The following is a 60948-nucleotide window of genomic DNA, read 5'->3' as shown; positions in this document are numbered from 1 at the left end:
GTCCTATCAGGCTACCATGCGCTCTGAAATTTGTCAGGCTTCGCCGATTCAGCGGATATAACTTCTGTGCCTGGTCCTTTCCCATGGCTGCACCCTGGATCTTGCAGCGAATTTCCAACTTCACCTGCAGGTGCAGCAGCAACTGATGAAGTAAAACGCGGGTAGGATTAATTCGTACTCTGTCAGTGCGTGTTACTGCAGCTAACAGTAAGAGAGATGCAAAGAAGTCGTGGCTCCAACGATAGAAACTAGAATTGGAGCCACGGAAGGACCAGATCTCTGCTGGTGATGGTAGGGGTTGGGGGGGGGGGATCAATCAATGGAAAAGACAGATCTAGAGTCGTTCAGGGCGAGGAGGCAGGGCGTCCGGTCGACGACGCAGCGCAGCACGGCCCCAGCTCACACGACACGCATGGAGCAGGCTCGTCCCTAAAAGATATTAATCAGGGTGTGCGGGCTGAGCAGTGAGCACCCGCACAGGGCGCTCAGGGCCCAAAAAATATATTATATTATTAGTCTCATTAATATATTTGATGGTCACATTTTAGTCCAATTTCACCCCCTTATTATCCTGAAAAGATTTTTTCATCTTGGAGAAAGAGTGATGAAGCTACTAAGTAGATATTAATCAAAGATAATGGCTATGCTATATACAATATTTTAAGATTAATAGTTATAGGCTTGTTGCAATGTAGGATTTTTGTAGTGTTGTCAGGCATCTATACCGATTCTTAAAAACTCTTACGAAATTAAAAATTCTCTTGTTCCAGAGGAGGCCTCAACTTTTTTTTATAACCTTTTTTACTTTAGCCAAACACGAGAATTTCACATGATTCCGAGACTCAAAACAATCTGTGATTGCAAAATCCTTGTTAAATTCTTACGTTCGAAATAGGTTATCACGTCAGAAAATTATATGAAATATAGATATCTATGTTTTGATGAGTAAGCATTAAGGTTGTCAAAATGAAACGGGCCCCAAAATGTCCCGGACGGTCCTGAAGCTAAGAATCGATCGAAAAGACAAGAAGGTCGTCGATTTTCTTCTCCGGGCCGTACTGACGAGACAAGGTGTGCGCTGGGCGATCTGCTCCTTCGTTTGGACTGTGGGTTCTGCGTTGCGGATTCGCGGGTTTCTGCCAGGGACAGCAGAGCGGATTATTCTTTGGCGGGAAGGGTGGAAATGGGCAGGCAGGCAACCACAAGCCATGTGGGTGGGAAGAAAGTTACACGAGATTTTTATCGAAAGACTCCTATAAAATTCTAATATATATATTATTTTTTTATGATCTAAGAATTACGTATAACTGAAGTAAGAAGAAGAATGAATTTCTATTATTGTAGATGAGAGATGCTAATATAGATTAGAACACGCATGTTTTGTCTTGTAATTTCTAAGTTTTGTATTTTTTTTCTCTTCCTTTGTTTTATTTTTATTTTTGCGACTCAAGTTCTGTACCACCGACTCATCGTGTAAATGCAAGATTTTAACATGTCGCGTCCGCACTATGGTCTAACCGATCGGCAACTAGTACTAATGTATTATCAATCATGTGACCATGACAACAGAATTTACTGCCCAGAACTCGCAAGCATTGGCGTCCAGTTTATCTTGATCATAGTACGGTTCAGCTCAGCTACCTCGGCTTCATGGTCGACTTGGAATTTGGAAAGCCTCCCTTGTTTCGTTTTCTTTTGTTTTCAAAATTAAAAATTGTAGGCGCCCGTTTTAAAAAAGTAGCAATTTTAGTCGTTTGAGTACTTATGAATTTCAGTATCTCTAAAAACTATTTTTTTTGTTTTTTATTGTATAAATAATTTTTTAAGTTGAAATTTCTGTGAGAGCTAGATGATAATATCTTTTACATCATAATTTTTTAAAGAAATTTTCATGACCATTTACATAGTATTTTTAATTTTGAGAATAATAAAATATTTTATTTTTATTTTTAAGCTATCATTCTTGCAACGGAGGACAATTAGCTATTCATGCTTTTTTAAAATAGATATTTAAAATTGCTAAATTTGAAAATTAAAATATAAAAACTGAAGCTTTTTCCTTGAAACGACTCGGCCTAGCATTATTTTTCTTCGAAAGCAAATTCTATAAAACTTATCTAAAAAATTCTTGTACGACTTTATTCACATCATATACAATACAATAGCTGAATTAAATAAAAAAATAAATAAATACATATTATTACAATATAAAACATCTTTTATAAATAATATTTTATAAAATTTGCTTCCATCCCTTCCGTGCCCACAAAAGCACAGCCCATCCCGTCATCCCTTATCACTTTCCCCAAATTAGAATCAAATCCTAGCTTGTTCCCTGATCCCCACCCGGCGACTCACGGAACCCTAACCCTAGGTCTGCCGCTCCGCGCCACATGCGCGCGGCCGCCGCCCATGGCGACCCTCAAGGAGCTCCTCCCAGTGCCCAAGACGTCGGCGTCCATGTTCTACGACCACAGCAGCGACCCCTGGTTCAAGGAGCGGTACGGCGGCGAGTCCGCGCAGTCGTCCACCGAGAGGCCTGCGGCTGCGACGAAGCCCGTCCCTCCGTACGGGAAGCGGGCGGGATTTGTGCCGCGCCGGCCTGAGGATTTCGGAGATGGCGGCGCCTTCCCGGAGATCCACGTCGCGCAGTACCCGCTCGGCATGGGCCGCCGCGACGAGAAGGGCGGGTCCAAGATCCTCGCGCTCACCGTCGACGCGCACGGCAGCGTCGCCTTCGACGCCGTCGTGAAGCAGGGCGAGAACGCCTCCAAGATTGTCTACTCCAAGCACAGCGACCTCGTGCCCAAGATCGCCACGATCGATTCTCAGGCGGTCGGCGACGACGAGGAGCAGAAGCAGATCGAGGAAACCACCGAGCGGACGAAAGCCGCCTTGGAGAAGGTTGTGAACATCCGCCTCTCCGCTGCTCAGCCCAAGAATGTGCCGACGCACGATTCAGAGTCGAAGTTTATCAAGTATAAGCCGTCCCAGCAATCAGCAGCTTTCAATTCAGGCGCCAAGGAGAGGATCGTTAGGATGTCGGAGGTGGCGGTTGATCCTCTTGAGCCACCAAAGTTCAAGCACAAGCGTGTGCCCCGAGCGTCTGGGTCTCCACCTGTGCCAGTGATGCACTCGCCACCACGGCCAGTTACGGTGAAGGATCAGCAGGATTGGAAGATTCCGCCCTGCATTTCAAATTGGAAAAATCCAAAGGGTTACACAATTCCACTTGATAAGAGGTTGGCTGCTGATGGGAGGGGTCTGCAGGAGGTGCAAATTAATGATAACTTTGCAAAGCTTTCTGAAGCATTGTATGTGGCAGAGCAGAAGGCGAGGGAGGCAGTACAGATGCGCTCCAAGGTGCAGAGGGAACTGATGCTGAAGGAGAAGGAGAGGAAGGAGCAAGAGCTTAGGGCTCTTGCACAGAAGGCACGCATGGAGAGGACCGGTGGCCCACCTGCGCCAGCAGCTGTGCTTGCTGGTGATGGTAGGGGCGCAGTTGATGCTATCCTTGAAGATACGGATATGGAGCAGCCACGTGAGCCACGTGAGCAGCGCAGGGAGACCAGGGAAGAGAGGGAGGCTAGGATTGAGCGTGATAGAATCCGTGAGGAGCGTAGGCGGGAGAGAGAGAGGGAGAGGAGGCTGGAGGCCAGAGATGCTGCAATGGGCAAGAAGAGCAAGATCACAAGAGACAGGGACCGTGACGTCAGTGAGAAGATTGCTCTGGGCATGGCAAGTACCGGTGGTGCGAAAGGCGGGGAGGTCATGTATGATCAGCGTCTGTTCAACCAGGACAAGGGAATGGACTCTGGGTTTGCTACAGATGATCAGTACAACATCTACAGTAAGGGGCTCTTCACAGCGCAGTCCTCGATGTCCACGCTTTACAGGCCTAAGAAGGATGGTGATTCTGATGTGTATGGTGATGCGAGCGAACAGTTGGAGAAGGTTATGAAGACTGACAGGTTCAAGCCTGACAAGGGATTTACTGGTGCTTCAGAGAGGACTGGCAAGCGAGATAGACCTGTGGAGTTCGATAAGCAGGAGGAGAACGATCCCTTTGGTCTGGATCAGTTCTTGACTGAGGTGAAGAAGGGAAAGAAAGCTGTGGAGAAGATTGGAGGCGGAGGAACCATGAAGGCGAGTGCTGGATCCTCGATGAGGAATGATTACGAGGGTGGGGGATCTGGGAGGTCCCGCATTAATTTTGAAAGGGGGCGTTGAGGTATTTGCACTGCATCAATCTTCTGCAGGTTCTCAATGCATTCTCAAATATATAATCTAGCAGGATGTCATATAAGAAGGTGAACTCTCTTCTGATAATGGCTTGATCTCTAACCTGGTGCAATCCGTGCTCCTGCTCTACTTTCAACGGTTGTGTTAAAGAGCGTACTCTTTAGATCCTATGATGTTTATGTATTTGTGCAACTGTTCATGGTGGGATCTATAAACTTTGTTCGTACATATTCCATTAACTTTCCTATCATCTTTTACTTTCCAGTTTCAAGCTGTAAGAATTTTGAATACATCAATTACACTGTGGGTGTGTACGCGACGTGGCTATCTGTTGCCTTGGTATGGAATTGCTTCACAGGTGCTATTCCATTCCTCTGAATGAATTTCGTGCTGGTGCAGTTAAGATTCCGTCTATCTGCTGTTTTGAGAGAGTTGGATTCATTGTTCATTGATGTATCGAATGGGAGTTTGCCTTGTGGTCTCGTGGTTATCTGAAGTCACTCCATTTGATGCTTGATTGTACTGGTTTTATGAATGTGGAGTCTCGTGCTCCATCTTTTGCCGATGGGTTGCAGTATTCCAGCTGTGTCCTGATTGCTATTTTTTTTTCTATTGACCTCATTCATAGTTCAGTCTTGCTTCGTTTCTGCACAAGTAGAACTGTCCTATCGTTGATTTGCCTTAACATTTTGCCTTTCTTCGATTTCGTCTTTCACAGGAATCTAGTTTCCTTCCTCTCAAGAAAAATGGATCAAGCAGCGGAAAAGACGAAGGAATTGTTTCACTGTTGTATTACGATCTGACGAGCAAGTTGGGGTCGCGCGTAATCGGACGGGATCGTGTATGGAAGCAGGGCGACAGCAGAAGCATCTCGTCCCCTGCCACCCCCTCAGTTCCATTGGCTCTTGGTTCGTCTCGTGCACCGTCCATCTCACAGCGATTCTGATGCTACTCATCTTCCTAGAAGTGACCACGAGAACCCTTGTCATGGATTTGTCAAGAGGCGCATATCGCGAGATTATTTGAAAGCTACGCTCGTATCTGTTGGAAAATAAGTCACTTTTAAATTTAATTTAATTTATAAATAATTTATGAATGTAAACTAAAAAATTAATAGGTTCATATCATCAGAGTATAATTTAAACATGTATATGATAATATTATATATGGCTAGATCGTCTATACTTGAAATTAGAGATCACAGTAAATAAAATATGTATTGATCTTGCGATGTGAAGATTGTCGAGGATATAGGTTGCATCCTATTAACAACATGATCGATCATGTTGACGATACATGAAATTTATTGACGATGATAGCGGACGGTGCATAAACGTTTAGGAAGACGTGTGATAATGAAGAATATGAGCAGTCGCGCAGAACGCTTCTTGAAAACCTTATTCTTTCTCTCTCGGTGTAAGATTATCAGCACTGAATTTGTTAACGATGACAGCGGATGGCGTCCAAGCAATTAGAAAGATGAGTCGTGGTGAAGAATTTGAGTAGTCATATGGAGCGTTTTTCAAAAATCTTATTCGCTCTCTCCAGGTGTAAGATCTCAAGAGCGAGGGTTTCAGAAATCTGCTCTCCCGGTTGTCGGTGCACGCCGATACTAGGATGGAGTAGACTACAGTGGCAACACAATAACGAGGGAAAGATGTAAAAACCCTAATTCTTATATACACTCACATAATAAGAGTGTTCCCAAATGATGGCTACTTTCATTATTAGTCTATCTTGTCTCTTCAATGAGGTAGGGATCCTTAGAAATATACAAGGAGAAAACTCTCTACCTCCACCTCTATCAGCAATATGACACTAATAGAAGGTAGACCTCATCATAGGTCGCTTCTCCGTAATATGAGCATTTGAGATTTATTGAGAATTATTAAAATTATATGGGCCCCTATAATTCTAACAATCCTCTACCAGATCTCAAAGTTGTATAGAGATTTGCCTGTTTTTCACTGTTATTTGATATATCAGTATTTTAGTAGAGACTATTAAGCTGAACATCCACATAGAACATCATGCTACACTAATTCACAACTTGAACAATAGACTACGCTTTTAATTGCAAGTTTTATACAAACAAGTTTTCTCAGAGGTCATAATTGATACTTGACTGCATATAGGCTACCCTACGGGTGGAGCATATAAGTCATACTACTTAGTCTCTTTATGAGCTTAATAGAGGTTATCCAAGCCTCACAGACTGCGATCAATAGTCAGACTCAAATTGGTGTGTTCTTTCAAGAATGCTCTGCACGACAACATCTTTGCTTATTAAAGCAACATAACACATTAAGGCAGTAGCCAACATGCTTTACAGATCTTTGAGAGTATTGCATCTTTACTGGAGTAGGTTGTAAAGTACTCTCATTCAGTTAGATCAATAACTTGTTTTTTCCAAGTCCTAATTCACGGAATCTGCAATCACATAGGCTAGGTTACCACTATAGTATAACTCACATAGGTCTCATACCCATCTCTCTTGATGCTTTCTCTATCACATTTCGTGATAGTCCCTTTGTGAAGGAATCTGTCAGGTTCTTAGGTGTTTGGATATAATCCAAGGTTATCATTTCGGAGTTTCTCAATTTCCTGGCATACTTTAATCGTCTTTTTACGTGCCTTATGGACTTCTCATTATCCTTATAACTTTTTTACTTTGATAATAAATGTTTGATTATCATAGTTCATAAGGATAGCCAGTACCGATTTCTCAACGACAGGCAAGTCCATCAATAACTCACATAGTTATTTTGTCTGAACAGTGATTGTGTCTAACATAGTGTGTTATGCTTCCATAGTTAACCTCGTCAAAATAGTCTGTTTGAAAGACCTCTATGAGACAACACCACCACCTAGAGTGAACACTTGTGACGTAAATCTCATCAGCATCAGATATCTAGTTTGAATCACTATAACTCTCTAGTATCGATGGGTACTCAGAATATTGAAGACTGTAACTCATAGTACCAAGCAAATAACGTATGACTCGCTCAAGTCCGTGCTAATGTTTATCACCCAGGTTATAAGTAAACCAGTTCAATTTGCTTACATCAAATGAGATGTTAGGCCTTGTAACACTAACTAAGTACATGAGTGATCCAATAATCTGAGAGTATTTCAGTTGGTCCATGCCACTTTTCTTATTCTTTGGAAGTATCACATTGGGGTCATAAGTTGTTAGAGAAGGCTTGATGTCTTGGTAGCTAAAGCGGCTCAAGACCTTCTCAATGTAAGGAAATTATGTAAGAGTAATCTCATTCTGCCTTTGATTAACTTGATGTTTAAGGTTACATTAGCCTCACTCAGATCTTTCATATCAAAGCTTTGAGACAAAAAATACTTGACCTCATTAACCACGTCAAGATTTGTCTCAAATATCAATATGTCATCAACACACAAACATAATATAACTCCCTCACCCCCACCATGGCGATAGTACACACATTTATCCACCTCATTGACCAAAAAGCCTACAAATATTAATGTTTTGTCGAGCTCCTCATGTCATTGCTTAGGATCTTGTTTAAGATCATACAAGGCTTTCAACAACTTACACACCATCTTGACCTTTTACTACAAACCCATTAGGTTGTTTGTAAGATCTAGGATATCGTCTAGAGGAGAGGTGAATATGCGGTTTTAAAACTAATTGCTTAGCGATCAAGCAAACTTGCGGAAACAAACTAAAGAACATTAGAGCAATATGAAACAACTAAGAGCTATATCAAGATTTGCAATCCTAGGGTGACATGCAATAATTTATATTTTAGAAAGATAAATTACATAAGGTAAATTGTATGAAAGTAAATAGCTCAACAAAAAAGTAAATATCTCAAGAGATGACACTTTAAGTTTATCTCGTGGTATCAATGTTTTGCCAATCACCTCTGTCGGTGTATTCAGAACCAGGGGTCCCTAAGTCCCGAGGCCAGGCCGGCCATCCACCACATGTCACCACCCTGCAAGGTAAGAAGAAGCTAAGTCCCGGGAGAAGGTGCTCGGGGCCGCCGCCTCTGGTTCCCGAGCACCCTAGTTCCCCGATGATCCGCAGAGCCCAAATACCAAGAAGGAAGTGCTCGGGAGAGAGTGCTCGGGGCTGCACGTGGCAGCCCCCGAGGACTCGGTGCCCCGAAGGTCCCACCAAAGTGCTCGGGAGAGAGTGCTCGGGGCTGCACGTGGCAGCCCCCGAGGACTCGGTGCCCCGAAGGTCCCACCGAAGTGCTCGGGAGAGAGTGCTCGGGGCTGCACGTGGCAGCCCCCGAGAACTCGGTGCCCCGAAGGTCCCACCGAAGTGCTCGGGAGAGAGTGCTCGGGGCTGCACATGGCAGCCCCCGAGGACTCGGTGCCCCGAAGGTCCCACCGAAGTGCTCGGGAGAGAGTGCTCGGGGCTGCACGTGGCAGCCCCCGAGGACTCGGTTCCCCGAAGGTCTCACTCAAGTACTCGGGGGAGAGTGCTCGGGGCTGCACGTAGCAGCCCCCGAGGACTCGGTTCCCCGAAGGTTCGCGCAAGATCATTCGACGACCCGAAGGGTCCCGTCGTCAGGGTGTCATCCAGTCAAAGGCCCAATGCCGCATTTAATAGGCACGCGCGGTCTGACATCCTGATATCCTGACATTCTCAGCTGCCCACGCCCCAGTGTCAGACCCTGCCATGCACTGGCAGGGGGGCATGGGTCCATTAAATGCACGGGTCCCGTCCCGTTTCATCCAGGTGCCTCGGGATAACGTTGCCAGAATCGAAGCGCTCCGCCTGCCACCCTGCCCTGGCAGAAGAACAAGACAGGGTGGGCGCACCGGGCACCTCTGAGGCTGCCCGGTGGGCCCCCTTTATGGCGCCCGAGGGCTTCCACAGTGGCGGGTGGTCGGATGCGCGCCGCATTTCTCCACCGCCCCTGTCACTTCGCCAAGACGAAATGATTGCGCCTTTCTCCGTGGCACCTTGGCATTCGCGTCCCCTCTTTCCCATTCAGGATATGTTGAGGTCGGCGCGCCTATAAAAGGAAAGGATGGAGAACACGTAAGAGAGGACCCCCCCGACGAACAAGACCGAAGGAACCGAAAGTGTGTGAAGAAGAGGACGCAGACGCTCGAACCAGCTCAAGCCAAGCTAGAACACGAGAGCCTCAAGCTCTTTGTAAACGGCTCTCCCCTTAGAACCAGATACATCCTTGAAGAATTCCCTTCAAGGATAAATATAGCGCTCACACAGGAGTAGGGTGTTACGCCTCCGTGCGGCCCGAACCTGTCTAAACCCCGGTGCACCCATCTTTTCCTCGCATTAGGGCAATCATCTCTCGCCAGCCATCGCATTTGTTTCCGTTCCCGCTTATTTCCCAAACAAGCTTTTCCAGGATCATCCCCCCGGCCGAATCTCTAAAAAGGGGTCTCTCGGGATCCCTGCGACAGGAGTTCACCCTCCGACAACCTCCAATCCACGTTGAGGCGAGTTTAGGTTTCGAACCGCTTCTCTATCAAGTATTCAATTCTCACACGAGAAAGGACTCACATCGAGCAACTTGATCTTAAGCAGGAATAGAGTAATGAACTACTCAATACCTCGATTCCACTAAAGTAACACTTTGACGCTCTAGCAAGGTGTGCTCAAAACCTCTCACAAACACCACCATAGCTCCTTCACAATTTTCTTCGAAGGGCTCAATGGCGCAATCACCTCCAAACTGTTTAGGAGGCAGTAACCTCTAAAAGTAACAAGTCGATGACGCTTGCTTGAAGAATCACTAGTGCTTCAATGCTTAAACTCTTTAAAGTTATACACTAGATGCTCTCATTTTCTCAAATATGCAACCACTAAGCTAAAAGAGGGAGAGAAGGAGGCCAAGTGCTTAAATGTATTGTAGTGAAGTGCTAGAGTTTTGCTTGAACCAGCCAAGCTTCTATTTATAGCCTACCATTGGAAATATGGTTGTTGCTATTGATTTGATAGCTTTGCGACTTTGGCGGTCAGACCACAGGTCATCTGACAGTCAGACCGCCAGTCATACAATGGCTACGAAAGCATGATGATTACTCTTACACATGTCTGGCGGTTAGACCGCCTAGTGCCTTGGTCAGACCGCGAGCCGAGAACAGAGTATCAAACCTCTATGTTCCCAGGCGTTCAGTCCAACTAGCCATGGCGGTCAGAGTATCTGGCCTTGGCGGTCATATCGGCTGACCTCACGGTCAAACTGCCACCCGAGCAGAGGGTCCAAATCCCTCTGTTCCTTGGTGGTTAGATCGGGCCATACACACGGTCAGACCAGGACTAGAAAACTTCTAAACATCAGCCAGGTTTATACAACGATCAGACCGGTCATGCCCGACAGTCTGACCGCTACAATTCAGAACTTCGAAAGACATTTCTTTGGCCCTTTTCAAACTAAACGTTCTCATCCTATATGAAATGCAAGTATGAGCAATTTAGGCACTTTCGATATCTCAAGTAGACACATATTAACCCCTATATATAGTATGACACTTATCCTATTAATCCAAGCAAAAATACGAATTTGAACAATATACATGAGCGTATTTAATGAAATGGACAATTTTTTTATGTATTTACAATTTTAGCATCTGTATTCGGCGCACGGTGTGTCGAAAATAATTTTTCGGGACATGGTGTACCGAAAAAGGTATTTTCGACACACCGTGCATCGAATATACTGTATTCGACACACGGTGTGCCAAAAATCACCTGTATTCGGCACACCGTGTGCTGAATACAGGGAAAAGCGTATTTCGGCACACCGTGTGCCGAAAATCACATGTATTCGGCACACGATGTGCCGAAATACATGTTTTTTTTGTGCGGTCGGTTCGATTTCATGTTATCGGTATTTTGTTATTTCATGTAATTGGCAACTTTCAACTACATTTGAAACGAGTTGTTAATTTAACAGTCATTTTATCTCAGTGATTTGGCTCTTCATTTATGTAACGATGTGTTGTTATTTCATGTAATTAGTAACTCTGAATAAAATTAGAAATTAGTTGCTAATTTAACTGTACATTTCAAAATGCATGAGTAAGAAAACATATAGTCTTTAAGGTGGCGGGCAGTCTTAACACTTAGGTATGTTTGAACATGCGCAACATTAACCCTTGTATCATTGATCATCTCAAGATGGCGACGGAAAGTGACGACGTAGATTAGCGAAATCGTCGAGGCATTGGTGGCATGAAATCGTCGTCGTCGTCGTCGTCTTGAGGTATCACGGTACGAGCACTGAAATGTTGCCTAGAGGGGAGGGGGGTGAATAGGCGAAATCTAAAAATTCTGCAAACTTAAAACAGCAGATTAGAAAAGTGAGGATAATCCGAACTTTTGAGGAAGTTTGAACTGGAGCTAAAACTGAGATAACGAGTGACAAGTTTATGGGTTACCAAGCATCAGTAGATGTATAACAACTTATAAGACCAAATACCTGTAGCTCAAACTTTGCAACGAGATAAATCGGGTATTGTAAGACCCGCGTTGCCGGGATCTCCTGTGCCTCCTGTATCAGTCCCTGGATTACGTAGCTGATACGCACAGTACAACAGTTGTAGTATCATAGTCAAATTTCGTACAATACATTAACGTACAGTGTACTTTAAGTTACAAACCATATTGTCCCTTACAAATATGGCCTAGCGGCCTTTATGAAAAGCACAGCGGAAAAGGACCCAAGCCACAAGCAGCGAGGGTGCGAACACGGCACTTAGACTACTCTTCGTCTCCGGCTTTGCCCCCGACAAAGTTGGCATTATCTTCTTCATCTGAATGACAACAAGAGTGAGTACAAAAGGTACTCAGCAAGCCCTATACTACTTTCAAGGGTTTGATAGATGCATAATGAAGTATTTCAAGGATAAGGCTTTACGGAATAGTTTTAGCGTAAAGCAATTTATGCAGGTATTCAGTTGTATCATCAATGATTAACTTTAAAACCGTTTTAATAGTTCAAAACCAGTAACAAGTTTTATCTGGGAGTTTTCGGTCCTGGGAGGGGCTATACCTCACTCCTCAGTCCCTTTTTATCACATCTGGTGCACACCTAGTACCACACAGCCTCTGGTGATATCGAGTCAGGAAACATCACCATACAGACATCTAGTCCACCCACTCACTCATCAAGACACACGCACCCTGAGTCTAGTCAACGCGATTGCTGCTTTCGCATGTCCATAACCGTGGACACGGCTATTCGAATAGTTTTACACTCTGCAGAGGTTGTACAATTTTACCCACGCGATATGCTCAGCCTCCCACTGTTGCATGCAGGGGAGCGAATCATAGCGAGACCCTCCATAACACCTTTCCTGCCGGGCTTTTCCACGAGACACGCCCAAGTACCAGAGCTGCATGCTTCCGAAGGCCAGCATCCCTTTTTAAGCCTTGGCCGGTACTAGAAACCTCCAAGCATGCGGGACAGGATAGTACTTGCCTGCTCGTTGCTCTCAGCCTCCTGGTATGATGTCCGACCCAGTCCAGTGAAAGGAAAGTCAAGTCCTGCCCATACAGGACGCATGGTTGTACGTAGTGGCTAGGCTAGACGGGCCGCAATGACTCGGTCCTTAAGCGGCCGGGGTGGGCATCTCCTAGCACGAGTATTCCCACAATACCACATGCCCCCAAGAGCATCCCCTCCCACAGAGGACTACTCTACCTGCCCCCGCCAAAACAGTTTTCACCCGTTTTCACACATCTCCCATCATATCCCACACACCATCAAGGATCTCACATCTATCACAGAATTCATATCCATCAAGATTCATGGCATGACTTTAATACTGGACAATGGTAATTTGTCACCTCCGAGGAGATGCAGTTTAAAAGCGATGCCTCTGAGGAGACGTATTCAATCCTAAGCATGCTAGATATCAAGACGTCTTCCATCGTCAATATAGATAACAATAGGTAATCCTAGGGTGATATGTATTCTGGGTGAAGTTAGTTATGGCATGGCGAGTGTTGATAGGATTAACTACTACAAACAATTGCAAAAGCATAATACATAGCACATGTAGTAGTATTCCCAGTTTTAGTTGAGCATGTAGATTATTGAAAAACATAGGTTCAATATGATCAAGGAAAATAGGACTTGCCTTCTCCAGAGTTCTCCTCTTGATTTTGGTCAAAGTCAGGATCCTCTTCAGCCTGAATAATCCCAGCACAGATCTCGCAAAACAAGTGTTCTTGTTCCCGCTCTTGCTCCTCTGTAATTCACAACTACGATCAACACGGCTAAACTAAGAAGAACCGATTAATACCAATTGAAAAGCCAAACAAGCCCTAACAGACAACACAAGTTGGCCAATGAGTAGATCTTGATTTTTAAGGAATTTTGGCGAAGGAAACGCCGAAATCGGAGCCAGAACGGAGAAGTTACGGCTCCTGGAAGATTTAACTCAGGAAAATATGAAAAAGACACTATTCATAGGTGGGGCCCACATGAACAGTAGCAGGCCCACTTGGGCTCCACCCGGGCCTGGATGGGCCGGGCCTGGGCCTAGGCTGGGCTCGGATTACAGTAATGGGCTACACAGTGCAGCCCACACAGTATTTGGGCTGGCTGCTGAACGGGCTACGGGAGCTGGGCCGGCCTGCTGAGGCCTGGCCTGCTGGCGGTTGGCTGCTTGGGCCGAGCTAGCGGTGCACGGGCCGAGACGGCCGTTGGGCCGAGCCGAGGCCGGTCTGGCCAAGCCAGGCCACGGCCCGTTGGTCGGTTTGGCGTGCGCGCGGGCGTGCGAGCGCGCCTATGCGAGCGAACGACGGAGAGGGAGAAATTCGGCCGGCGGCGAGCAATCCTACGGCGGTGCGCACCAGAGAGTTCGTTGGAAAAGTGTTTCGGCCAAAGCTTCACGACGACGAAGGCACGCCGGCCAACCTTGAGAACTGGCGGACTCGGCAGGGGGCACCTCGACGGCAGCCGGTGGCGGAAACGATGCCAGTTCGTCGCCGGAGGGGGAACAAGGCGCGGAGAGAAACGGGCGGCACCTCCCCTATACGGGAAAGGGGCCAACCTGCAAGAAAAAGAGGCCTGGAGCCTCTTTAACACACGGCACGATGGCCGGCGACCACACTACTCACACGCACGCCAGCGGCGACCAGACGCGGTGGCCGAACCACAAACGCGTCAGCGTGCGGCTATCAGCCAAATTGGCGCATGGGGTGGCGTACTAGCTAGTCTAGGGACTCTAGGGAGGCTAGGGGGCTCACCAGTGAGGTCGGACGGTGGCAAGCGGCGGCTGTGGTCGGCGGTGGGGACGACGAATGACGGCGGCTCGGGCTTCGCGCGAAGGCAGCTCCCGTCGAGCTTTCCGGGCCAACGGACGGTGGCGCGCGGGCAGCATCGGCTTAAGGTCCTCCTCGGCAGCTCGTCGGCGGTGGTGTATGGTCGACGGCGAGCAGTGGCGAGGCGAGAAACGGGGCGGCGGTGGCGGAAGTGGTGAAATGGGTAAGGAGGGAGTGCCGGCCTGCTATTTATAGCTGGGAGGGGAGGCGGCACTAAGGCGAGGGCGAGGGACGCGCGAGCGGGCGCGGGTGTCCATCGCGGGTCGACGGAGGCGAGGTGGAGCGCAACGAGGCGTGCGACGCGGCGGCGGTGGCCTGTGGCCGGCCGACGCGCGGCAGGCTACCGCAAGCACGCGTACTGCGGCGACAACGCAGTGGCCGGGGCAGGGGCAGAGAGAAGGGAGAGGCATGGGCTCGGGGCAGAGCTGTCCTGTGAAGAGCGGCGGTCGGCGACGTGGCCTGCAGCGCTGGCGGGGAGAGAAGGGAGGGGGGAGAGTTAAGAGGGGTGTGGCGCGGGTGGATGGGTGACACACGACATCGGTGGACGGCCTGGAGCGAACACGCGCGCGGGCACGCCCGGCGCGCTGGCGCGCGGCCGAGTGGGCCGGGAAGGCAATGGCGGCCCATGCGGGGAAGGAAGCGGCCGAACGGGCCGGCAGCTAGCCTGGGCTAAAAAAAAGAAGAAGAAAGAAAGAAGACCAGTTGGGCCGGATAAAAAGAGAGGGGAAAAAGGAAACCGGCCCACTGAGAATTTGGAGGAGAAAAAAAGAAAGAGAGAAAAAAGAGAAAGAGAATCAAACATATCTTTGGAATAATTCAAATTGGAAATTTGAATTTGGAACTTGACTTTGGATTAAGATCAACTTCAATTATTTATTTGGAGTTGATTTAATCTGGATCTCTGAGCTTGGAGATAATTTGATTTAAGCTGATCAGAGTCTAAGAGTAGGTTTGAGTTGAGAGACATTTACTTCAAACCTCCACACAAAGAATCATAAAATCCAATAACGCATGACAGTCACCCTAACGCAGTGATCTTTGCTAGAATTTGCACTGGTAAACTTTGGAACAACTAGTCAACTCCATACCTCCAACATGTGTGAAGGTGTATGTACTGGCATACATACACATCCCTGTACATGTACTAGCTTACTTAATTATCCTCAAAAAGTTTTAATTTAGAGATAATTCTGTAATTATACAATATGCTAAACACAGGGTGTTACAGGTATAAACCCTAGAATTCTATTCAAACGAAAGATTATAAACAAATACTAAAAATTGAACAAAGTTGACACAAGAATTTGTTTACCGAAATTCGGTCACTCCACAAAGAAGTGCCTACGTCTCCGTTGAGGAGCTCACAAAGAGCCGGGTCTTTTCTAACCCTATCCTCACTAAAGTGACCACAAAGATCGAGCTTCGGGTTTCTTACTCAACTTGTCGGGGTGATACAAACTTCCCGAGGCTCACCACAAACTTGGGAGCTCAACGGGCAACGCCTTGCCGTCTAGGTGGACGAACCACCAAGAGTAAAGAACTTGAAACCACCGACTTAACGAAGAAACGAGTGCTCAAAAGATGGCTTTGTACTTCACTAGCACTCTTGCTTAAATTCACTCAACCCTAGCAAAGATCTCAACAAGAATCACAAAAGGGGAGTGAAAATGAGATTTTAATGTGCTAGAAGCCTTTTGTCTCAAAGCTGGTCGGAATTAAAGGGCTCAGGTGCTGTTTCATTGAAGGGTGTGGGGTTTTTATACTCCACACTCAAAAACTAGCCGTTATGCTTTGAAAAGTGCAAACCCTCCGCACAAGCTCGGAACCTCCGCACTTGTGCGGACCCTCCGCAGAAAAGTGCGGATCTTCTGCAATTAGCCGAGAACTCACTAAAGTGCGGATCCTCCGTACAAAAGTGCGGACCTTCCGCATTTTTTTGAAACAAAGGTTTTAGGGCTAACTTTCTATGACTCTCATGGGTTTGCTTGGACTTTTGAGCACTGTCTCTGTACAAGCAAGTAGATTTTATGTCCCCCTTTATAGTATGGTATTCTAAACTCAAATATAAAGCATAAAAGAATTTAAAAAGCATAGGAGCCAAGTCGCTTTCCTTTATCTATTTTTGGGGGGTTCACAACGCGTCACATTTCTTATTTGATGGAACTAACACCTTTCCATAACTCATAAAACTCATTAGTTCTTTAATTATTTTGTTATTATCACCAAAATCCACTTGGGGACCTAGATGCACTTTCGAGCACGTGCTCTTGTAGTGTTCGTTGAACCTTTTCCTGTATGGCTGGTGGAACGTCGAGGCATTGGTGGCATAAAATCATCGTCGTCTTGAGGTATCATGGTATGAGCACGTGCTCTTGTAGTGTTCGTTGAACCTTCTCTTGTATGGCTAGTGGAATGTCGAGGCATTGGTGGCATGAAATCATCATCATCGTCGTCGTCTTGAGGTATCACGGTACGAACACGTGCTCTTGTATTGTTCGTTGAACCTTCTCCTATATGGCTGGTGGAACGTCGAGGTATTGGTGGCATAAATCATCGTCGTCGTCGTCTTGAGGTATCACGGTATGAGCACGTGCTCTTGTAGTGTTCATTGAATCTTCTCCTGTACGGCTGGTGGAACATCGAGGCATTGGTGGCATGAAATCATCATCAGCTCTTGTACCCCTTAGGTTCGCTAATCTTCGTCGTCTTCTACGCGAACCAGGTATCACACCCCCGTCGAAGAGTATATGCATTGCCAAGAAGTGTGGGATTTCTTTGTTGATTAACTCTGCGTCTTCTGGGAACACCTAAAGCAGAAGAGGGGTATTCGAATCAATAGCAATAAGATAAGTATGGTGATCAAATAGAAATTGACGAACCTGTATGTGGGATGCATACTGGTCGGGCAACATCGTCATCCTTCTTTGCCTCATACAGAAACCCAGCACAGAAGGATGGTCGGCTAGTTCGCACACCCTGAGGTATATTTAGCGGCGCTCATGCAAGAGGGCCCTAAGGTCGTCGGTTGTTACATATAGAAGTGGAACGGTGAACGCAGAATATGACGGTCTTGCATTCAATTTAGATACAACTTAGATTAGGTTGCTCTCTTTGAAGGGATCATCCTTCCCTCCATACACAACCTGCAAGGAGGCAATTAATGCTATATCGATCGTTGTATGTATTCATGGAAAGCCAGTACTAGAATTTCCCGTCATATAGTTATTGATCTTTCACTGTAACTTTTTTGCTCTGCACCAAAGCACAAATCGTTGGTTATTTAATAAACATTAAACATGTATGAAATATGGTAAATGATATATACAAATGCTTAATAAGTTACTCATAAATAAGTTATGTGTCCTAATTAGTTGACAAAGATTATGTAAATTAAATGTAATTACTTGAACACTGAAGTGTATGGTATAGTACAAATGAGTACATAATATAGTAAATAACACATAGTACAGATGAGTACACAAAATAGATGAGTACACAATATGTTGCACTGGCTCATTAACGACACCGACGCCGCAAGCAATCCACAGGAGTGTAAGCGTCTGGCGGGTGTGTGACCCTCATCCCAGTGGCCTGAGCTGGCCTCTGCCACGTGTGCCCTTGGTCCTCATCTTCATCGTTGTGCTGTGTTCCAACTCCACCGAATGTGTATACAGAACCGCTACCTCGGCCCTGTATGTACCACGATGTAGGATCGTCATACGGGAGTGTGCCTGCCGGTAGTACGTGCTCTGATGGAGTCCGAGTCTTAGCTTCCTAGTACCACTGTGAACCCCCAGGTGCATCGGGATATTGAGGGTATTAGCCGCTCAGTAGCTCGGTGAAGCTGCCCGCTTGCAATACATCAGCCCAGTCAAATATGAATGTATGAGTTCTAAAGGTGCCAAGTTTTTCTCCTTAGCTGCCTTGTGAGGCTTATGATGTTGTTTTACTTGCATATAACTATGACACTTAGAATCTTTAACCATGTAAATATTTGGAATTAAACTCATGCTAAAAAGTCAAGATCTACTCTATTACATGTTCTTCAACTACACGATCTTTCCTGATCTAAACTTTATATCAACTCTATTTTTGCGTTTCGTTGTTTTTTCTCTTTTTGTTATGAACTATGTGGTGTAAAATTCTATATTGGCTTTAAATAAAAAAAACGAGTAAATCTAGTTTAAAAAAACAGTGAGTGAGGTGAACCAAGCAATGTTACGGAGAATTTAGAGGGCGTGGAAAAGATGGCACGAAACTGTACTGTCATCGCGTTCGTGCATCGGGCACGTCCAAAGATCGTGTTCCGATTCGGTGATCGCTTGGTTGCAGCCGCAACCTCAGGATCCCCGCGGCCACGGCCTCCTCTCCCACTCGTGGAACACAAGCGAGGGCGCGGATGCGTCGATCGGCCGGCTCGCGGGCGAGGAAGCGGAACGAGAGGAGCGGTGGTACAGCACAACAGCTCGTGGCAACAGCAATCTGTGCAGAGCAGCAGGACGTCCAGTACAGGAAGGCGTCAGCTACTCCATCCCTCACGCCCAGCAGCAGGCTGGTAGCAGCTTCATGCACAGCAACAACCGCTCCTCTCCTCAGCTGTTCATTTGCTCCTCTCGATCTGGGCTCAAGATTTGCGAGGGGCTATCTATGATTCTTAGATCCGCAAGGGCAAGCAAGAACCAAGATGATTGGGGATCGAAGGGGACGGCCAGAGGGTAACGGCGGGCGGCAGTCGGACGGTGCGGCCGGGAGGCGGCGAGAGGCAGGCGACCATCGGCGCGGTCGAGCGGACGGCGGCAAGCGGCGGTGGGAGTCGGCTTGGGCGGTGGCTAGGGCAGCGGCTCAGTCGAGCGGGTGGCACTGGCCTCTCGAGTATTCTGGATGGGTTCGTCCTGGTCGACGGCGATGGCGTTCGAAGTCGTGGCCGAGTTGGCCATTGCCGACTCGGTTATTTCTCTTTATTACACTCTCCCTTTAGGTTGCCGTTTCGATATAGGTTAGAACGGGAAAGAAAAATGATGCGATCACTGAAATTTAATTCTAACCATCTATCTTTCATTCAGTTTCTATTTTAACCCTTTATTCATTTCTTTTTCTCTATCTCATCTCTTTTTTCAGTTGCCAAACGCCACCTAAAAGAATTGGTTCCCGTATTCTTCCACTTACTAGATGGCTATAAGACAGAAGAAAAACATTTAACCTAGAATTTAAAACTCACCAGATTCAAAGAGCTTAGAATACTTTTACACATACATTCCTCAAGCTCCCAAGTTTACTTCCCATCCTAACTGATTCATTCAGAGGACCCTTGTATACTTAGTAGTCTTCCTTCTCAAGATTCATTCTTAAGAGTTTCAAATGCGTACTAGGCCACACTTCACAATCAAATCTTATCTATTTAAATTGGTTTAAGGTCTATCTTATGCTCAAGTCTTTCAGGTATTTTCTTAACATAGAAATATGAAAAAAAATTATATATTTCATTCGTCAATTCTAGCAACTCGAGGTAATAAGCCAAACTTACTACTCAGGTTGTAACCAAGAAAGGACCATTGTACCTTGAGCTATGTTCACCAAAGGTATCAAACTGCACAAAACCTTTGGTTGGCGACGGTCTAAGGAGAAAATGGTCGCCATCGAAAATTCTTTTTCCCATCTTCGGACACCTGTATAATTGTTCTGTCGGCTCTGAGCATCCAATAGTTTCTGACGTATCTAATGTATTTTCTTCGACGAATGTTGAACCAAATTTGGATCACATAGTGATCTCTCTCTGACATAATCCCATCACAAAGGGGAAACGCACATTTGGCCATACAGGACCTCAAAAGAGGCTATCCGAATACTAACTTGGTAGTTATTATTATATGCAAACTCTGCCAAGGCTAGAGGATTCTCCCTGTTGCTCTTATAAAAGAGAATATAGACACGGAGCACATCTTCCAAGATCTAAATAATTCGCTTTGATTGACCATCCATCTTGAAAAACCATGTTAAGAGGAAGTTTTGAGTCCAAGACACTCTGCAAGCTCTATCAAAACTAGAACACAAACTTGGAGTCCTGTTCTGAAACAATCGATTTTGGCACACTACACAACCTCCCTACTTCTCTAATGCGCAAGGGAGTCAAAACACATGCCAAACTGGTTATCTTCATTGGGATGAAATACGCAAACTTGGTAACCTGTCCACCGCAACCCAAATAACATTTTTGTCTCAAGACGAATGAGCTAGTCAGCCACATGGACTACCATATAACAACTCTAATTTCACTCTGGAACCTCTAGCGGCTGCAATAGACTTACAAAACACTTAAGCTCGGCCTTAAGCTGATGACAGACACCACCAACTATCTCAAGGCTGGCATCAACCTCCTATCTTCTCTTTATCCTGTGGTAATATTGCATCAGGATACCAACATTTACATCAATCTACTATGACACAATGACGCCTTTTGAAACGCACAGCTTACTATCACCAGCTTACTATCACCAGGATTGAGCTAGGAATAATCACCTTTCAAACCCGTCTTCTGATTGGCCTTTATCTCCATATAATATGCATATGTATACATACGACAACGAAACTTAAAAGCCATTCCCATAACATCGTAATGATCACTAATTTAAGGTTTATAAGAAAGCATGAATAATGCTTATGAGATGGTATCATTGCAACATGATGTATATACGCAGATGACATCATACCCAATAAATGAATACACTATATATTCTGAAATAAATCATAAATGACATCCAGCAGGCATACTTCATCTCATGATATCAATCTCTACAATAGTATTGATAAAAATCAGCACAAGCATAAGTGCATCTTAAATGAATAAAACATCGACCACCGAATAGTACCAGAAGTGGGTACCAGCCTGAACTAAGTTATGCATCTTAATAAGATGTATTTCATTTTAATTAAAAGAAGTTGCTAAACAGACGTTTAGTCCCTTTAACAATACGTAACCACACCTCAGAGTCATGCCTTTTCTCCCCCTTGTTTCCTTTTCCATGACAGCATAAATAGTGCTCCTTTTACAAGTTACATATATCTGAGTACAATATTTCTGTTACATGAGACAAAACAACGGAGCTAAAAAGAATCGATATAAAGTCAACTTAGAAAAAAGAAAAAGAAAAAGAAAAGTATTTCACGTTTTGACATTACAATTTGTACAAAAGGAAGCATCCAATCCTCAACTCCCGCTCGTTACAGCATAACGATCACAATGCATCCTCGAGAAATCTTCATTCCAAGGCATACTTGCGGGTATTTTGTATATATATTTCTAGGATTTGAATGGCTTCAAGAATTGGATGTCAAAATGAATTCACACTCGTGTGAACACAACAAAGCATATACAAAATCCTAGAACTACACAAATTGTACAGCATCAAGCAGCCATCTTATCACAGTATGGTGCATCCACATCTGTTCTGCTTGGGGGAATTGGCCAGCTGCTTCTCTGAAAAAGGATAAATGAACAGCACGTTAGAAGTAGGCTTAGAAGTGTATTCAAAATTGCACAATAACTTTCGCCATTACAGTCAAGATCATATAAAACCACAAATAGTAATCCTTCGGTATGTATATCTATCAGTGACCATGTATCACATAATCGTAAAAACATTCTGTCGCATCAACTAAAATATTTTCCAAAAATATGTATATAAAACAAACTTGTTCATGTAGGTACTAGTACCATCTTAGCAATCTTAAGTACCTCGAGATTTGTGAATGTACACTGGAAATGGTTCGAAGATGAGACCGTGGTTTCAATTTTTGAAAGTTTGCAGCGCTAGGCACATTTAGTGTTGGTGATAGTCATTTACCCACATGTACAAGTGAGAAAACCATTGTCATATATAAGTACTGGTACTATCTTAGCAATCTTAAGTACCTCGAGATTTGTGAATGTACACTGTAAATGGTTCGAAGATGGGACCATGGCTTCAATTTTTTAAAGTTTGCATCCCTAGGCACATCTAGTGGTGGTGATAGTTATGTACCCACATGTACAGGTGAGAAACCATTGTCATATATAAGCAGCTCAGCTAACTTGACAATTTGAATATGGGTATTTGACCGGCAACATATTGCCATTAACTACAACTACTAAAACTGAAGGTTTAAATGCCCCATGGAATAACTCAGGTTGCAGCATTTAGATCACATAGATAGAAAACCCAGCGATAGCTCAATTGTTAGAGCCTCCAGTTGAGAAGCCGCACACCCGGGCTCGAACCTAGGTGTTTGCACGTCGTGTGAGTACCTCCTAAAGGGTTCGCTACTCCGCTCTCTCTTAAGACAAAGCCAAGAGGACATCTTCTCCCTGTGGTCGAGTTTTTTGTAGATCAGAGATCCAAACCTATATGTGTTCACTATCATAAGAATGACAGGCTGTAAACATGAGCGTGGATCATAGCGAACACTTTTAATTGAATATAGGAAAATAGAATTTTAAGACATTCATAAAAAAAGAAAACAATATGAACAAAAGGCTGAAATTGTCGGCAATACCACTGTTCTTATCAGCTTGTGGAGGTCGTACTACCACATGCATTGTAATTACACTTCCTGGGACCTCTCCTACTGGAACACGAGACTCAGCAAGTGTCCGGTTATTCTCCAGTATCCTTCCAGCATTGATAAGCTTCAAGTCATTGACAGTTTTTGGAGCTATATCCTTATCTGCTATCAGAAATGAAAAGACCAAATTTCATCTAACAAAGTAATCACCCAAGGGTCTCAGAGATAGAAAATACAAAATGCTGTTGCGCTATTTCTAGTTTGTAATGCAACTGAGAGCTTGATGAAACAGAATAGATGCAAACACCCACAAAAGGATGACAGGCAGAATTTTTGCCGTTGTTTAGGTTGGTGGTGGTTTGCATACTTGTGTTTGGCTCATGCAGGCATGTGCAAGAACACATTGTGTATCCGGCAAACGCAGGCACAAGTACCAATATTGCTTCCAGATGTTGATTCAGCTGGAAAAAGGTTTCGATTTTACTTGATTAGTTCTTGGCTCTCAGGCAAGAGCACCTCCTGCAAGTATCTCGTCCAGTCATACTAAGGGAAGTTCCTTCGCCAAGTGGGAGAACCAGAGAACTGCCATTGCTGACATATCCGTTCTCAATATTCAGATATGCCCTTCTACTCACAAAATCATTCTTCAATACTTTTGGTCCGATTTAAACAGATTATTCATATGTACAAGAGCAACTCATTTTCTGAAGATGCTCCAAAAACTTCTGCAGACAGATAAAAGATTCTCTGATAGCTGTTTAAATGACTTCTGCTGCTTACACATTCTTTTATCAGTAACTTTCATGTACCACATGACAAGTATGGTCCTGGCTGATCGATATGCTTAAAAGTGAGCTAACATCCAAATCAATTCTCTGTGCTATAATATTTAGTAAAACCCAAGGTTTAATTCATAAACAACACATCAGACTGTTAAGAGTTCAGATCTAATTATTTTCCCTCATCTAAAAATATAAACAAATCACATGATAGGTCAAATTAATAGCCAGAATGTGTATCTATGGTGAAAGGCCCAGCTATTGAAATTATGCAAAGGACCTCAGCTTGCAAATTGTGCTAGCAGAGCTCCCTTGATGAAATGCAAGAGAGTAAATAGGCACTCAAAAGGCAGATAACAGTTATTAATCTGGCCTTGCAGCATTTTCTTTGCATCTCTTGCAGGAAGCAAAATAAGAGACCTTGTTTGGCCATACACACCTACGATTTGTAACTCAAACCAGCCCAATTGTTAACAAAAATGCTCTATTTTGGCCTTCTGCCACAAAGTTGACAACATCTTTTTTTTCATCGATATTGGTCGCAGCTGAGAAATTTATATTAGCATATAGTACCAAGGGAAACTATAAATTGACCGATTATATGGCAACACCAGTTCTAGGGTTCTGCTGAAGCTGATAAACGAATATTGCATAGCAAGTTATAGGAACTGCTGAAGCTAATAAACAAATATTGCATAGCCAGTTCAAGGATACTGCTGAAGCTAACAAACGAATACGTCATAGCCAGTTCAAGGGCATTGCTGAAGCTAAGAAAAGAATTAAACAATCATTTTCGCGCTACTCAATTGGCCATGCATATCCACCCAGAAAACAACAACAAATCAAGCAAAACCATGGGCAACAGGAGGTAGCAAAACGACTACTATACACGAGCACAAGGCAACCACCACAAGAGAAAGAAATATATGATACAAGAAACTCACCGCGAATACCACTGCGTCTCTAGTCTAGAATTACAAAAGCGCATATCTCTTGTCATCAGCAAATCAAACAACCGGATCAGGACGGCACAAGCACGTACGCTACCGAATCGATAGGAATCGGCTCCCTCACCTTGCGGCCACCGAGCGAGGATGAACTCCTTGAGCGCGGAGACGGTGGTGGAAGGGTCGTACTTGCTGGGCCCGATGTCCGTGCCGTCGAACAGCCGGAACCTGACCTCGATCGGCTCCTTCCCGCCGGCCATCTCCTCCCCGCCAGATCGCCGCCGGCCACACGCCCCACCTCCTCCTCCCAAGGTCCACGAAACCACGGATCAGAATTCCATAGCACCAAATATATCCCAAGAACTCCACAGAAACACGCGCAAGGTGGGATTTTGGCGAAGAATTCTTGCTTCCGCGTGGGGTGAAAACGAGGGGACGGCGACTCGGTGGGGGAGGAGAGGGGGGAGAGAGGGAGAAGAGATGAAAGAAAGATAGGGTAGTGAGCTTCCTCCTCTCGTAGTATTGACAGATACGCCCAAGCAGAAGTTTTTAATTGCGTTTTTCGCATCGAGCCATGGTGATGGATTGTGAAAGTGAGAGGCGAGGCCGGAGCGGAGCGGGGAATCAATCATTGGAATTCGACGTCGGCGATGGCTTCTATCACGGCCAGATTGGCTGCCCCCGGGTCTCGTCGGCGTCTTCTTCCCTGTTCCGTTCTGCTATGCTCCATAGCAGTAGTCATTGTTTTCGGCATCTCTTTTTTTCATTTGTGGTAGAAGTAAACATGTTCAAAAAAAAATACAGATCACAATCCAATGATCCAAATAGATGCATTGCATTGGGAGAAAGGATTTTTAGACTTGGAATCAAATCTCTTCTGCTTCTTGTCTATGCTGGTTGGGATTGCAGACTGTGTGTTTATTCGTCTTATGTTGACCCAAAATAAGATACTTGAAAGATGAAATGATGAGAAATTGAAGCAATATGCATCTTTCTTTATTAGAATGAAATAGTCGTCCTTGTCACAGGACAACTGGTGTAAAACTTTGTATGGAGTACCAGACGCAACTCTTTTTATCGCCAGAACCGGGGGCGACGTGTCTCCTGATCCGGATGCTTCATGCTTAAGCCAAGGGCCAATCGACATCTGCATTCCACTCGAAGATTATGATTACCTGGCCTGCGATGATTGGCTATTATTCTTGGCAACTAACACAATTGGAGTGTGGGCATTTGATGATCACACGATGTACTTATACACCAACCATAACAGCTCAACATATATTCCGTTCAGTTTTTCTGGGCAATCATCAACAGAGTCGCAGACGCATGCAAATGTGTAATAGTAAAAAAGAACACGGCATCCAGATTAACTCGAAGGCGGAAAGTTCAATAGCGATCCATGTTTTGCAAAGCATTTAATTTAATTATTGCATCTTGCTCAGGCTGTCAAAAAATTTCAGAACCAGCACTGTCATATGTGACCATGAATTAGGATAAGCTGTTTGAATACTGCAAGTGAATTCCATTTCTAGGACTGAAAAGCTAGCTTGGCTAGACCAGATAAACATCAGCCAAAAGGAAGATTATGACGTGCTACCACACTCGTAAAATAAATAACTAAACGGCATACAGAAGCTGGTGCTGGTCAGATATGATCCGATTCTAAACAAGGGACATTATGAGGACAGCTAAGACATGATAATTGTATAGAACACAAATTATTGGCAACGTCCTCCTAGCCTGATGGAACTGATGAATCCTACACTTGTCACCCCAACTATTTTTTGAGCTGAATCACGCGTTTGCTACCAAACAGTAGTAGTGAAGGAAATAAATTGGTCGTTACTTGTTACAGCTTACAGATTCGTTCATCTTTTTTAATAGCATATTTAAGCGGAGACTCGGAGTGTAGGACAAATTGGCATTGCATTGCTCAGCTCTGATTGTGAACTACAATTTGCAACATATCAATATAAGCTATCGGACTTCAATTCCGATAGTTTCGGAGCTGTTTTTTAGTGTCAGAGACCACCGAACTGTCGTATTCGTATAATGGAACTAGCTCCAGATTCCGTGGTACTGCTTTCGCCTCTGCAAACAATGGCACTGCTTTCGCCTCCGCTCTGCCCTGTGACGCCACAGAGGTCCCTGAGGTCTCCACATTCATCTCCGTTAGGGATGGAAACACGGTTAGGTTTTGGTATGACACATGTCTCAATGGTGCGGCTCTAAAGAGCATTGCGCGGTCTCTCTTCGTCTGATTAGAAGAAAAAAGTAATTCGGTTTACATCGAGCTCGCAAACGGGAGATGGATTAACACTCTACAACGAAAGATTACAAACTCCATCTAGATTGCCGAGTTTGTTGACCTGTGGTCTCAACTCTAATATATCCACCATGTTTCAGATTCACCTGACACCGTCACCTGAAGGTGGACATGAGACTGTACCTACTCGGCCAAGTCAGCTTATTTGGTCCAATTCCAGGGATCCTTTGTGCCTTTAGATTCTAATGTCATATGGAAGGCCAAGACTAAAAACAAATGTATATTCTTCGCTTGGATACTCATTCAGAACAAAATCTTCACCTCAAATAAAATGGCTATCAAAGGTTAGCCGTACAACCCACAATGCTACTTATGCCAAAACTGCTTGGAGACAATCCATCACCTTTGCCTCGATTGCCCCTTCACCACTCAGGTTCGATCTCAGGTCTTCCGCCTTCATCCAGGTTCTGCCGAACCAATCACTATGGAATTAGAGGCATGCAGTTTCACTGGCCATGCCGACCACACTCCGGTATGACCTCAATGGGTTCCTCATTTACACCATATGAAACGTATGGAAGAAACACAATCGACGTATTTTCCAGAACTCAACCAAACAACCGGACAAGATAGGAGCACTCACCATAGTAGATATCAAGCTAAAAAGACAAACGTTGTTTTTAGACGAGTGAGGAGTCTTTATTTTTGGTGTGTCGTTTTGACTGATATGTTGTGTTTTTCATTCCCATATGTGACATGGCTTCTCACTCTCCTGTAACCTTGAACTCCTATAATTCGGTTTTCTTCTCCTTCTTAATTTAATCAGATAGAGCTCCTGCCTCTTCCAAAAAAAAAAAAAACAATATGATAGAGAGATGCACTGCAAGCAAAGTCTTAAGAATCTTTTGAGAAGCAAATATATTACTTCCCGATGTCTATTTCCAAAAACACAAAATCTTATCTATGTTCCTTGAATTATTACTACTAACTACACATGTGTTTCACACATGTGAAATCAATCCAGGATATAGTAATATGGAGAAGTAAAAAAATAACATAACAAAAGAGGGTTTTACATAAATAAAATTCACAACATGATCATATAATTTTAAGATGGTGGAGGGGACCGTGTCATCTAGACTTGGTCGTCCATAGCAACGCTATGAGGAGGATCAATATAGTGACCGATTTATGAGGGAATAAAAATAATTCTCATATAATACTTTGGTACAAAGATAGCGTGACAGAGACGACCTCCATAGTCAAGGATAGCAATAGGCACATGTCGATGTAAAGAATAAGGGGTCCCGTATCAGGAGGGCCCATACTGGCAAATGCCAGCTGACAGTTGATATTTTCAAAACCATACCCTTCGCATGACTAGTTCCCTGGTCGCAGATGAAAACCCCACGACTAGGAAGGGCTGATCGCAGGACATGTACTGACTTAATCAGTCTAATCACATTTAATGTTATATACTAATTTGTTTTCCTTCCCCAAACATTCTTTCAGTGGGCAAAGTTGTGGGCTGGCGTAGGGACAGTGTGACCCGTTCCGTAGCATTTAATATTATGGGATGACCTAGCAGTTGAGTGTGACGAGCTTCTAGCAGGCATGACGTTGTTTGGCGGATGGGACGACCAAGGCGAGCCAGGTGTGCCCACCCCTTGTAATGATGACTTAAAAATAGTTGTTTTCATCAGCCATAGGGCAGCTACCATATTTGACACGGTCTGCTTGTATGTACATGATACACCTCGCCTACTACTATATAAAGGGGAGGATCAGGCTTGCAAAGATAAACACTCTGGATAAGTTCATCCAACTCATAAGAAAATACACATGTTGTAGGACTATTATCCTAAGGGAGGTCTGAACATAGATAAATCCTAGTGTTCTCGAGTTCCTTCGATACACACACCCATCAATAGCCACCGAAAATATTGATCACGCACCCACCGTCTGACATACTCTGCATACATTATCAGAGATTAACCCTCGACAGTTGGCGCGCCAGGTAAGGGCCACGTTTTCATGTTTCGGTAAGTGTTGATAGATCGATTGGGCTACCCATGGCCAGTAACCGCTGAATCCCGTTCCGATGACCCCAGTCGCCACGTGGTATTCATCATGGGATACGACCCATATGAGCCCAATGTGCTCCAAGTTTGGGACACCGAATCAGAGTCTAAAAGCTCCGAGACTCAACGTGAAGTTTGCATGGCAGACCATGCAGCAGGGGGCAGTGAAGGTCCTCGTGTCTCGGGCACTGCTGGTGAGCCTCAAGCCTTGCGCCTCATCCACCTTTTGTTCTTAAAACTTTAATCTACCATTATAATAAAAAACAGGCCTAATCTGCGAGACCCAACTTGGCACTAGGTGGATGAGATGAGATCTGCTCATTTCAGACGGGTAGTACTATTAAAAATCAAATGTGACCAACTATCGATGGTTTTTGTGCCCATTGGGCATCAGACACCCGTTCGGGAGGGATCCCTCCCGAACGGGCACCTATTCACTGCATATATAAACAAGCATCAATCAATGAGAAAATGAGAGTTCAAATCATTGTTTTTTCTACTCTACAATCGTTTTTAAATACATTATCAACACTAACCCCTCCACCGAGTGATCACAGAGAAGAGGAGGCACGAAGGCCTCCATCAATCACGGAGAAGGTGAGAATGGCAAGGATGAACTTATCTTCGATTGCCGCTGCTCTTCTTCATGTCTTGCGTCTGGAACGCCATCGCCACTTCACGCATCGTCGTGGTGGTCCTCACTTCAATCACGGCAGTGGCCACCGTGCTCCTCTGGATCGCGGTCACCGTGGCCGCTACTCCCATGTACGCGGTCGCCAAGGCCCGCGTCCGCCTCGTCGCCTTTCGGTTGCCAAGCACTGCGCCGGCCAAAGCCACCCACCACCGACTCGAACCATGGCCTACGGCTTCTGCCCCTTCCATGGTGTTGCGCCATTCACGTACTCACCGACCATGAGTACGGCCACCCCATAGAAACCAGAAGTCGATGTCCACGTTGACGTCGTCTCGGCACCTCCATCCCCGATGCCTGCACCGACAGCTCCATCAGTGCTAGAGCCGAGTCGTCTTGGCAGCCTCGCCGCCACAGTGGTGCGCTGCATCAGCAGCGGCGCACCCACTCCAGTGCGAGCCCCGCTGACGACCCGCGAAGTCACGCCGATGCCTTCGGTTCATCCAAGCAGAACCATGGTAGCTCGCCATGGGTTATCCCCCTTCTTCAACAACTCGGTGGCCGGATCCACCTCGGGCGGCTTCTCTCCTCCACGTGGTGCAGGACCCACTACTCCCTCTGGTGATGGAACCTCCACGCCGTCCTCCACTCCGGCTAGTCGCATCCTCCATTGCTTTGCCACTGTTACGGCGAACTGCCTTCTCGGCCTACGCCCGGGTTCGTGGTCCCTGGCGACCATGGACCTTCGCTTTGAGGCTTCGAACGGAGGCACGGCGGGCTACCTCTCCTCCTCGTCAGAGGAGGACTACACCCCGCTCTAAAAGCACGGAGGCGTGGCGGCGGCGGAGCTGGTGCAGAGGCGAAGCGGTGAGTACGGGCGTGGCGGCCAAGGCTGGGAAATCCCTAACCCTAACCGCCGGCCCTCGCCCCTTTTATCTACCACCGTGTGAGCTCCCACTAGGGCCGGCTGAAAGGCCACCAAGGCCTAGGCCCAAGCTGTGTCGGCCTGCCTCCTCCCGTGCCCGGTCGCACAAGCCGAAAGGCCATTCGGGCTTTGGCCCGGGTTGCTTTGGCCCCATGCACCAGCACCATCATCGTGCCTAAGGCCATATTGCAAAAAAAAACCCAGGTTTTTAACAAATTGCAATATGGTCCAACTAATAGTACTGTGTATTAAATACTTTCCATGTTTAGGCCCTCAATGTTTACAGTAATTGCACATTGCGTTATTTATTGCTATCACTTGTTTTTCTGGAATATTGTGTACTGTTCAATGTGTTTGCTTCATGCAATCTCTATAACATACAATTGTGTTTAGAACATTTTAATTTTGCAATTAAAATTCATTTTCTTGCAAGATTATACAGTAATTCACCTTAATTAAGCCCAAAGAGCTTTATGCCTAAAAGTGCTTAATTCAAGCAGAATTACAATGCAAAATCAAATTAAGTGATTACCTCAATTCAATATTTGTGAAACACAAGGTAATGAAAATATGGATCTACTGCATATTTACATATTATCCATCATTACTGTGAGGTCTAAATTTTCCCATCTTGACAAAATGACTACATTCAATGTGCTCTTCCAAATATTCTATTTAGCCTAACACAAGGTAATAGAAACATAGGTATCTACTGACATGTGTCAGATTATGCTCTCTATTACTGTGAGATCTACACCATATTTTGGTGATTATCTTCAATATGTTAGCTACATAATTTGAGATCTACACTATGTAATTCAAGTCTCAACTTGATTTTACATATTTTGCATCGTTATTACAATATTACCATGATGATTTTTAATTTACTTATAGTAAATTAATCAAATCTATGGTTTAAACCCATGTAGGTCAAAATGACCGGCAAATAGTTCGATATACTCGCACTCGATGGTCACAACTACCCGACATGGGCAATGGATGTCAAGGTCAGCCTTGCGTCCCGCAGAATAATAGCGGCACTCCAACCACCCCAAGAGGGAGACCCACCGCTCATAGATCAAGTTAAATATAGTGCATTATACATAATAAGGCACCATATCTATCCGGAGTAATTGTTGGCTCAGGTCATGCCATAATTACACTCCATATGGGTACTTAAGTTATAATCAAGGATGCTTTATTGTATCCTGATTCAACTCGTACCTTATTAAGTTATAGAGATATCCGTCAGAATGATTTCCATATTAAAACCCATGATGACAACAAAGAAGAATATTTTCTCTTAAAAAAACAACGGATATGACAAACAAGTACTTAAAAAAATTCTCTCTTTATCGTCAGGATTGTACTACACATACATCAAACCCTTATCAAATGTTGCGAAAGTAATTTTTCATAATGTTAATGCATTCCAATCTTGGCATGATCACCTTGGTCATCCCAGTATAGGGATGATGCAAAAAATTATCAGCAATTTCATTAGTCATAATTTAAGTGATGCTAAATTCCCTCAATCTTTGGATTTTATGTGCACTTCATGTGTCATAGGAAAGCTAATTTTAAGGCCATCATACTTTAAAATTCAAGCCGAACCACTCAAATTCCTTGAACACATTCAATGCGATATATGTGGTTTTATCCAACTATTAACCAGACCATTCATATATTTTATGGTTCTAATAGATGCATCTACACGATGGTCTCACATGTGTCTCTTGTCCACACGAAACCATGCATTTGCCAAAATAATGGCTCAAATTATTAAATTACGAGCAAATTATCCTGAACATCGAATTCAATCAATTCAAATGGACAATGCTGCAGAATTCTCCTCGCGTACCTTCAATGACTATTGTATGGCCCTAGGAATTCAAGTTCAGCATTCTGTTCTATCTGTTCATACTTAAAATGGTTTGGTAGAATCCCTTATCAAAAGAATTAAGCTCATTGCACGACTCTTATTACAGAATTGCAATTTACCAACTTATTGTTGGGGTCATGCAATTTTACACGTTGCTTAATTAATTCAATTGCGACTTACTGCATATCATAGTACTTCCCCTCTATAATTAGTATGTGGAACCAAGTATTTCCCATATGTGTAAATTCGGTTGCGCTACATATGTACCGATCTCACCACCGCAGCGTACATCTATGGGCCCACATAGGAAATTGAGGATTTACGTGGGGTATCAATCTTCGTCGATCATTAAATACCTCGAGCCCCCCACAGGGGACCTATTCACGACCCGATATGCTGATTGTATATTCAATGAGGATCATTTCCCAGTATTAGGGGAAGATTTCACATACCAAAAAGAATACCAGAAAATCAATTGGAATGTTCAAGGTATTTCCGCCTCAGATTCACGTACTCAAGAATCTGAACTCCAAGTTCAAAAAATTATCAATTTGCAACATATTGCAAATAACCTGTCATATGCATTTAATGACTACAAATGTGTCACAAAATCCTATAATCCTGCTAAAAGTGTGTCCGAAAAAGTGGAGGTACCAATAAAAATCACTCAACTTCCTGTTCAAAATAAGAGGAGAAAAAGTATGGCCACAACAAAAATAATTAATATTGTTGGTTTAAAAACTACATTACCGTTGATTATTGAACTGGCAATGATAATCTATAATTATCACTGACGAATATAGAACCGATACTATATACAAACTATCATTATCGGCTTTGAGCTAATTTTACCGATTGATATACTTATCACTGCTGGTTTCAACTATGAATCGACAGTGATACTAAATTTAAGAAAAAAAATTAAAATTTAAACAGATAGGTAATAATTTAACCAAGCTTTATATTACTAATCTCTATAATTATTAGTTTATATCACATTAATATGTAATTAAGTCACCAATAATTTTTTTTGTGAATAAGCACATGCCATCCTATAATAGCTAATTTAAGAACCAGTAATTGCATTATGCAAAACCATATAAAAGGCAGGAACTAGAAGGTTCAATGAGATGAATTTTCTATCTTACGTAAAGAGTTGGTCTCTTTTTACGGTATATTGCGAGTGCGGTTGTCCTCGATGAGGACAATGCATGCTCCGATGCTCGGTCGGTCTGAGTTAATCGATTAGAGTGACTGATAACAGCTTTTGATAGTTGGTGTTAGAGACAATGGTCATAAAATAAGAAGAGTGAGAAAACATATTGGTGTTTTCCGGATATTTAATATCGATAATGGTAAAATTAATTATCTCTACTATATAAAATATAAGTTGGTTATCACGTTATCTCTTTCTCTACTTCTCTCTATCTAATAAAAATATTAAATTCGAATAATTTATCTATTTTTATATTAGCTCTCATCCTCAACATCCCCATCTAATAAAAATAAATTAATTAATTAAAAGGAAAATTAGTGGATAATATTCTTCTATTTTTTCGGATTTCATCTAAAATTAAACTGCAATATAGTTGCTAACGTATTCGTTTGGTAACGCTCTTATGGTGCATCCATATCTTTTACTTTAAATTTATGCTTGATATTATCGCGTTAATATTTATGTTTTTGTTGAACATGTAAAGAAGATAGTGAAGGGGTGAATTCATCTGAAAGTGTTGATGTTGTGGTAGCATAATGTATTAGACTTGATTTTGGTTAGTTTTGGTGTTTTCTAAACTTTCGAAACATATGATGACATTTAGCTGCTACTCACTAGCTCATTTCTAAATATATCTTAGTAGTATATTGGTGTGCCTGTGTGCCACTATTTCCTTTTAGCTTAAACTTGCAAGGTTTTTTAAACTTATCGTTATAAGATACGGACATTGCTACTAAGTAGCACATGAATAGTTGAATCGTATATTGTTTTGTTTTATTTGGTTGAATCATTTTTTTCTATTCTTTTGTTTTATTTGGTTGAACATTTTTTTATATTCTAACACGACACACTGTTCAGATTTGACACCACCGAAGGGGAGGGGACCCGTCCGTCAGTCACCGGGCCTCGTCGGGAAGAAAGCAGGCGGAAAGGCCGGGACGGACACTCGTTCGCGCCGTGCATGTGGCAACACGTGACCAGCAAGGTTCCGCGCAGCCCAATCAGCCAAGCAGGTGGTGGCGTTCAGGCGTTGCTTTCCTTCCCAGGTCCCAACCACATCGCAGTCGCAGCCTCCTCCTGTACCCGCAGCTGTCCCTGGCCCCCGGGCACTTGCATCGAGCCGAGCGAGACAAACAAAATGCTCCGATATTTTGTTCGCTGCCTCGTGACTGTTGTTCCAGCGCTCGCCTGCCTGTTCGGCTGTCCGGAGCACAGGAAACTCAAACAGGGCAGTAGCAGTTCTGGGAGGGGCAGGGCGCCGATGACTCAGCTCTCGCGAGTGCCTACGGCTACGACTGTTGTTAACTGGTGCAATTTTTAAAATTGGACCATTTTTAAAAACTTTTTCTACGTATGCATATATGGGGGCAATAATGTAAAAAAGATATTTTTTACGGTGTCATGATATTTAGCGTCGTGATTAAATAACACGGTCTCGTGATAATTGACACCATATTAGCTTTCATATATGATCTTTTAAGTCTAAAATAAAAAATCGCTAGCACGATATCAAATATCATGGCGTCATGCAAAAGAGTATTTTTATAAATTATTTTCACAAAAAATTATATGTAAAATATGTTTTTAAAAAAAAATCAAAATGTAAAAATTTCACTTGTTTAATGGTTGTTTGTTCGCTGAGATGAGGTTAGATAGAAATTTACCATCTAAATTTTTGAGTAGTTTAGTTAAGAGCGGGTGGATGGTACCATTCGATTTTTGAGAATATTTCTCAAATATGCTAGATAGAATTATCTATTCATTTTGATCGTGAGGTCATCCATCTCATCTAATCATAATTATTAGTAAAATAATAGTATGTTATATTGTTAATTAGTATTTATTACTATGAGATTATAATTGCTATTTGTGTGTTTATCAGTGCACTATTGATGTGTCATATGAGTAGTGATAATTAATATATTTTACTATTAATTAGTAATTACTATAATAAAATTAACATTGATAAGTGTTAATTAATGTATAGTTAAATAATATTATTTAAAATTAAAAATTATAATTTAGTTAATTACTTGTATTCCACCTACTCAGGCCTCCAATTAAATAAAAACCTAACTCATTCTACCCATCCTTGCACTCTAGGTAGCCGCGTCCACACTGTACATCTGTCCCATGCTCGTGACACACCATCGGTTATGATATATTTGTGTGACACGTGAACGCAGGAGCGAATAAAGAGCACAAGAAGTATGTTTGGTTTGCTCGATGAGATTTTGTAATTGTACCGTATAGTCTAACGGACTAAAGTTATATTTATTAAGAAAATAATGTTTAATTAGTTGTATCTGTTTAAGCAGTTTGAATTGAGTTTTTTTTAGTTGATCGAATCTGGTGTCGTATAAATAGATGTAAAAATTAAAATTAAAATTAATTATTTATATATAAAAATTATGACACCAACATATTTTATTGCATGAGTCTGAATCCCACGGACAAAATATATATATTTGCATTCGCTAAAAATAAATAATAATAATAATAATAATAAATGCAAACGACTAAACACGTCTTATAAGATTACACATGTCACGGAATCACACTAGATTAAACTCAGATAACCAAATACACCCCAATTAACCGAAGCCGGTGCCCATCTTTGTTGCTGGCTCAGCCATCCGGACTCTTTTCCGTAGCTTCTTTCCGGTACTATTTCATACTACTACAAATTGGACAACACCGCGTGCCATTTTCTTACACCAACTGGTTTTTTTATATTGACGGGACATTATTGGCACAAGTACCTTTTCTCAGGAGGAACATGAACTGTACCATAGAGGACGTTGACAGTAGCAAAAGAAACACGGCACTTCTCATTTGTCAAGTCGTATAAAGTTCTCCGCGCTCAAAAAAAAAAAAGTCGTATAAAGTTCTCTTTTGCCACATGTCTGAAAAATGCGATGAGGTAGTGTACTGATATATCTGGGCCTTGTTTTCACTCCCTCGTTCTTAAAATAAATGATAATTTAAAGTTAAATATAAATATTAAGATAAAAGAAAAACAATCATTTTATCTTTTTAATACTATTTATTGTATATGAATAAGACTTACATAGTTAAGAAAGTTACTTAATAGAAAGATATGACTGAATAACTTAAGACTAATTTTACTTAAAATTATATAGTATTATATATTTTGAATATTGTATAGAAAGCTAAAACATCATCTATATTTTAAGTCTATAGGAATATGCTGAGACGATGGATACATAAACCTCACTGAATTACAATGCCTTGTAGGTAGACTATATTTTTTCTGATATCATTATTGTGCCTTCAAAGTCCAGTTAGCTAGCAATCTAGTTAGGGATAACAATTGAGTACGGATATTTCTCATTCATATTCGTATTCGTCTGTTTTTTACTTATTTGTGAATATATTCGTGAATGCTCGTAGGTAAAGGGTTGGTTCTAAACCTGTCATCCGTGAATATATCTGTTTACCCGTAGGGCAATAGGGCGAGCTAGGGCGGGGTGGCAGTGTGACAGGGTGGTGAGGCTGGCCAGGGCTAAGCAACACGGCGCAACGGGGTAAGGCATCATGAGCTGTTGGGGGCTCAGGGCAACGCGGCGCGACAAAGCGGGGCAACGTGTTAGGCAGCTGGGGGCGGCGGGGGAAGGGGTTGAAGAGAAGAGAGTAAAGTATTTATATAATGTAGATTTTTAGGGTTTAGTGGAATGATCTACTTGTCATCAATCTATACGGGTATATGAGTTTTATGGTATGAATATATCTTACTCATATTCGTATCTATCATGTAGTATTTTTTCTCACGAACGTACTGTGAATATTAAATATAGACCTATGGTTTAAACGGATAATCAGAATAAATTACCATATGTAGACCTAGCATAATCCATCGGCCAATCACAGTGATACCATCACAGCATTACAAAATGCGTGTACTTTGCTGTTCAACCAGAGATCTAAACAGCAAAGGCTGGAACGATATTTCCTTACGAAAATGGAGCAGTTTTCTTCCAAATGAACCTGTTAGCATGCGCATTTGGATAATCAGATGCCATTTGCTACGCCTAATTCAGTTCAGAAATCATACATGTAGGCGGGACCCCATCGTCAGCAGCTGACGCTGCGGCACGGGGATTTTTCGTCTCTGACGGCCGCCGGGTACGCTTCGTCGGCAGCTGCGCCGTCCATCCGGTGGTCGAGGCGGGGGCCACGCGGAAGCGGAACGAGCAGGAGATGACACGCAGCAGCACCAGTCCACCACCATGTGGGGACCACCACGCGCGGTGCCTCGAGCGGGCTGTGGGGACTCTGGTCATTTGAGTGGATGAACCGTTGCCATTAAAAACTTCAACACACAAACTTAAGTTATCTCCAATAGTTACCTTAAATTTTTATTTTTAAAAATACTATTACAGCATCCTCTATCACTATTACAGCGTTCCTTATTTTTTTATCTCCAGTAGCTACCCATTTTCTATCTTCTACTTCTCTTTTTCTCTCTCCGGGTCCGTCAGCCTCTACGAACAGTGTTGCTACAGTACTGCTACAGTACCGACGCGTTTTCTGCCTCTGGTCCCGCTGTCAGTCCCTGTGAGCAGTGTTGCTACAGTACTGCTACAGTGATACGCGCTGGTACAGCAGTCCGAAAAATACAGACCCTGCTCTCCTCCCGCAACACTGTAGCATCACTGTTTGGCACTGTAGCACTAGATGAGGTACCTACTGAAATGCATTTTTAGTGCTACAGTACTTTGCGGGGTACTGTAGCACTGGATACTGCCTTTGCTGCGCTACCGAGACTCTGGTTTCTCAAATGCTCTCTCCGATGATAAATGTAAGTTTTTTAAAATTTTTATATATATATTAAGAAAATAGATTAAATAATTTTGTTATCTTTTATTTATTCTGTATTGAAAAAAATAACTTATTTATTTATAAGAGTGATAGTATTTATTAAATAAGGGTAAAACGGGAACAAAAGAGAAAAACGCATACAAGTTCAAAAATAACGTATATTTAGAAAATAATTGAGAAAATTAAAACGACCTATATTTATAATTAGAGGGAGTATAATTCTCAAAGGAATTCCATAACTATCTATTATTTACTGTGAGCGGCACTAAAAACATAGGGACAGAGTCAGGTTCAGGGAAAACCTCCTCTGCCGATCGCATCTGCGCCGCCGCTGCGAATCGCAAATCCACTGCGCTCTGATCTCTCCACCGCCACGCACAGCCTCCCTCGGGACTCGACGCCGTGATCCACATGCGGGTCTGCTACGCTGCGTGGGGGTGCGGCGTGTGCCTCGCGGCTTCGCCCTGCCCTCGATCGTGCAGCGTGCTTTTCCTCGCGGCCGGCACACCACGTCAAGCCAACAGGGACGGCAGGCACACCGCGTGTTTTCTTTTTTCCTCGCGGCTCTGCATCGTACACGCGCGGATCGAAGTGATCAGGAGGACCAGCACCCTTTGCTGCGTTGATTCTGTTTCCTGCCTAGACACGCGCGGAAATCAAAGGAAAGAAGCAGGTCTGAACGATCTGCAGCAAGACACAAGCAAGCAACAGCAGCTGCTTTTTTTTGGTTTATTGATTTGGTCTTCTCCCATGCCAATCAATCCGGAACAGAGCAATCTTCAGCAGATTGGTAATACTTGTTTATTTCTTACCATAGTATTGAACAGTGTGTTCTCTGAGTTGCTTAGAACTTGCAAATTAGATGATCTAATTTCACGGTTTGAAGAAAAAAAATAATGTTTTTATTTTTTACTGAGAACATTGATTATGTCATTGATATGCTTGAATCGGAAAAGCTAAATAATGATGCACTATTGAGGAAAATAAAAGTTATGTAATAAAACAAGAAACTTGAACTAAGGATAATAAAAGGGCACGTATATTTATACTGGGATCAATAACTGATTCTTTAACTGTGAATATGAGGGTCAACGGATAGCGCGAAAAATTATGAGCAATTGGAAAAGGATTTTAGTGATGTATCTTTCGTAAAAGTGCTTAGTCTTATTAATCGTTTTCTCTCTACCAAGATGAATGAAGATGGTTCTATTAATGAGCATATCAATAAACTATGTGTTCTAGAAGAGGAATTAAAGATTGCAGGCTACCCTTTTCAAGAAGAAGTATAAGTTATGGTTGTTTTGAACTCTTTACTGAATTCATGTGAGCAATTTAAGATTTCTTTTTGTCATTCTGAGCATGTGTTTAATATGCGTAATTTGAGGCATCATCTCCTTATGAAGATAGAAAACTCTCTCAAGGAAAGAAAAGAAACAAATAATTTTGAGTTACACCTCGGAGAGGAAAATCACAAAAGAAATTGGCGAAAGAGGAATCCTAGAGGTGATCTTAGAGATATGCTTAATAGGAAACACGATCATGATATACTTGGAATTAGAAATTATGTCCTTAAACTTCTTGGTGGAGGAAAATTATTATTAAAAAATGCACTATACTCGCCTAGTATGAGAAGGAATTTAATATCTACTTCTCAATTAGAATCAATTGGTTATGATGTACTGTTTAGAAAAGGAAGAGTCAAAATATTGTTGATTGGGACATAAGTGCATACTGAAATTCGTCATAATGGTCTTTATTTTCTTGATGATCTATTAGATGGTGACAATATTGATTGTTTAGTTGGCAAAGATAATTTCATAGGGAGGAACATTGGCGGTAGTAACATATGCTCGGAATTATATTTATGGTATTTACGACTTGTTCACATATCTAAAAACAGAATTAAGAGGCTTATTAATTCTGGAATTCTAAACTTTAAGTGGGAGGATTATGATACTTATGAAGCATGTATAATGGGTAAAATGACTCGTGCGCCTTTTCCCGAGGCGGAAAGATCTAATGAGCCTCTTGCTATTATTCATTTTGATATTTGTGGTGAAATGTCTACTCCCACTAAAGATCAAAAGGTTTATTTTATCACATTCATTGATGATTATTCTAGATATAATTATGTGTATCTTCTTAAATACAAGTCCGAAGGTTTTGATGTGTTCAAGACATTTAAGATTGAAGTGGAAAATCAGTTAAATAAAAGAATTAAATTTTTAAGAGCTGATCGTGGGGGAGAATACACTTCCGTAATTTTAACAAAGAACATGAATTATGTATTATTATACTATGCCATACACTCTGCAACAAAACGGTGTAGCCGAGCAGAGGAATAGAACACTCATGGATATGATTAGGTCTATGATGGCATATTCAGATCCCCCTTTATCTTTTTAGGGTGAAGCTTTGCATACTGCTATTTATTTATTGAATAATTCACCATCAAAAGTTATCACAGTCACTCCTTATGAGTTGTGGGCTGGAAGAAAAACCTCACTTCATCATTTAGCTGTTTGAGGTTGTAATGCTCAAATTAGAGTGCCAAATCAGAAACGTACTAAGTTGCAACCTAAAAGCACACCTGAAATTTTCATTGGTTATTCTATAGATTCAAAAGGGTATCGGTTTTATGATCTGAAAATGATAAACTGATGAAAAGTAAGGATGCAATATTTCTATATTAGAATATACATCGCCATGCTAAATGTGCAAGGATGGAATTATTGGCAACTCCGTAAGAGCCACAGATGGACAGATGGATACATTTGGAATTAACTCAACTAATCAAGAAAATCAAACCTTGGGAGGAAACACAAGTCAAACTCCCAACACTAATATGCTTAGGAGAAGTGGGAGGAATACACAAGCACCTTCATGTCTAGATGATTATTATGTGTTTCTAGGGGAAGTGCACTCTAAAATTTCAGATTTAGAGGAATACCCAAAGACTTATAAAGAAGTCATTAGTTATCCTCAATCAAAACTATGGGTGTAAGCAATGCAGAAAGAATTAAACTCAATGAGGAAGAATAAAGTTTGAGAACTTGTTACTTTACCAAATAACCGTAAGCCCATAGGGTGTAAATGGATATTTAAAAGGAAACTTAATGCAGCAAGCCAAATGAAAAAATATAAGACTAGGCTTTTTGCTAAAGGCTTTACAAAAACCGAAAGGTGGTGACTTTGTGAAAACTTTTTCTTCTGTTGTAAAGTTTACTTCTATTCACATTATTAGTGCTTTAATGACTTATTATGATCTTGAACTCTATAAAATAGATATCAAAACTGCTTTTCTTAATGGTCATTTGGAGGAGGAAATATATATGCTTTAGCCATAAGGTTTTGGAGAAAAAGGAAATGAAAATAAGGTTTGCAAATTGAATAGATCAATTTATGGTCTCAAACAAACTTCACGTCAATGGTATATTCTTTTTTGATAATGCTATCACGCCATATGGTTTTTCAATGACGGAAGGTGATGATTGCATATATTCAAAAGTTAATGGTGGAAAATTTGTGCTACTATCTTTATATGTTGATGACATTCTTATTGCTTCTAATAATAAATTTACATTGACAGAAGTTAAAGGTTGGTTGTCTTCTAAATTTTATATGAAAGATATGGGAGAAGCTTCCTATGTTTTGGGAGTGGAAACACATAGAGATCGAAATAAACAACTTCTTGGTTTGTCCTAAAAGTCTTATCTTCATAGTGTTTTAAAACGATTCTCTATGAAAAATTGCAAACCTGTTAATGTACCTTTGGTAAAGGGAACTAAACTCAATGAGGAAATGTGTCCAAAAACTCCTTAGCAAAAAGATAGAATGACTAACATTCCTCATTCTTCAGCTTTGTGGTGTCTTATGTATGCTATGCATGCGACCTAACTTTAGCCGTGCTATTGGAATTCTTAGTAGATATCAAAAGAATCTTGGGGAAAAGCACTAGAAGCAAATGAAACATGTACTACGTTATGCCAAAGGAACTTTGGATTATTCATTATATTTTAACGGTCATTGTCGAGGGTTAATTCCTGACAATGATTTTGGGGTGTATCGGTCGAAGGGCGTGTGAACAACGTTTAAGGTGTGCGTTCATCGGTGTGTGTGTTGAACTCAAGAACACCTGGGTTATCTAGGTTTAGACCTCCCGAAGGATAACAGCCATACGTCTTGTGTATTTTGTTATGAGTGCTTGTGAATCGGTTATCGATCCTCTCTTTATATACTAGAGAGAGGGAGAACTTATAAGTGGGCTCCAATTAGCAGACCCATACATAGCTAGATATTCTACTCTTGGATCATATTCTGAAGATCCGGGTGAGCCCAACTTGCCCTGAGAGCTTTGAGTGCATATCCCAACTGTGAAACGCCTCCACACCTACCTCCCCTGGCCGTCCAACCTGTCCCATTGTCATGCGCTGTAAGATCGTCTGCCAAGCTGTAACACCTTGAGTTCTTGCATTTTAGAAAATAGCAAAATTCACTCCAAATTAAAAACTTTTCTAATTATTAAACCAGCATAAAATCGAGGAAATATATATTTGAATATGTATATACTTTTATGTGTGTATTCAAATATATTATTTGGTTAAGTATTCCAAAGAGCACTAAATCAATTTCTAAATAATCGCTGCATTGAGTTGATCATATGCATTTTTGGTTTGTTTGCTTTCATGGTTCTTTGCGTGGCGATTCAAAGTGATTGCTTCTTAATTCGAATCTGTTCTAGTTCCTTTCGGCAATTTCCTAATCCAAACCAATCCAAGAAAATTGATCTTCCAATTAAAATCTATAATTCAATTATTTCATTGAATTATCCCCAAGTAACTTTGGTCAACTCAAAATGGAATGTCTCACAAATTCGAATCTCAATCTTTATTCTTTTCAGGTAAATACAAATTGAATTCAATTCTCCTGAATTCAAATATGTCTCAAATCCTGAAGCTTCAAGTCTGAATCTTTTTCCTAATTCAAATATCCATATTTGAATTAAAACTAAACTCCATTTCAAATCCAAATTCGATTATTCTTGTTGAAGCAATCTCAACTCCAAATCCTAAATCCAAATATTCTTATTTGGATTAATGCCAAATCCAGATCCATCAAATCATTATCGATTTCATACCCGCATGCAACTCTAATCATTCAAGTATAATCCAAATCTTTCAGTTCAATCGCTTCGCAAATCCAATTCAAATTCCAATCATTCATTGAAGCATCCATTTCGATCTAATACAATTTACTCAATTTGGACATTTACAAATTCAAGTCAATTACATTCGAGTTGAATCATAGAAAATCCAGTTCAAATTCAAATACATCTATTTGAATTATCACACATTCCGTTTACCATTCAAATACATCAAATTGATTTGTCACACAGATATCTCTCTCATCTCTCTCAGATCTTTTGCCTCTCCCATTCTCCCATGCTCTGCTGATCTCTCACTGTTGTCTCTCTCTCTCTCTCTCTCTCTCTCTCTCTCTCTCTCTCTCTCTCTCTCTCTCTCTCTCTCTCTCTCCCCCTTTGATCACCGACCAAACCAACCCATCCCCTCCCTCTGTGCTCTCTCCCCCTGATCCTCTCACCATGGCCAGCAAAAGCTCTCACATGCCACCCCTGCACGCACACACACAATCATGCATTGCGCCAGCCAAAATCACAACCGCCATCCCCTCCTCCGTTCACATCAGCCCTCGCACCCTCTCCTCTGATCTTTTCACCACGGAGCAGCAACCCATGCTCCCATGCTCCTCTCTCTCCCCCTCGCTGATCTTTCATCGGGAGGCAAAAGCCATTTCCTCTTCCTCCACCTGCAAGCAAGCATCCCCACGCTGAAGCATCTAGGTCCCTAATTCGTATTTTGGTAATTAATGATAATATGTATTTTGTGGACTAATATGTTTGAATGAGTTATGAAAATGTTAGTCACAAAGATGTTGTGGAGCTAGAAGATGCATGAGTGGAAAACATGAAGAATGGCTAGCTCAAGGCAAAGGTATAATTGCAGGGTATTTTCTTTTACCGGTTAACGGAGATTAGAGAAGAGAAATTGACCAGATTGATAGGATAAGTGCCGTACTATATGTCACGTCCCAATTTTCTTAATCACGCATTTAAGCAAAATTATGCTTCTTAAGCATTGTGCTTAGAATTTACGTAATGATAATTCAGAGCGCTAATGCACTTTATTAATAATTAATTGGATAAGAGAGAAAGTTGGGGGAGAAAATAATGGAAAATGCATTGAAAATACCTATTCTCTCTAACATGTGGGCCCCACATGTGACCCCACTCCTCACCCACTCCCTCTCTCAAGTGGGCAGCAGGCCATCTGCTCTCTCTCTCTCTCTCTCTCTCTCTCTCTCTCTCTCTCTCCTCCCTTACTCCACCACGTCCTCACCAAGTGCAGCATAGCTGCAGCTCTCCCTCCCCTCTCACTCAAGCTCAAGCACTCACTCTCTCTTTTCCTCCAAAATCCGAGCTCAAGTGGAGGATTCAAGGTATGCATGTGATACAATTGCATTCTCTAGCTCATAAGCTACTCATCCATCCAAACCATTTTCGTTTTCGTGGAGGAATCGAGTAGTTCTTGAAGTTCTTGGCATTCTTGAGCTTTTTGAGCAAAAATAGAGTTTTGGTTCAATCTGAGCTCTAGAGTCGTGTTGGTAGTTGATGAACAAGTTCTACTACACTTAGACTATCCCTAACATGTTCCCTTTAGGCTTGGAAAAGATCGCAACTCGAATCGACCAAAAATCCACTCGAGAACAGCTTTTTTTAATAACTCGGATACTCCGGACTTCACCCGGATACTCTGTATAGTTCAGCAGATTTTGTCCGATGAATTGTGTTCAAAATTGGTTAGGGTTTAGGGTGCGAGTTTGGTTTAGGATCCTTTGGATAGGGCATATACACGTTTGTGTAGCACATATTTGTAAAATGAATCAAAACACCCAAGTGGAAAAATCGTGAAGAAACCAAATCTGTATAGCTCGAATTATCCGGACAAACCCGGAGACTCTGGGTAGTTATGTGATTGTGTAGCCGAGAGCTCCGCTCGGAACCTCACTCAGAGTGTCCGGTATATCCCGGATAGTCCGGACCAACTCAGAGGTTCCGAGTCAAATTAAAATAATGCTAACCGAAAGTTTTTCCCGGAGGATAGCCTGGATACTCCGAAACCCGGATACTTCGGATTCACCCGGATACTCCGGGCCAGTCAAATAAAAAAAGGGGCAGTAACCGAGCGCCTCTCCCGGAGGGTCCTAGCCCGGATACTCCGAGCCAGTCTGGATACTCCGGATGACTGTTATTTTTCGGGTTTCATTTAGATCGTTTAGTATTGCATTGATTCGTATATCTTATACTTCTAGCATGTTGTTAAGCATTGTGGCATGTATTGTTGCAATTTATTCATACTCATGGCATTGCACACGTTATTCTTTTTAGAGGACGTCGAGCCGGTGATCCCGGAGGGCAAGGGAAACTTTGGGCAGCCACTTGAACAGCAAGGCAAACATCTAAGCATATGGACCTATCTTGTATAATTGGATAAGTCTAAAATTGATTAATTATGCTTATGTATGTATGCATGTTTAGTGAGTCAGTGTCGGGTGCTAATGGGTAGAACCTATGCCGATTGCATTTTTCTACCGTGAATACTCGTGTATTTACAATCCTTGTAGCCTTGAGAGCTTGTCAATGTATAGGTATGAGTTCGACTTATATGCTTAGCCATGCTTAGGTCATTCGTTAGAAGTCGAACGATGGCGCATTCTGTTGTTTGCGAGCATAGGATCTTCTTATGATTACATACACTTATCGAGGTTGAGATGGTTATATGAGTGGTGAGTATGAGACGAGGTGTGGGCGGTGCTAGGATGGTGCTTTGTCATGCCCGGATGTGGAGTTCCCCTGGGTAGGTTGGTAGAGGAAACCGGACACCGTAGACCGTTTTGTACCGGTTAAGCACTAATTGTCGATGTTGTTGGCTTTAACATTTACCTTACTCACCACATACCGATCTAATGGTAAGGCGAGCTGAATACCTTCGCAGCTGTGGCTTTTTGAGCTTGACATCAATGGTGTGAGCGGGCGGGCTTGTAGCGGTACTGGTTGGGAAAGGTTGTCATGAGTACCCCCTTGTGTGCACTTTAGCCGGTGGCACAAGCCTAATGGCCCTCATGTCGTGTGGGTCCAAGAGTATCCCCCTGCAGGGTGTATAAACAGTTCGAACTGCCGCGCTCTCGGTCATGAGCATGCTTCTGTCCATCTGCATCGGCTGTAGAATTTTGAGTATGGCTTGTGGTTCGGTATGTGGGATATGGTGATGTTGGTACTTGTTACTTATTGATATACATGTTGTTTACAGTTACACTTGTTCAGTTGTGAGTTGCATGGCAGCTTTCTCATGTTTTCGTAAAGTTTCTGTCGTTTACACATATGTCTAGAATGCTTAGTGCATTTGTTTTACCTAACCTGTGGTTCATCCTTGCTAATGATCAATGCATAATCCTTGAAGTCGAGCTATGTATATGTGCTCTATATGGTTTAAGTCTTGCAAGTACCTTCGGACTAATGTATGCGCTTTCAGGTACTCCTGCTGCTAAGGAAGAGGCTATTTTTGGCTTCTTTGTGCCTGCCGATCGGGGCGGTGGGCAAGAGTAGTGCATCCTACTCTAAAGGTGGTATTTTTGAGACGATGCCTAAGGGCATGTGGCACTGTTCTCTTTTATTGTCTCTAAGTTTAACTTTTCGCCGCGTAGTTCTTTTGTGGTTAGGAGTTTAGGGGTTTTGTCTCTTACTAGATCGTTTTTGTTGTAAATTATTGAAATCAGTTGCATGCTTAATACTTGTAATATAAATATTTATTACTCGCTCTTTATTAAGCTATGTTGTGATGTACATGTTGGAAGGCATGTGTTCTGATCCTTGGGCACAAAACACATACCGGGACTACCGGGATGATATTCTGGTTAATCATCAAGGTGATAATTATGAATAATGATCCTCCTGGTGATTAATTAGAATATTATTTGAATGGTTCCCCACAATATAAAGAGGGGTTGATGTGCGTCTACTTGAGGTATGTATATTGCCAAAACTGCTCAAACTTGCATTTCATATAGAGTGGAAAATTTAGTTTGAGAGAACCCATAAAAAAACTTATCTTTGGGGTATTTCTGAGTTCTGGCGGTCTGGTCGCCGGAGAGGCCGGTTTGACCGCTGTATAAAACCTCATTTATGTTGAGTAAAACCCAGTCCTGGTCTGACCGTCGGAGAGGCCGGTCTGACACTGTATAAAACCTCATCGATGCTAAGTAGAACCCAGTCTCGGTCTGACAGAAGGGTGTGTCGGTCTGATCGCCAATCAAACAGAGAGATTTGAGTCCTCTGGTCTGGCTGGCGGTTTGACCGCTGGCTTGGCTGGTCTGACCACCCGGGGAACAAAGAGTTTTGGCACTCTGTTCCTTGCTCACAGTCTTACCGTGAGTGTTCATGGTCTGACCACCGGCGTGTGACAGGGTCATCACGACACTTTCTGTAGTCATTGTAAAAGCGGCGGCCCAACCGCCAAGTGACCTGCGGTCAGACCGCCAGAGTCGTAGAGTTGTCTTGTTAATAGCAACGGCCACATTTTGGAGTGTGGGCTATAAATAGAGACTTGGATGGTTCAAGGAAGCAATCAAGCATTTAGTTACAACACTTTTGAGCTCTTGTCTTCCTTCTCTGACTCTCTTGGCTTAGTGATTGCATTCTTGAGAGTGTGAGGGTATCTAGTGCATAACTTTGAAAAGTTTGAGCATTATGACACTAGTGATCCTTCAAGAAAGCGTCATCGACTTGTTACTCTTGGAGGTTGCCGCCTCCTAGACGGCTTGGAGGTTGTTGCGTTGTTGAGCCCTTCAAGGAAGATTGTGAAGGAGCCACGACAGTGATTATGAGAGGCTTGAGCACGCCTTGTCGGAGCGACGAAGTGCTACACTAATGGAATCGAGATATTGAGTAGTTCTTATTCTATTCCGGCTTAAGATCAAGTTGCTCGGTGTAAGCCATTTCTCTTGTGAGAATTGGATACTTGATAGAGAAGCGGTTAGAAGCTTGAACTCACCTCAACGTGGATTATGGGTGATCGGAAAATCACCGATACCACGGGATAAATTTCTTGTATCATATTTTGAGTAATTTACTTTGAGCAAATTTACTTTATACAATTTATCTTTGTAGAATATAAATTGTTTCTTTTGACCATTGGATTGCAAACCTTCACTTAGCTTTTAATTGCATTCATATTGCCCTAGTGATCTTTAGTTTATTTCCATAAGTTTTCTTGATCTCTTAGCAATTAGTTTTTAAAACCACCTATTCACCCCCCTTTAGTTAGTATCCTAGATCCTACACATGCCATATACAAGCCTATGCCCATCCCCTCCCACTCCCCACGCCATACACACTGGTTCAAGCATACATACACATATACAAACAATGGGTGCAAGCCTCACACAAACAAGCTGCACTTCCTCCTCTCCCTTCATGGCTCAGGCAGGCACAACAACAGCATCACAGCATCACCCTAGCTCCTCTTCGCGCCCCCTGCAAGCACCATCAGCCGCACCGTCCCATCTACGTCGTCGACTCGCACCGCTCGGTCACGCTCGCTGCCGCGCTCAGCTCCTCCGAGCCATGCTGCTGTCGCCGTCCCGAGCCCACGCGCTCCTCCGTTGTCGTTGTTCGTGTTTCCGCTCGTTCACCGTCACCGTAAGTCGCCGGTGAGCCTCCCTCCTCCACATCTCGCCCCCTGCTCCTCTTTTGCGCCACCGTGCACCCGTCTCCCGGCTAATGTCGTGTTGTCGTCGCGCGCGCCGCTCCATCGCTCACACGCGCGTCGTACACCTGTCTCCCGGCTACCGCCTGCACCGTTGCTCAGCCACGCACCACACCGCGCTGTCACCATGCGCCGCCGCCGTTGGCCCGTCCCCTCTGGCCGGCCACCTTCCCCTTTTCGGTCGGCTATCTTTCCTCCGTCGCTGCCTCCCTCTCTCTTCACTACGGTGGTCCCTCTCTGGCCTTCCCCCGCTACGCGCCATCCCGCGTGTGCCTCCATGGCTGAGCCCAACCGGCTATCTCCAGAGCCACCATGCTAGCCGCACCGTCCTATGCCGCCCGCTCATCATTCACCTGTGCCGCCCGCACACGTAGCCGCGCCCTCACGCCATCGTCCCGTGCTGCCCGCGCGTCGTCCACACGCACCATCTCGCCCCGCCTCCCAGACTTCCTCCCGACCGGCCTCCCTTCTAACCGGTGGCACCTCCATCTCTCTCCGCCAGCCACCTCCTCCCATCTCCGGTCGGCCACCTTCCCTCTCGCGCCACTGGTCATCTCCCCAGTCGCTCTCTTCACTCGGCCCCCCTCTCTCCTTGGCTTAGTGAGCCACACACCCACACGAAGGCACACTAGCCTTATCTATTTCCACCTCTCTAGCACATGGGTCCCACCTTGCTTGGTCCATGGTGGACCATCCACCCGAACTGGCCCCAGTCCACGAAAGCCGCGAACCAGGCTGTCGGAGGGTGAACTCCTGTCGCAGGGATCCCGAGAGACCCCTTTTTAGAGATTCGGCCGGGGGGATGATCCTGAAAAAGCTTGTTTGGGAAATAAGCGGGAACGGAAACAAATGCGATGGCTGGTGGGAGATGATCGCCCTAATGCGAGAAAAATGGGTGCACCGGGGTTTAGACAGGTTCGGGCCGCACGGAGGCGTAACACCCTACTCCTGTGTGAGCGCTATATTTATCCTTGAAGGGAATTCTTCAAGGATGTATCTGGTTCCAAGGGGAGAGCCGTTTACAAAGAGCTTGAGGCTCTCGTGTTCTAGCTTGGCTTGAGCTGGTTCGAGCGTCTGCGTCCTCTTCTTCACACACTTCCGGTCCCTCTTTTACGTGTTCTCCATCCTTTCCTTTTATAGGCGCGCCGACCTCAACATATCCTGAATGGGAAAGAGGGGATGCGAATGCCAAGGTGCCACGGAGAAAGGCGTAATCATTTCGTCTTGGCGAAGTGACAGGGGCGGTGGAGAAAGGCGGCGCGCATTCGACCACCCGCCACTGTGGAAGCCCTCGGGCGACATAAAGGGGGCCCGTCGGGCAGCCTCAGAGATGACCGGTGCGCCCACCCTGTCTTGTTCTTCCGCCATGACAGGGTGGCAGATGGAGCGCTTCGATCTTGGCAGCGTTATCCCGAGGCACCCGGATGAAACGGGACAGGACCCGTGCATTTAATGGACCCACGCCCCCCCTGCCAGTGCATGGCAGGGTCTGACACTGGGGCGTGGGCAGCTGAGAATGTCAGGATATCGGGATGTCAGGCCGCGCGTGCCTATTAAATGCGGCATTGGGCCTTTGACTGGATGACACCCTGACGACGGGACCCTTCGGGTCGTCGAATGATCTTGCGCGAACCTTCGGGGAACCGAGTCCTCGGGGGCTGCCACGTGTAGCCCCGAGCACTCTCCCCCGAGCACTTGAGTGAGACCTTCGGGGAACCGAGTCCTCGGGGGCTGCCACGTGCAGCCCCGAGCACTCTCTCCCGAGCACTTCGGTGGGACCTTCGGGGCACCGAGTCCTCGGGGGCTGCCACGTGCAGCCCCGAGCACTCTCTCCCGAGCACTTCGGTGGGACCTTCGGGGCACCGAGTCCTCGGGGGCTACCACGTGCAGCCCCGAGCACTCTCTCCCGAGCACTTCGGTGGGACCTTCGGGGCACCGAGTCCTCGGGGGCTGCCACGTGCAGCCCCGAGCACTCTCTCCCGAGCACTTCGGTGGGACCTTCGGGGCACTGAGTCCTCGGGGGCTGCCACGTGCCTTGGGCTCGCAACTCCAATTTCTCTGTGTGTTTGATGTTTCTTCTGGTGTTCTGCCTGGAAGTCCCGGGGAGTACTCAGTCGGGCCGTTCCCGACCTTCCCATCCCCGAGAAACGAAGTTGTTCCGATCGCTGACGTTGGCGCAGCCAGCCCTCGGGCTCTCGCGAGTCCGCATTGCCTAGGTTAAGAAATGAAGACACAGACTCCCTTGTCCGGGAGATAGATCGATCCCGCTCGGAACACGCCGTGCCTAATGAACACTTTTTCACTTTCCGACCACTCAGTTAGTAGAAGGGAGACGCGTGCGGGCGAGAATGTGACCAAGAGTCCTCGCGGTCCGGTGGTGCCCGGGCTTAAAACGGGCCAGACCGAGCACTGACAGCCCGCCCCCGAGGCCTGAGCTCCGGACTACCCGAGTAGCTCGAGCGATAGGATTACCCAGGGCACCCGAGGACTCGGTAGTGCTCGGGGTCCTTAAAAGCGGACCGAACACCACGACCACCACGAAGGGCTTCGGTCAGACATTATCGCAAGCACGCTACTCTTTTCTGCAAACTGCTCTGTCGTTCTGGGAAAAAGTAGACACGCGGCAGGGTTTTTTGCGTGCGAGGAAACCACCTCACCGAACAGATTAAGGCGCGAGAGCCCCCGAGAATGACTCGGGAACATAAATTTACTGAAGGTAGATTTGTCTGAATATAACCACTCACCGGACAGCTGTCGGCTTTCCGGCCCATCGATCCAGGAGGGATGTGCTTCCAAGTTCAGGTGTCGGGAATTTAACTCTTTTAACGGGGCGCCCGAGCGCCTGGAGGTGCACGAGGCTCCTAGGGTCGGGTGATCTCGACCACCCATGCCTAAGTGGTAGGACCACCCGAGGACCCTTGGGGCCGACCAAAGACCGGGGCATTGAAGCCCTCGCGGCCGAGCTGCTTGTGATCGCCAGCCTGTGACTTTAAAAGAGAAAATAGGATTTCTTTGTCTGGCGCGCTCTGCCAGTGCGGTACTTGTTATAGACTACTCTTGTTTTCGACCCGAGACCTCTCGAACACCCAAACCGGCGGACAAGAGCGGGCAGAGGCATAACCCAGAGGTCCTATGGTTTGGTGGCGCCCAGGTATGACAGACCAGACCGAGCACCGACAGCCCGCTCCGGGGGCCCGAGCTCCGGACTACTCGAGCAGCTCGAGCGATGGGATTACCCGGAGCACCCCGAAACTCGGTAGTGCCCGGGAGCCTGTCACGACACCGAACACCACAGCCTACCATGGCGGACGTAAGTCAACGGCGACTGCTCGCATGCATACCGATCGGGATTATTTTGTCAGCGGGGAAAGAGAGAGAGCGAACTTTTTCTCGCACAACCGAGCTCCTCACCAGACAGATTAAACATACGGAATCCAGAAAAAGTATTTTGACATAGCGATTGCTTATTGAAATACTTAATGTGCAATATTTACAAGGTTGGGCGACAGCGACTTACCCCACGGGGCGAAGCCTTCAGACTGCTCGGGCGGGGAGAAGCCCCCGGCCTTGCTGGCCTGAGCCGCGAGCATGACCATCTACGGGTAGAAGCGTCGGAGATGCTCGATGTTCCACGGATTCAGGAGTGGCTGTCCTTCCTCCGTCACCAACCTGAAAGAACCTGCCCGGGGGACCGCGATCACGGTGAAGGGACCTTCCCACACAGGGGATAGCTTATTCATTCCTTCGCGCGACTGGACGCGTCGGAGAACTAGGTCCCCCACCTCGAGAGACCGGGCCCGGACATGGTGCAGATGATAACGCCGCAGACTCTGCTGATACCGAGCCGCCCGGACAGCGGCACGCCATCGGCGCTCTTCCAGGTAGTCCACGTCGTCGCGTCTTTGCCGCTCATGCTCACCCTCAGAGTATGCATGCACTCGAGGGGAGCCCAGAGTGAGCTCGGAGGGGAGGACTGCTTCGGCGCCATAGACGAGGAAGAAAGGAGTCTCCCCGGTGGCGCGGCTTGGCGTAGTCCGATTGGCCCACAGCACGGCTGGCAGCTCGTCTACCCATCCCTTCCCGTGCTTAGCGAGCACGTTATAGGTCCGGGTTTTGAGGCCCTTCAGTATCTCCGCGTTGGCGCGCTCGACCTGCCCGTTACTCCGAGGATGAGCGACGGAAGCGAAGCAAAGCTTGATGCCGAGATCTTCGCAATAGTCCCCGAACAAGGCACTAGTGAACTGGGTGCCGTTGTCGCTGATGATCCGGTTCGGGACACCGAAGCGGCTGGTGATGCTGCGGATAAACTGGAGCGCCGTGTTTTTGGTCACCTTGACGACTGGGACCGCCTCCGGCCACTTGGTGAATTTGTCGATAGTGACATATAGGTATGCATAGCCCCCGACTGCTCGGGGGAATGGACCCAGAATGTCCAAACCCCAGACCGCGAAAGGCCATGACAGGGGAATGGTATGGAGAGCCTGAGCTGGCTGGTGAATCTGCTTTGCATGGAACTGGCACGCCCTGCAGCGCCGAACCAGCTCGGAAGCATCCTGGAGAGCTGTAGGCCAGTAGAAACCTTGCCGGAAGGCCTTCCCGACCAGCGTGCGGAACGATGAATGGCCACCGCACTCGCCCTCGTGGACCTCAGCGAGAAGATTGCCGCCTTCTGCCCGAGAGATGCATTTCAGGAGGACACCTCCTGCGCTACGTCGGTAGAGATCCCCATCTACTATGGCATAGCGCCTGGACTGGCGAGCAACTCTTTCGGCAGACGCCTCATCCTCGGGTAGGAACTTTTCTTTCAAGTACCCTCGGATGTCAGACATCCACGAGGCATCTTGAGAACATTCGGCGAGCACAGCGCACTCGCCGGACGGCGGCGCCCTGACGGGGCTTCCCACTGAGGGCACCGCCGGGGTCCCCTGAATTAAGTTCGAGGTTTCCCCTTCATCCTGTTCGGCAGGCAGGACGGAAGGCCGTGCGAGTCTTTCTTCAAAGACTCCGGCAGGGACGCGCGCACGTGAGGAGGCCAGGCGAGAGAGCTCGTCGGCCGGAGCATTATCGCGGCGAGGGATATGCCGCAATTCGAGGCCGTCGAAGCGTCTCTCGAGCTTTCTGACTGCAGCCACGTACGCCGCCATTTGAGGATCCGTGCACTGGTACTCCTTGGATACCTGGTTGACGACCAGTTGGGAGTCCCCTTTGACCAGGAGGCGATGAATCCCGAGCCCCACCGCAGCCCGGAGGCCGGCGATGAGACCTTCATACTCCGCCATGTTGTTGGATGCGCGGAACTGCAACTGTACGACGTACCGGAGCTCTTCACCCGTTGGGGAGGTGAGAACCACTCCGGCCCCTGCGCCTTTCAGCGAGAGGGAGCCATCGAAGTGCATAACCCAGTACCCGGGCGCGTCGTGCCCAGGATAGGCAGAGACCTCTTCTGGGACGACGCAGGGGACGGGCGTCCACTCTGCCAAGAAGTCGGAGAGCGCCTGGCTTTTGATTGCCTGGCGACAGACGAAGTGTAGGTCAAACTCCGCCAGCTCAACCGCCCATTTGACAACGCGCCCGGTGCCTTCCCGGTTCCGGAGAATGGGTCTCAGTGGATAAGTGGTAACCACCGAGATCTTGTGCGCCTGGAAGTAGTGGCGCAGCTTCCGGGAGGCGATGAGCACGGCATAGAGTAGCTTCTGCGCCTGGGGATACCTTGTCTTGGCCTCCCGGAGGACCTCGCTAACGAAGTACACCGGTCGCTGTACCCGGCGGGCCCGGATGGTGGCCCCACCCGGGGGGCTGCCACAGCCCCCAGGGTCGGCGGTATGGTCGGGGCTGGCCGGGCATTCGGGCTCGATTCCTTGGCTGGGAAGAGCAGTGTGTTCGGGCTCGACCCCTTGCCCAGGGGGAGCCGCGAGGACAAGTGAGTGGTCGGGGGCCTCTGGGAGCTGGGACCCAGCACCCGGCCCCGAACACTCGTCGCGCTCCACCACCAGTACTACGCTCACAACCTGAGGAGTGGCCGAAACGTAGAGCAGCAGGGGCTCACCTTGAGAAGGAGCCACCAACACGGGTGGCGAAGTAAGGTACTTCTTTAAGTCGCGGAAGGACTGCTCGGCCTCCGGCGTCCAGTCAAAATGACCGGATTTCTTCAGAAGCTTGAAGAGGGGGAGCCCTCGCTCCCCGAGCTTGGAGATGAAGCGCCCGAGGGCTGCCATGCAGCCGGCGAGGCGCTGGACTTCCTTGAGTCGAACCGGGGGTCGCATCTGCTCGATGGCCCGGATCTTCTCTGGATTGACCTCGATCCCTCGGCCAGAGACCAAGAAACCAAGGAGCTTGCCCGCCGGCACCCCGAAGACACATTTCTCTGGGTTGAGCTTGAGGCGGGTAGAGCGGAGACTGTTGAAAGTCTCGGCAAGGTCCTCGAGCAGGGTGGCGCGGTCTCGGGTTTTGACCACGAGATCGTCGATGTAAGCCTCGACGTTCCGGCCAACCTGCGAGTTAAGAGTGATACGAATAGCGCGCTGGAAAAAGGATCCAGCGTTGCGCAGGCCGAAAGGCATTGACATGTAGCAATAAGTCCCCACCGGGGTAGTAAAAGCAGTTTTTTCCTCGTCCCCCACGGCCATGCGAATCTGGTGATACCCAGAGTTTGCATCTAGGAAGCATAAAAGATCACATCCCGCAGTTGAATCTATAATTTGATCAATGCGAGGTAAGGGGAAGGGATCTTTAGGACAAGCCTTGTTAAGGTTGGTGTAGTCCACGCACATGCGAAGCTTGCCGTTGGCCTTCGGGACGATGACTGGGTTTGCTAGCCAGTCGGGGTGGAGGACTTCTCGGATGAATCCGGCGTCGAGGAGCTTGCTGACCTGCTCGCGGATAAACTCCTGGCTCTCTGGCGCCTGCCGCCGGACCTTCTGCTTCACTGGGCGGGCGTCCGGACGCACGGCCAAATGATGCTCGATCACCTCCCTAGGGATCCCGGGCATGTCGGACGGTTGCCAGGCAAACACGTCTACGTTAGCCCGGAGGAAGGCGACGAGCGCGCTTTCCTATTTGCTGCCCAGGTCGCTGCCGATACGGACAACCTGGGTAGCGTCTTCGCCCACCTCGACCTCCTTCGTTGGAACAGAGGTGTCGGCGGCGAGTCGGGGTCTGGATGAAGAGGGTCCCGGGCCCCCTGTAGAGCCATCAACCTCGGCCTGCGCTGAGACCAGAGCCATGTATGATTGTTCAGCGCAGGAGACGGCGCCGCCGGAGTCGGCGATCACGGAGATAGAGCCTGCGGGGCCGGGCATCTTAACCGTAAGGTATGCATAATGCACGGCCATCATAAACTTGGCAAGCGCCGGACGCCCGAGGATGGCGTTGTAGGGGAGAGGGAGCTCCGCGACATCGAAGAGGACGCACTCCGTGCGGAAGTTGTCCCGGCTCCCGAACGTGACAGGCAACTCAACCTGCCCGAGGGGCAGGGAGTGCCTAGGGGTTACTCCACAGAAGGGGAGTGACGGCTTTAGACGTCGGGAAGATACTTGTAGCTTCTCAAAAGCCTCCTTAGAAAGGAGGTTGAGGCCAGCACCACCGTCGATCAGTACCCTGCCGACCTTGACATTGCAGACAGTGGGGGATACTACCAGAGGTAGCCGTCCCACGGCTGCAGTACTGGCGGGGTGATCAGCCATGCTAAAGGTGATCGAAGTATCCGACCATCTTAGGGGCCTTGTGACCTCCTCGCTTGGGGTTGCCGAGCACACTTCGCGTCGCATGACCTTGATGCCACGGCGCGAGCAGGGTGTGTAAGCGCCCCCGTCGATGAAGGCGACCGCATGCTCGGGCTCCTGGAAGCCGAGCTCGGCGTTGTTGGGGACGACCTCGGTATCGCCTCCTCCGCGGGACTCGTCGCGCTCCCTCTGGCGCTGCTCCACGAGTCCTTTGACCGTACGACACTCCGTGAGGTCGTGCCATCTGGTCAGGTGTATGGGACACCATTTACCTGGCTCGGGCCCCGCGGGAGCGGGGGCCCTCGCTGGAACAGGAGCTCGGCCAGGGGCCGGGGCTCTTGCTGGAGCTGGTGCCCTAGCCGGTGCCGGGGCCCTCGCGGGCACAGAGGCCCGAGGAGGAGCCCGAGCAGGGGCCCTGACGGGGCGCCGATCGACACCCGGTCGACGCTCTTGCCGGTGATCGGGCTCTTGCGGCACCCTGTGAGCGGGGACTTGGGCTGGCTCAACGGGAGCGGCCTCGCGCTTCCTTCTCTTTTTCTTTTCCCGCTTATCAGAGCGGGAAGAACTTGGCTGGTCGGAAGCGGGGCGAGGAGCATGCCACGCCCTGGCCTCCGCAGCCTTGGCGCACTTATCGGCCAGTGCGAAGAGTTCCGCAGTGGTCTCGATCTCGTGCGTACCTAGCTTCTCGAGCATCCGCTCATCACGGACGCCCTGCCGGAAAGCAACAATAACAGTATGGGGGGCCACTCGAGGAATGGTGTTGCGAACCTGGCTGAAGCGCTGTATAAAGCGCCGTAGCGTTTCCCCCTCCTGCTGTTGGACGGCATGAAGGTCGCACTCCAAACCGGGGCGCGTAAATGTGCCCTGAAAGTTGGCCACGAACTGGTGGCACAGGTCATCCCAGGAGCCGATAGACCCTGGGGGTAAGTTCATAAGCCAAGAGCGGGCAGAGCCCCTCAGGGCAACATGAAAGTAGTTTACCATCACCTTTTCGCTGCCTCCGGCCGCTTGGACGGCCGTCGTGTAGATCTGGAGGAACTCGACGGGGTCGATGGACCCGTCGTACTTCTCCGGCAGCTCGGGGCGGAACTTGGAAGGCCACCTAACCCGGCGGAGCTCGGTGGTGAAGGCACGGCAACCGGTGCCGTACCCCGCAGCGCGAGCGGGGGTCCACGGTGGCGAGAAGCGGCGAGCCGGGGATCCCCGGTGGCCGCGGGCCGGGAGAGAGGAAGCCTGGTCCTCTGCCCCAACCCCCTGCCGGGTCTCCCGCTGACGCTCGAGAGTAACTCGGGCATCCTCGTGGCCCCTCCGCTCGTCAAGGCGCAAGCGGAGGTCCCGGGCTTCAGACACGGCCAAGGGGACGGCGCTCCGCCTAGAGACCCCTCGGCCCGTGCGGGTGTTGCCCGTTGAGGAGCCGGCTCTGGCGGCACCATGCTGAGAAGTGGCGCGAGGACTCCCGGCCTGCACCTGGCGACGAGCAGTGCCGACCAAAGCGACGACATCTTGTATCCACCGGCCTTCCGGAGTGTTTGGCGTGGCCTGAACGGGCGGGTGCCTGAGGAGAGCATGTGCTGCAAGCAGCGCGCTCCCTGGGCTGGCCTCGCTGAAAGCGAGCCTGCTCCGAGGCGGCACCCGACGTGGTCCAGAGGCGGACCTAGCGGCCGGGGTTCCGACCACCTGCTGGGGGTCGGAAAGTACGTCGGCAGCGGCGGCGGCGGCCCTGATGGGCCCAGCGCCTTGATCCCCTTGAGCGGGAAAAACCGCGCACGTGGATGGCGGCTGCCGCTGGTACGCAGCAGCGACGGGGCTCTCTCGGGCGTCGGGCAGCGCTCCGTCACTGGAAGTGGAGCCGGAACGCTGGAGACGGTGCCCGCCGGCCATCTTTTCCTGGAAAAAAAAAGTGAAACAAACAATCCAGGGATATTCCCCCCTACCTGGCGCGCCAGCTGTCGGAGGGTGAACTCCTGTCGCAGGGATCCCGAGAGACCCCTTTTTAGAGATTCGGCCGGGGGGATGATCCTGAAAAAGCTTGTTTGGGAAATAAGCGGGAACGGAAACAAATGCGATGGCTGGTGGGAGATGATCGCCCTAATGCGAGAAAAATGGGTGCACCGGGGTTTAGACAGGTTCGGGCCGCACGGAGGCGTAACACCCTACTCCTGTGTGAGCGCTATATTTATCCTTGAAGGGAATTCTTCAAGGATGTATCTGGTTCCAAGGGGAGAGCCGTTTACAAAGAGCTTGAGGCTCTCGTGTTCTAGCTTGGCTTGAGCTGGTTCGAGCGTCTGCGTCCTCTTCTTCACACACTTCCGGTCCCTCTTTTACGTGTTCTCTATCCTTTCCTTTTATAGGCGCGCCGACCTCAACATATCCTGAATGGGAAAGAGGGGATGCGAATGCCAAGGTGCCACGGAGAAAGGCGTAATCATTTCGTCTTGGCGAAGTGACAGGGGCGGTGGAGAAAGGCGGCGCGCATTCGACCACCCGCCACTGTGGAAGCCCTCGGCCGCCATAAAGGGGGCCCGCCGGGCAGCCTCAGAGATGACCGGTGCGCCCACCCTGTCTTGTTCTTCCGCCATGGCAGGGTGGCAGACGGAGCGCTTCGATCTTGGCAGCGTTATCCCGAGGCACCCGGATGAAACGGGACGGGACCCGTGCATTTAATGGACCCACGCCCCCCCTGCCAGTGCATGGCAGGGTCTGACACTGGGGCGTGGGCAGCTGAGAATGTCAGGATGTCGGGATGTCAGGCCGCGCGTGCCTATTAAATGCGGCATTGGGCCTTTGACTGGATGACACCCTGACGACGGTACCCTTCGGGTCGTCGAATGATCTTGCGCGAACCTTCGGGGAACCGAGTCCTCGGGGGCTGCCACGTGCAGCCCCGAGCACTCTCCCCCGAGCACTTGAGTGAGACCTTCGGGGAACCGAGTCCTCGGGGGCTGCCACGTGCAGCCCCGAGCACTCTCTCCCGAGCACTTCGGTGGGACCTTCGGGGAACCGAGTCCTCGGGGGCTGCCACGTGCAGCCCCGAGCACTCTCTCCCGAGCACTTCGGTGGGACCTTCGGGGCACCGAGTCCTCGGGGGCTGCCACGTGCAGCCCCGAGCACTTCGGTGGGACCTTCGGGGCACCGAGTCCTCGGGGGCTGTCACGTGCAGCCCCGAGCACTCTCTCCCGAGCACTTCGGTGGGACCTTCGGGGCACCGAGTCCTCGGGGGCTGCCACGTGCAGCCCCGAGCACTCTCTCCCGAGCACTTCCTTCTTGGTATTTGGGCTCTGCGGATCATCGGGGAACTAGGGTGCTCGGGAACCAGAGGCGGCGGCCCCGAGCACCTTCTCCCGGGACTTAGCTTCTTCTTACCTTGCAGGGTGGTGACATGTGGCGGATGGCCGGCCTGGTCTCGGGACCTAGGGACCCCTGGTTCTGAATACACCGACACAGGCCCACGGCTTCCAATGCACCGTAGACCCCCCCCCCCCCCCCACAAACTCCCTTTGGTTCACAAACCCGTGGTTGAATCCGCAAAATAATAGCCTTTTCCAATTTCCAGAATTATCCTTCCGGCAAATCTTCTGATGTCCATATCTCCTCCGTTTTAACTCTGATTTCGGCGATTTTTTCGCTGATATTCCTCTGAAATCATAATCTATCTTCTGGCCAAATCTTGTAATTTTTGGAGTTCGTTTATTTTCTCATCCGGTATTTAATTCGTGTCGTCGTGTTTAATCTAGATTTAG

At 46.3% G+C, this 60948-nt stretch overlaps 2 protein-coding genes across 7 annotated transcripts; one reads left to right on the top strand and one right to left on the bottom strand.

Moving 5' to 3' along the window:
• Positions 1-2263: 2263 nt before the first annotated feature.
• On the top strand, positions 2264-5314 carry LOC133919845 (SNW/SKI-interacting protein A-like). 2 transcript variants are annotated; one of them, XM_062364384.1, is made up of 2 exons: positions 2264-4310; positions 4961-5314. In XM_062364384.1, the coding sequence occupies exon 1, from the start codon at positions 2413-2415 to the stop codon at positions 4228-4230; it is 1818 nt and encodes a 605-aa protein (XP_062220368.1). In that variant the 5' UTR covers positions 2264-2412; the 3' UTR covers positions 4231-4310; positions 4961-5314. The 2 variants fall into 2 exon arrangements, with proteins under 2 accessions (XP_062220368.1, XP_062220367.1); XM_062364383.1 differs by lacking the exon at positions 4961-5314 and adding an exon at positions 4508-4561.
• Positions 5315-21556: 16242 nt separating this feature from the next.
• Positions 21557-25458, bottom strand: LOC133919844 (membrane-anchored ubiquitin-fold protein 3). 5 transcript variants are annotated; one of them, XM_062364381.1, is made up of 3 exons: positions 24928-25401; positions 23069-23239; positions 21557-22010 (listed from the first exon to the last, which is right to left on the bottom strand). In XM_062364381.1, exons 1-3 carry the CDS (start codon positions 25058-25060, stop codon positions 21955-21957), a joined length of 360 nt encoding a protein of 119 aa, XP_062220365.1. In that variant the 5' UTR covers positions 25061-25401; the 3' UTR covers positions 21557-21954. The 5 variants fall into 5 exon arrangements, with proteins under 5 accessions (XP_062220365.1, XP_062220363.1, XP_062220366.1 ...); XM_062364379.1 differs by having other exon boundaries at positions 23066-23239; positions 24928-25382; XM_062364382.1 differs by having other exon boundaries at positions 23069-23236; positions 24928-25356.
• Positions 25459-60948: the final 35490 nt, after the last annotated feature.

Source organism: Phragmites australis, chromosome 5 (assembly GCF_958298935.1).
Source record: "Phragmites australis chromosome 5, lpPhrAust1.1, whole genome shotgun sequence".
Lineage (NCBI taxonomy): Eukaryota > Viridiplantae > Streptophyta > Magnoliopsida > Poales > Poaceae > Phragmites > Phragmites australis.
Note: the sequence above shows the minus strand (reverse complement) of the source record. Positions and strands in the feature narration are given on the sequence as shown.

Excerpts from the sequence above, each read along its gene's own strand:
- LOC133919844 (XM_062364378.1), bottom strand. The coding sequence starts at position 25,368 with ATGCGAAAAACGCAATTAAAAACTTCTGCTTGGGCGTATCTGTCAATA. Across the intron at positions 22,011-24,927 it reads CCTCGCTCGGTGGCCGCAAG|AGAAGCAGCTGGCCAATTCC; the intron begins GTGAGGGAGCCG and ends ATCCTTTTTCAG.
- LOC133919845 (XM_062364384.1), top strand. The coding sequence starts at position 2,413 with ATGGCGACCCTCAAGGAGCTCCTCCCAGTGCCCAAGACGTCGGCGTCC.